We start from the raw sequence: 70410 nt of genomic DNA, 5'->3' as shown, positions 1-70410 counted from the left end.
TGAAATGCTTTTGGTTTATTTACAATAGTAGCTGTAAGTGATGTTTCTTCTTCCACTACAGGGAGAAAATGAAACTGAAGATGTTTCCTCTGTAAAAATGGAAGCTTTGTAACAATGGACCTCCCGCTCCCGGAGGAAACGTGCCACGGCCCTTGGAGAATTGGCAGTCACTGCTCACAGGCCATCGGAAAAGGGATAATTGTCACCCCCAGCTCACCCTCCAGACCAGGGCTGACACATAGGACTCTCGCCATCCCCTCACGGTGGGATCCTGGCTGGAAGCATCACAGCTCGGGTCAGGACTTTGGGTAGAGACTTGGAGAGCCACTCAGGGCACAAGAGGGTTGGCAGCCCTCAGAAAAGAAAAGAAAAATGAAAGAGCAGGCGCATTTATGAAAAAACCCTTTTTTTTACCGACCCCTGTTTCAGTAGGTCAGGGCAGTAGACAGAAGGTAGCACAGATTTGTAGCTGGCACCCGGGCCTATTCCTGTAACTAGACTCGTTACTGCACTTTCCATCTCCATCAGTTGTTTTTACGGTAGAGGAAGATATTTGGGAGGGGCACAATGGGCCCAACACCATGGGAGCAAGTCCAGGATGTCAACAGCTTTCAGTTGTGAATGAGCAGGAAAGCTAAGAGACAAAGTCAGGCTTTTTTCTCATCCTGAAGGGGGAGAAGGGAAAATTCAGAGCTGACAAAAATATACCGTATTGGGGTGCACAAGTGCAGGGAGAACCCTCCCTTGCTGGACAGGAGGTGCTATGAGCATTCAGGGATTCTTTGTTGACATAGCAAAGTCTCCAGAAGGCAGCTGGGGAGAAATACCACTCCTTCCACCCAGTGTTCTAAAGCTCTGGGCTACATGGTACAACAAAGTTATCAAGAGTTGCTCTGTTACATAACACAACTCCCGAATGTGAGACGGGGTTAGAGGCTGGTAACACCAGGGGGGTTCCCTTGGAGTCCCTAGGGATCACTTTCTCTGCCGCTCCTTCCTCGGCAGCGGGGGTCCCCTCCCGCTCTTTCCCTGCCCCAGCTTGGGAGGCTGAGCCTGCTGGAGCGTGTCCATCTGTCCTAGAGTCTCTTTTGGCATCTGCGTACCCCTGCACAGCTCCTTTAGATGCTGCTGTCCCCTAAATCCAGGCAGACCGGGCTGCATTTGCCTGCTGCCAGTGTGAGGGGAAGAAAGAGCAAGAGTTCATTAGGGCTTGACCTGAAATGATGTTTTGGCATTTCTGCTTCTTCTCACAGCTTTGGCAGGTGAGCAGCATCTCTGTCCCTGCCGCCTGCTGGCCCTTGGAATGCACACATGAGCCCAGGTATCACTTCTGGCCAGTTGTTCAGCTGCTTTGTTCTCCGGAGAGAGACCGAGAGTTGAATTTTTCCTTCCCTGGAATTTCGGATTTTCTCCCTTTTCTACTGGACTGCTTGATTGCTTTAACATCAGAGCACATCGGGAGGACTTTCCACCGGGCACAGAGGGCCTGGCCCTGGGCCAAGCCGCAGCTCCGAGGAGACCAAAGGCAGGACTCTAACACTTTCCCAGGTTTTTCCTCCACAGCAAAAGATTTTATTATTTAGCATTATTTTCCTTTCCCGTGTGTTTGTTAAATAAATAGTTTTATCTCCTTCACTTTCCTTCGAGGAAAATTTATTTTTTCCCGACCCTGGTGGGGGAGAGGTGATTGTGCCTTCTCTCAGAGGATATATTTCTAAATTTGGCCAAACCGGAACACCCAGCACACTGCCATGCACAGGCTTCGCTGGCTGCAGCTCCCAAGGAGAAGTGTTGCTTAATGACCTTGTGTTCTGCCCAGCTGGACATGAGAACAGCAGTACTTGGAAAGCAGCCTGTGGTGAAAAGCACCCCTGCTTCCACCCCAGCATGACCCTGGGCCTTTTTCTAAAAGGAACAGGAATGGTATAATTTATTGGCCTGGTTTTTGGTGCTTGAGGTGGAACAAATTTCCCGAGGGCCTCTTCTCCTTTTTCCTGCAAGAGGTGGAGTTGTGCTGGGTTGTGAGCACCCTGCAGCATTGGTTTGGGGAGCAGCTTGCCGAGAGTCAGGGTCTGGTTCTGTTAATGAGGGCACTTGCCAGTGGGGAAGTGGCTCACAGCGAGGGTGGTTGAGGGCAAGATCTTATGAAGGGAAAACAGCCCTTAATGTGGCAGGTCAGCTCTAGTTTTTCTCCTTCCCTCTGCTTCCCATTTTGAGCTTTACTGTTCTCAGGCTTAACCCAGAAGTTGTTCTTGCTGCAGCCAAATTCCATCCTGCTATGCTGCTGTGGACATCAGTTTAATGACAAGAGGGATGCAGCTCCCTCTCCCAGGCAGAGCCGTCTGGTCAGTGCCTGGGCAGCAGTTTTGTCAAGCAAGTGCAAATGGGGACAGTCAGTGTAGAGAGCCGTGGGGTGAAGGACCAAGGGAGCTGTAGGAGGTGGGAGAGGGTGATCACCCACTCTGTAGGGACAGGTGGTGGCTTGTGCCCTCCAAGGCTGGGGCAAGCCAGCTGACTTCTCAGGCCAGGGCAACAGCGCCATGGGAGAGAAGGGAGTTCTTTTTACTGAGACACTGTAGTCTTGTGTTCTTTGAGCCTTGGTGAGCACTGGTCCTTGTTGGCAAGGCTCCCCCAGAGCTCATGGATCACTGGGACTGTTACAGGAGTCCTTTCAAGCCTTCTTGGGTAAAGGAGGGGCTGAGGCAGCTGTGGGACAAGTGCTCTGCCTGGGGCACTTGGCAGCCTCTGGGTGCTGCCTTTCAGGGTTTGCCCTTCCTTGACAAGACATGTTTGAGTGGGAAGACTTTGAAGGCAATTTATCACTGTAGGGCTGTTAAATGTTGATTTGACAGAGACAAATGTGTTACGCTCCATTTCACAACCTTCAGGGGTAAACGTTCTCCATTCTCAGTATCTCTGATTCCCTTGGGGTCATCTCTTTCCCCAGATGCATCGTTCCTAAGCTGACAGCGTGCCCCTACATCCTGTGCTACGATGAGTGCCATCTGAAGGAGCCATACGAGAGGAAGTTCCTCATTGTGAATAACAGCCACATTCCTGGCTGCTACGGGCTTATTGCCCAGGTTTGGCATCGCATCCACCTCCTCCTCTCCAATATTATTGAGGAGATTATTGGGGGAAAAAAAGGGTTTGGTTTGCTGGTTTCTATTCAGTCTTAAAGATCTGCTGAGAACAAGATCCTACCTGAATGTAAACTTTAGGGTGCAGTTTAACCTCCTGAGGAAGCAGTTCATGTTCTAGTCTTCGGGATGTGGGAGATCTTAGAGGGTTGTGAAAAGCTGCTGCATTCACAGACACCAACGCCTGTGCTGGCAGCCTCCTTGCAGGACCCCCTGAGAATGCTAAACCTACAATTCTTGCATCTTGTTTGTGCCTTTCACCTTTTTCCTGGGGATTTTTAGAAGTGTGTGTGAGTTGCCATTGTGGTGGATGTTAAGGACTTTAAAGTTTCTTCAGAGGTCCCTCTGAAGTTGCATTTGATTCTGTCCCTTCTAGAAACGCAAGGAAGATACTCCTGTGTTCTACTCCAGCTCCGAGCCCTGTGGGATTGTCCAGCCTTTCAGCATAGCAGAGATTCCAGTTACAATCGAAGCCCAAAAATTGGGCAAGTATGACACCAGTGTCCTTATTGGCGTGTTCGGGGATGAAGGAAACTTGCTGGTGAGTGCAAGGGGAGACGTGTGCCTTTGTGCAACTCATCCTGGCAGGGTGCAAAGCGTACAGGGATTCTTCCAGAGAAAACAGGCACAGGCTGGTATGGAGAAGGACAGAAGGGATTGGTGGCATACACAGCTCATGCCTTATAGGTGGTAATCTCAGTGTCTGACACAGCATATAGTTCATCTAAGCTGGAATCAAGGATAATTTTAGTTAATTAATCTTTAAAATGCCATTAACTTTGGAAACATCTGTTTAAAAATGTCATGTCATCTCTCTGAGCACAAAAGAGAATGTCAGAAGATTTCTGGAAACCTTGAGCTTTCTGTAAAAGAAAGGAAAGCTGGCATTTGGAAAGTAGTTGCAAGGATCCAAACATATTAAGACATACGGAAATGATGATGCCAAATCCCCTGGATGGCACCATCACACTGGGCCAGTATTACAGCTGGTGGTGGGGTCCGTGGCTCTGACCCAGGAAGAGGTGACTGGTCCGGAGAGATGGTCCCGAAAGGGATCGCCGTCCCGAGGCCCAGTGTCTTCCCTCAGCTGCTGGCAGGAGGGCCCTTGCAGGGGCTGTCAGCTCTTTAGTGATTGTCAGCTCGTGACTTCAGCTCAGCTCTGCAGGGCAGCCTCCAGGCCAAACCAAACCAGAGAGAGACGAGAAGGCCCGTGTGGCTGGTTCCGCACAGAGGTAGCTTTATTGTTGGTTCCCTCTGGCGAAGGGGAAAGCCAGGGACGAGCTCTCTCCCCCACAGAGCCAGGGGGCTTCCTTTTATAGGGATACAGGGGATCAGCAGGGGACCAATGGGTTACAGAGGGTCTGGGACAGACCAATGGGTTACAGAAAGATCTGCATAGTGTCTCCCAAAGGATTGTGGGTCCACTTTTCCTCGCCATGACCAAGAAGTGGCTGCCTTTTCAGGGAGTCCTGCTGGGCAATTGCAAAATCTCTTGTCTCAGCAGAGATCCCTCCAGGGCAAGGGCTGGGCATATCCCACAGGCCAGTGTGGCACTGCATGTAAGTCAGTCAACAGGAGGGCCAGGCAGTGCAGGCTGTGGCAGGGAGCCTGAAGTTTGACAAAACAGTTGCTTTTAACTATCACGCTCCTTACCTTAAAGAGGAGGGTTTCTCCCCACTAGAATAACCAGTTGTTTAACTGTCAGCCTGGTCTTAATTACAGATTTCTTGAAAAGCTTTTACCTTTGGGCCAATAATTTGTAGTTTGAAGCTTTCTCTTACCTTAATCCTTTTTAATTTGGAGGTGAATGTATAGGGATTCCTTGTGGAACAGGGGCGTATGATAGCCCAGGAGAGTTGGGGCAACCCAGGACTGCTGCAGAAGCACCCCTGAAGGGGCCTCAGGCTGCAGATAGGCCAGAAAGACACCTGGCAGCAGGCAGCCTTGAACAGCCTTGGGAAAAGTTACATGCTGGTCGGCTCCCCTGCTGCTTAGAGGCTGTCCTGTGGAAATAGTGCGTGAAGCTTTGTAGATATAAGTGAGTGTAAGTAAACAATAAAGGAAGCACGATGCTCAAATAGTATTGGTGTTCGTATCGTGACTTTGGCCGGCTCCCCTGCGCTCGGAACCACCCCCCCCCCCCCCGCTAAAGGTGAATGTGTCTTTTTTTTTTCCCCCAAAAGCCCAGTATTTCAGCTGGAGAGTGGTAGTTGTCCCTAAAGAAATAACTTGAGCAGGATTGAGCTGTTTAAGCTTTTTAGCTTTCCCTGTTGTGGTTTGGTTTGGTTTTTTTTTCAAATCTTTCTTGCCTACTTTCTGGAACAGAGACAGGTGTTACGGAGCACTGGAACGCGGGCGGATATCTACCCAAGTCCAAGACTGATAGAATTTGTCATGATCCCAGCGCTACGTTGTAGTACACAAACCTTTCACCTCGTCAATGAGGGTTTTGTTGCTGCAGACTTCAGGATGGCGGTCGTACCCCCCCTACAGGGTCCCCAAGTGCAGGATCTCAAAGATTGAGTAATAGTTTTGGGCGCAGATTAATGCAAAATACAGTAACAGGATGAATCACCCCAGAACAAACATTTTGGAGGAAAACACCAGGTCCTGTCAGCATCTCCTGGAAAATGCTACATTGCCGTTATAAACATATTTTTCTTTGCAATGATGACATCAGAAGGGCAGATTATCAGACACTGTTTCTGGTCCACATTAATGTGATTGATGGAGGCAGACAAAGAGGTTTAATTAAATTAGAGAATTTATTAATTACAGCAAGCAAGGCATAAGCAAAATCAGCGCTGGGCGACAGGGGAGTCCCCGCTCCACCGAATTGCCGCAGGGGTTTGCAAATTTCAGTCCTTCTTTTATGCAGGATCGTTTCCTGTTAACTCTTCTTTAAGGGAGTACTCTGCGCATGTGTGAACTTGTTGCTAGGGGGTCGTTTTCTGCCTTCTGGTGGTCGATGGCTGAAGGCTAGTAGTCTTCTTCAGGTGCCCTCTGGGTGACCTTTTCCATATTTGGTCAGTTAGTATCCCCTGCTTTTCTTCTTGGAGCTTAAACAATAGTACACTTACAGCACTTACAACCTTTACATATAGATTTGTTAAGACATTTCCTGTTATGTACATTGTGGCCTGTGTCAGCTCTTTTCAATGAACAAAATACCCTCATTTATTACAATCCCCCCTTTTTCTCTTGTTCATTTTTGTTCATTGAATCTTTTTAGCTCCTGTTTAGCTAATTCTAACATTTCTTTTTCATGATTTTCTGATATCTGCTGGTATTTAGCCCTAAGGAGCATTAAATGTGCTACTTCTAAGCGCCCTTTTACTATGGAGATTAACTTATTAAGTATACACGGCCTAAATGTGAGTCCTAGGACTAACAGAATTAGAGGCCCTGCGATGGTAGATAACAAAGTGGTTAACCAGGGTGAATGGTTAAACCAGGATTCATACCAGCTCTGTTGTGCCTCTCTTTCTCTTTTCCGTTGTTCTAGCCGTTTTCTTAGTTTAGTCATGGTGTCTATCACTACCCCAGTGTGGTCTGCGTAGACACAGCATTCTTCTTTGAGTGCTACACACAGTCCTCCCTGCTGAAGGAATAATAAGTCTAAACCCCTCCTATTTTGTAGGACTACTTCTGATAGAGATCTTACTGATTTTACTAGGCCATCAATTGCTTGTTCTATTCGGCTTAGATCTTCATCTACTGAGACCCTTAGTGCTCTTAACTCTTTTTGCTGGGTGACTAAGGATGCTATTCCAGTTCCTGCCCCAACTCCTCCTATAGTGAGAAGGGTTGCTATGGTTAATGCAGTAAAAGGTTCTCTTTTTACTAGGTGATGATCTGCTGTGGTGTGTTGTTGGTACATGTATTCACTAGGATGATACGTGATTCGAGGTATGATGGACACTTGAATACAATAATCGTGGGTGTAATTAAATAGTTTGAGCGAAAGGCAGGGTGTGATTCCTATATTGTTACACACCCATTTAGTATTTGCGGCTGGGAGCAACCAATCTGCAGGTTTTTCATCTTCTTTAGGTGATATCTTTACCTCACACAAATGTTCTTTATGTTTTGGAATGTTTCCTATACATCTTCCTTTCCCAGTTACTTGAGACAAAGTCAGTCCTTGAATTGATTCTTTTCTCTGTTTCCAAAGACATTGTGCTGGGTTTGTGCCGTTAATTCTTCTAGCCTTTGCAGTCACACCTATTCCTTCATAAAAAGGCGGCCTGATGTTGTAACATAACCAGCATTCCTTAGTTAGCTCTGGATTGGTCTTATTTATTACACCATAACTAGCTTGCATGATCTTTCATAGAGCACTATATTCTAAATTTGTTTTAACATCAGTTGGATTCTCGCTCTGGGGAGTGATTGTTATACTACCAACCTGCTGAGTTTTGTTTATATTGCTTATTTCCTCTAGTTCCCCTAGACCCTGGTTTGGTCTAACTAGTTCTGGATCAGGGGGTGCGTGTTCTTTCTTAATCATTATTAGGTTTCCTCTATCTTTCCCGGGTTCCCAGTGTCTGATTCCCCAGATTTTCCCCAGTAACCAATCCGGATTAGTGGGTTGCATTATATTTATATATATAAAGGAACAGGTCCCCATATATGTCGTCTCTCTAGAAGGTCCTCTTCATGGCTTAGTGCACCCTACGGGCCCGAACCCAGCTTTCAGAAATTTGTCTGGTCCCCCTCCCGGGATCCAGTCGGAGGCTATTGTCTCGCACCCCCAATATCCACAGAAATATTCTCCTGGATAATTACAGTATGATTTCCCTCGATTAGCGGTTGGACACATATAAAATCCTGTTAGGTTTAGTTCTTTTCCACAGTGTTCAATAGCTGTTAGATCACATAATCCCGCTCGAAAACTTGGTGCCCCTACAGTGGTATTTGTTTGTAGTATCTTATTATCACTTAACCTAACTAATGACCATTTAAAGGGTTCGTGTGGAAAGTGTGTCTCTTCTAAAGTCTCAACCCCGTTCAATTTAATTAAGCAAAGCATGATTAGTAGAAAAATATTACGCTGGGCTAAATGATGGAGTCGATTTGTGGTAATAGTTATTTGGTTACTATAGTTTGGTGGTGTCTTTCCCCCTTTCACATGTCGCGGGTCACACTGAGGCTTTCTAGTCCCACTCCTGAGGCAGTTCCGCAAGCATTGCTCTAGTATCCCAATACAGGGGTTCTTTCCTCCACAGCTTTTTACTCTTCTGCCTCGCTCGTCGACCCGGTTGCTTCGGGCCACGAGGGGTACCATCTTCTCGGCAGCAGGAGTATTTTTCAGGAGGTCCTTGGGATCGAGCCTGTCGGGTTTCTTGCCTCTTAATGTAGGAGTTCCAATTACGGTTCTTAACTTCTGGAGCGTTACACTGGACTCCCCTCAGGCGTTTGCGACAAATGCTGTCACAGATGTCAGCTACAAAGGGGGCCGGTAAGTTAAAGTTGTAACAATAATAATGGGGATTAATTCCCTTAAATACTATTTCCCACCATTCACTTGACCCCTTTTTTAGAATTCCTCGTGATACTGCATGTGCTAGAGCCCAATTAGTAAATTGACCTTGAAGCTTCTGGCAGGGGATGCAAACTCCTCTGGGGGGAGTTCCCCTTTCACAATGACTCCACTACTTTTCCCTGCATACTATACATATATAACAAACAAAAGGATAACATCTACAATTAGAATTCCCACACCTTATTCTAACATCATTTTTAAAAATTAGTCCTTCATCTGTATACAGAGGATTGGGTAAATACTCGATTTTGTATTTGCTCATTTACAGTCTTTTCTTTGAATTTTCAATTTTAAGTCTCCAGGAGGACTGGTTACTTGCCACTGGGGGGATGGCTTTTTTACAGGTCCTTTAATTCTGCTTGCATGCGTCTATCCTCTTTCAGCTGTTCTTATTGCTGTTTCTGTAGTAAGTAGAACAAGATAAGGTCCCTCCCATTGTGGGGTTAATGAGGTTTCTTTCTATGATTTGATTAATACCCAATCTCCTAGTTGAATTCGATGTAGTTTAAGTTCTAGCGGGGGCCTTTGAGTTATCATGCCCTTTTTCCATAATTCTTCTCTATATCTCATTAAGGTAATAATGTAATGATTCATGTTTTGGTCTCTTAGATTTGGGTGATCTTGAGGTTCCCCCATATTATAAGGCATTCCATACAGCATCTCAAAAGGGGAGATTTCTATGTCAGATCTTGGTTGAGTCCGTATGTTTAACAAAGCTAATGGTAGACATTTCACCCACGACAACTTGGTTTCAAGCATAAGCTTTGTCAATTGCTTCTTTATTTCTCTATTCATTCTTTCTACTCGTCCTGAACTTTGGGGATGCCAGGGGGTATGATATTCCCACTTTATTCCCATAATTCCCATTACTTCTTTGATGATTTTAGATACAAAGTGGGGTCCTCGGTCGGAGTCAATAGTCTCAATTATTCCATATCTAGGGATAATATTTTCTAATAGAACTTTGACCACTGTCTGTGCTGTTGCCCTTGCTGTGGGAAATGCTTTGACAAAATGCGTTAGATGGTCTACTATAACTAATAAGTATTTACTTCTTCTTACTTTGGGCAATTCGGTGAAATCTAGTTGTATGTTAGCAAAGGGCCTGTGTGCTAGTGGTCTCCCTCCCAATGGGCGTTCTCTTAAATAAGCCTTATTCACTTTAAGGCAAGTTATGCAGCCTTTAACAATTTGTTTTGCCAAATTATATATTCTAATACACATATACTTAGCGGCAAACTGGTCTGCTAGTGCTTGTGTTCCCCAATGAGTTTGGCTATGTATCCTTTGTAAAATTTCCACTGCTATTGATTTAGGTAGTACTACTCTTCCATCTGGGAGTTTCCATTCTCCTTCTGAATTTTCTTTTAGCCCCATTTGTGATAGTTTCTCTTTTTCTTGTTCTGTAAAACTATAAATGCACCTAGTTTTATTGGGGAATTTCTCCTTTGGTTGGTTCTTATCCTGAACTTGTCGTATAACCAAAAGTGCTGCCCTTTTTGCTTCTTGGTCTGCTGCGTTATTACCTCTACTTCTAAAATCTATTCCTTTCTGGTGACCTCTGAGATGTACTACAGCAATTCTTCTAGGCTCCCGTAAGGCCTGGAGTAGCTGTCTTATTAGCTCCTGATGGACTAAGTCTTTCCCTTGAGAGTTTATTAACCCTCGTTCTTCCCATATTTTCCCAAATGTATGTACCACTCCATATGCATATTTGGAGTCTGTATATATTGTCCCTGTTTTATTTTTCAGCAATCTCAGAGCTCGTAAGACTGCATACAATTCACAAGCTTGAGCTGACCAGGATCTACTTAGAGGTCCTGACTCTAAGACTTCTGACCCTTCCTCTTTAATGATTGCATAGCCAGATACTCTCTTTCCCTCTATTACCCGAGATGATCCGTCTACAAACAGCTTCTCCCCTTCTTCTAATTCTTCTTCTTCTAAGTCCGGTCGGATTTTGGTTTGTTCTTCTATAGTTAACATGCAATCATGGGCTAATTTATTCTCATTTGGTTCTCCGTATAAGAACTGGGCCGGATTTTGTAGTGTAGTGACCTCTAGTGTTAGCTTTGGGGAATCTAATAAGATCCCTTCATACTTTAAAAGTCTCGAATCTGTTATCCATTTTTCAGCTTTTTGTTGCAATATTCCCCTAATGTTATGTGGAGATAATACCTTGAGTTTCCCATTAAAAGTTATTTTACGTGCTTCTTCTACTAAGAGAGCACAGGCTACCACTGCCTGTAGGCATGTAGGCCATCCCTTGCTTACTGGATCTAATAGCTTTGACAAATATCCTACCGGTTTCTTTCTCCCAGCCCAATCTTGAGTTAATACTCCATATGCTGTCTCATTTTCAATGTTTACAAATAGATAAAATGGTCTTTTTAAATCAGGTAAACTTAGTACTGGAGCATTAATTAAATCTTGTTGCAGTTGTTTTAAATTCCTCTCATCCTCTCTGCTCCATTTCAATAACCCATCATGACTGAGCTTGTTATACAGAAATTTGACCTTGGTACTATAATTATCAATCCATTGTCTACAGTAGCCTACTAATCCTAGCAATTGCCTTACTTGTCTCTTGCTCCTTGGTGGTGGGAGTGAGAGGATTCCTTTCACTCTTTCGGGGTCTATTTTCTTCTCTCCTTTACTCAAATAATGGCCTAAATATTTTACTTCTTCTTTTACAAACTGTAATTTTGCCTTTGATACTTTTAGTCCCTTCAAGCTTAGAAAGTTTAACAGTTTAATGCTCTCCTCCCGAACTTCTTCTTCTTTTCTTCCTGCAATCAGGAGGTCATCCACATACTGAATCAAAGTAATGTTTTCTCTTGTTTGATATTCTTGGAGGATTTGTTCTAATGCTTGTCTAAATAAATTTGGTGATTCTGTGAACCCTTGTGGCAGCACGGTCCACCGCAACTGTTGTCGCCTATGAGTATCTGGGTCCTCCCATTCAAAGGCAAAATAATCTCTACTATTTTCGTCTAAGGGGCAGGCCCAAAATGCATCTTTTAGATCAATTACACTATACCAGTGATTTTCTGGCCCTAGTCTACTTAATAGGGTGTATGGGTTAGCAACCACCGGGAACCGGGCCACTGTCCTCTTATTAATTTCTCTTAAATCATGCACTAATCGATAGGATCAATCTGGTTTCTTTACTGGTAAAATGGGTGTATTAAAAGGGGACATACAGGGCTCTAGGAGTCCCTTGCTTATTAGTCTGTCTATTTCAGGCTTTAGTCCTCGTTTCCCTTCTGGGGATATGGGATACTGCTTGATCCTTATTGGAATTTCTGGATCTTTTATGGTTACGGAGAAGGGCGGAATGTTCAGTTGGCCCACACTGTCAGGTGTGTACTATACCTCGGGGTTAATCTTCTCTTCATCCTCTACTCTAAGGGGGCATAGTTTGATTTTCAATTCTTTATTAATTACCTCTAGGTTTATCCCCAATTCTACTATGAGATCTCTACCCATGAGGTTATACTCTGCTTCTGGTGCCAACAAAAGGCTTCCTATTCCTAATTTTGATTCGGTTTCTATTAGGACATCTTTAATAACAGGGACTTCAAAAGGTTCACCCTTGGCACCCACTACAAGGGCGGTGTCTCGGGAGACTTTACACCCAGATGGTAAAACTTGGATAGTTGATCTTTCTGCTCCCGTATCTACCAGGAATTCAAATTCCTGGCATTGGGGACCGACTTTTATTTTTATCAAGGGCTCTGGATGTTTCTTGGTCCCCAGTAAGTAGAGCCCCTGACCCCTCTAATCTTCTTTAAACATCTTTTCATCTCTTATCCTCTTTCTGCAATCCCTTCTGATGTGTCTCTTCTCCCCACAATAAAAACATACGACTGCTTCCCTCCTTTCTACCCTCTGATTTCCCTCTGTGTTCCTAGGGGCCTTTCTGGGCATCTGCCCCATTCGGCGGGGAGAGTCTTGTTTTCTGCTTTCCCTTACTGCTGCCACCATCATTCTGACTTGTCTCTTGTGATTCTCTTCATCCCTCCTGACATATACTTTCTGTGCTTCCCTCAACAATTCATCTAATCCTCTCTCCTGCCAATTTTCTAGTTTTTCTAGCTTCTTCCTGATGTCATCCTATGATTTGGCTACAAATTGAGTTTTCAGAAGTGCCTGACCCAACTGTGTATCTGGGTCCAGGCCTGAATACAGCTGTAGATTCTTTCTTACTCTTTCTAGCCAATTTGTTGGAGTTTCCTCCTTTCTCTGCCTCTCATTAAAGGCCTTATTTATGTTTTGTCTTCTTGGTACTGCCTCTCGGACCCCTTGTATAACTATTGTCCTTAAGTCCTGCATATGAGTTCTGTGTGCTGGATCCTGATGATCCCAATTAGGGTTTTGTAAAGGCCATTTGATATCTGCCTGTGGGCCCTGAGCATGTTGGGCATCCCAAATTCGCATTCCCGCTCGCCTAATCATGTTCTTTTCTTCTGCAGTAAAAAGAATATTTAGAATTGACTGCAGCTCATCCCAGGTGTATATATTAGGGCCTAAAAATTGATCTAGCTTCTCTGCAACTCCCAGGGGGTCTTCTAATAGGTTCCCCATTTTCTTCTTAAAGTCCCGCACATCTCCAGAGCTAAGGGGAACTGAAATAAAGCCAATTCCTGGTTGGGGTCCCCCCATAGGCATTTCTCTTAATGGATAAAGGTTATGACGTCTAGCTCTGCTCCTTGTCATTGGTCCCTCCCGTTCAGGTTCAGGATTCCCTTCTTCTTCCTCTAGGGGCTGCTCAGGGAGTGGGAGTGGGGGTGCCTGTGGGGCCTGCGGAGGTATATAGGGGGGTGGAATCATCGGAACTTCCTCTTTCTTTTTATCTTTTCTTCTTACCCCTGAGTCTTCAGATTTTTCCTTTAAAGTAAACAGGAGTGCCCCAGGGGTCTCTATCCATATTTTTGCATATTCACTCTCTTCTTGACTAAAAGGAGTTTTGGTTTCTACCCATAAATTCAAATCCTGTCTCACCCAGTCCTCGTAGGACCCAAATATAGGCCAAAATACGTTTCGTGATATCTGCTTTCCTCCCCAGACCTCTATGCAATAATAAATCATCTTGGCCTTATCTTTATTCTGTGTACTCGAATAATGCCTCTAATTATTCAATAAAAGCCCTAACGGACTATCCTCAGGTACTGGGGGAAACCTTATGGAACTAGAGGGCTTGCTTTTCCCCTGTCCCATCCTCTGGAGTGCCTTCAGGCGTTCTGTGTGTGGAATCACTCGCTTCCCCTGGTTCGTGGCCCACGCCCTCGCGGGCAATGGGAGCCGCACTACTGAGGGTCCACACTCGCTTGGGGAGTCCGGCTGCCGGCCCCCCTCTCACACACCACACTCGCCACACTCCAGGATACCCGACCCCGACCGAACGGATCCCTTTTCCGCAAATACTCACGCTTCCAGCGTCTTCGTCCGGACCTCTGTGCACAAAGTTTATGGGGTCGACCGGTTCCCTTTGCTTAATGCCTTGAGTTTAGGTTCGTCGGTGGGAGCGAGGTAAAGACTGAAGATACCGAGGCCACCAGAGGTGGGGCACCTCCCCGATATCTCTGTCTTACCGTACCATTCCCATCCGAGTCACGGCACCAAATTGTGATTGATGGAGGCAGACAAAGAGGTTTAATTAAATTAGAGAATTTATTAATTACAGCAAGCAAGGCATAAGCAAAATCAGCGCTGGGCGACAGGGGAGTCCCCGCTCCACCGAATTGCCGCAGGGGTTTGCAAATTTCAGTCCTTCTTTTATGCAGGATCGTTTCCTGTTAACTCTTCTTTAAGGGAGTACTCTGCGCATGTGTGAACTTGTTGCTAGGGGGTCGTTTTCTGCCTTCTGGTGGTCGATGGCTGAAGGCTAGTAGTCTTCTTCAGGTGCCCTCTGGGTGACCTTTTCCATATTTGGTCAGTTAGTATCCCCTGCTTTTCTTCTTGGAGCTTAAACAATAGTACACTTACAGCACTTACAACCTTTACATATAGATTTGTTAAGACATTTCCTGTTATGTACATTGTGGCCTGTGTCAGCTCTTTTCAATGAACAAAATACCCTCATTTATTACATTAAGACCTGGAAATGAAGACAGTCTCCAAGCTATTAACACCTCAAATTGTTCATTGGGAGCAATCTGATGACCAGGGAAATATAGCTACTCCCATACTGTTTTCCATCTTGTCTTCTCTTCTAGCCTCATTCCCTGCTTTTGTTGGTTCAAATTCACAAACGGGGGCTACCGTTTCCATTGGCTCTACTGGACCATGGAATGTTACAGACCACCTGAGGAGGAGGGCCAGAGCCTCACATCTGTCAGTAGCTCCAAGGACGAAGAGGATTCCCAGAGCCCCTGTTTCAGCTGCAGCCACGGTCAATGGAGCTGCAGCCAGACGAGTCAGCTCACATGGTGGTGCAAGGCTTCTCCAGCGTTCGGCAGGTGAGGTCCCCACCAAGGGCTGAGCCTGGGGAACCATCAGATCCCCTCCCCTGGGCTTGTTCCACAGTCCCTTGACATTTGCCTGAGGGAATGAGCAGGGGCCTTCAAGAAACTGGCTTAAGGCCACACGTTTCCATGGCAGCACCAGTTGCTTTCCTTGCTGGCCACCATCAGGCCAGCTACGGCTTTATCGTGATTTCACATCTACCAAAACCCAGTGCTGATCCCAAAATAGGGGTGGAAGGAAATACTGCTCTTTTGGGCAAACAGTGTTGCATGCTGAGTCAGCAAGGAAAGACAGAGAAATAAGTTACACTTAGACTAGGAGCCCAAGAAGAAAGTGAATTAAACAAGTGCCAAGTGGTTTATCTGGGGTATGCACAGAGTAAGACAAAAGCTGTGTGAGAAGGGAGGGAGGGTCTCCCAAGTGCCTTTTGTGGCTGTTGGGGTGCAGTGTTAGAGACAATTGAGTGCAGAATAAATAAGCTGGAAGAAAAGGGGGCAGTGACCATAACTCTGGGGCAGGAATAGGGCCCGTGGTGGGTGGTGAGCCAATTTGCTGGATGCCAGCAGCCACTGGTGACAAGTGTCTCTTGCAGGCAGGAGGTGCAGGATTACGTGCTGTGTGAAGCCACCATTGGGGAAAGCACAACCGCAGAGCCAATAACAGAAACAGTCCTTACTTGTGAGTTTATTGATCTCTCTATAGAAGTATCAGCCAAAGAATTCCCTTTCTGAGTGGAGAAGGTAAGTCTCTGGACTGCAACCTGGCATTTAACAGCACAGCTGAGGAGGGTGTGTGCTTGTGTTAAAGCCCCTCTTTTTACCCTTCCTGAGGCACTTTGTAAAGTGAGTGAGGATGCTTTTAGAGATGAGACTGGTGTTTAACTTCCCCAAAGTAAAATTGCAGTAACAGCTGCACTGCCAAGGGGGATCGTGGCCACTTACAGAGAAATACCAGTTTCTCTGCTCACTATAAAGGGAGATTTTTGAAGATCCTCTAAGGCAGGGTGATGTCTAAACACTGATACTGTAGGGAAGCTGGGGAAAATGGGAATTCCTGTGAATTCCTCAGGCTTACAAGGAAAAACCCATCATCTCCTGTGTCTCTTTGCTTTCTCTGCTGTTGGCATGAATGCTTTATGGTATAGCTATATGGTATAGCTCTGTGCCCCCAATCCTCACCTGCCTCAAAGGACCCCCAGACATCCTGCAGCTGCAGTGATGATAACACTGGGGCAGAGCAGGTGCCCTTTAGTCTCTGGATCCCAACTCCTGCATCATCTTTCCCTCTCCTGCAAGTTGTCTGAAAAAGAGATGTTTCATTATTTGGTTTCTGTAGTTTCAGGCCTCTCCTCTGGTTCCCAGGCTTCCACTGAATCACAGAATCCCTTGAACAGGCAGTTCAGATGTAATTAGAAGCTTTTCAGCTCTCCCTGATTCTGCCTGGCTTCTGCTCAATGCCACACACATTGATTTATCACATACTATAGCACAGCACCTGTTTGGTATCAGTACATCCAGAACTAGTTTCCCAAACTCTCTGGTTTCTTTAAACCATGCAGGAAGCCCAGCACAATGCATAGACAGGAAAGAAGAGCCTAGGCTGATCAGAGCTTTGAAGCCACAGACACCTTGTCCCTGTAGCAAGGGCAGCAGGACACATGTTGCAGATGAACTGCTTTTATGAGGCTGCTAGAGCCAATAAGGTTGTAAGAAATGACTGTACGTGAGTGAAGATCATCTAGTGCTGTTCTGCTCAATAGAGAGACAAAACTAGAGACAAATGCTCTGGATTCCCTTTCTGCTTTAGATCTTGTTCAAGCAGCTGCCTCCTCTCAGGGGCCTATTCCCTCATCTGTATGTGGGAGTGTTTCCCTGTCCCCCAGAGGATGCTGTGGTTTCTAAACATGAAAAGCATCTGCTATAAAGAAAAATCTCCTGGAAGGGTAGAAGCAAATAGAAAGGGTAATAGAGATGGATGAACTTCTGGGGCTGAAAAATGTGAAATGCAGCAGAAGCAGGAGGAGGTCTGTGGCCACTTGAGGTTGTTTTTCCTTGTCTCCCTCCCTTGCTGGACAGGAGGTGCTATGAGCATTCAGGGATTCTTTGTTGGCATAGCAAAGTCTCCAGAAGGCAGCTGGGGAGAAATACCACTCCTTCCACCCAGTGTTCTAAAGCTCTGGGCTACATGGTACAACAAAGTTATCAAGAGTTGCTCTGTTACATAACACAACTCCCGAATGTGAGATAGGGTTAGAGGCTGGTAACACCAGGGGGGTTCCCTTGGAGTCCCTAGGGATCACTTTCTCTGCCGCTCCTTCCTCGGCAGCGGGGGTCTCCTCATGCTCTTTCCCTGCCCCAGTGTGGGAGGCTGAGCCTGCTGGAGCGTGTCTATCTGCCGTAGAGTCTCTTTCAGCATCTGTGCATCCCTGCACAGCTCCTTTAGATGCTGCTGTCCCCTAAATCCAGGCAGACCGGGCTGCATTTGCCTGCTGCCAGTGTGAGGGGAAGAAAGAGCAAGAGTTCATTAGGGCTTGACCTGAAATGATGTTTTGGCGTTTCTGCTTCTTCTCACAGCTTTGGCAGGTGAGCAGCATCTCTGTCCCTGCCGCCTGCTGGCCCTTGGAATGCACACATGAGCCCAGGTATCACTTCTGGTGAACCCAAGTGGCCGCGTCAGTTTGAAAGGGCGGCTGTTGTTTCACTGTTACCTTTCTAGGCTGGTTACAGCTCCTCCTGCCTGTACTACAGCCTGTGCTTGAAGACACAGAACTACCGTCCTGGAGAAAAGGCATCAAAAGCTTGACAAAGGCTGAAGAGAACACTCTGATTACCCCTTTTCCCAAGAGGGTTCTTTAGCTGAAGTTGCTAAACAGGACCAGACTTGACACCCCGGCATGGGTTTGTGGTTGTTTTATTTCTCGAGCCCTCAGTCCTGCATGGGACTCGGTAATCGGGTGCTGCAGAGGCTCTGGCAAGGCATCAAAGACGCCTGCCCCGCACCCAAGGGTGGCGCAAGATCTCCTCCAGCGCTGGCCTGTCCGCAGGGTGCTTGGACAAACACCAGCGGATCAGATGTTGGCACTCTGGGGAGAGAAACCAGAAAGCGCCGGTCACTTGCAGAAGGCTCCTGCCCAGCTGCTCCCGGCGCCTCCAGGGCCCGGGCTATGCTGCGTGTGCTCAGAGCTGTGCCAGCCTCCCGGCTGACTCTGCCCTTTGCGGGACAGTGGCACGGCAGGACACGCGCCACCTCCTTCAGCCAAGCAGGCCACACCGACCACGTCGTCACGGGCTGCCTCCTGCGGCCAGCTCTTGAGGGCAGATGGGCCTCCCGCGCAGCTGCGTGAGGGCCACGCTGGGCTGCGCGGTGCCATCTGCCAAAGCCTGCCTTCTTGAGGCCAGACACCAACCTGGAGAGACCTGCTGCCAGAAGAAGAGCTGCCCCGACACGATGTCACGGTCCTCCTGGAAGGGCATGTTCCCGCAGACCATGACGTACAGCAGCACACCCAGGGACCAGATGGTTGCCGAATGGCCGTGGTAGCAGCCAAGGCAGATCCACTCGGGTGGGCTGTACATGTGTGTTCCTAGGGGAGACAGGTGGCGCTGTCCAGGTGCAGGCTGCTGGCTTCCAGATCCTGGTGCCAGCCTCCTGGTGGAAGCAGGGGCTGCACCGGTGGCCACAACTTCCCCCCGAGGCCACCGGGCATTCCCCAGCCAATTGGCCAAAGCCAAGAAACCGTTCTGCAAGGCAAACAAGGCCAGCGGAGCAGCCCAAGCCCTTGCGGGCCTGCCAAGCCGAGCAGCCGGGGCCTGGCTTTGTGGGCAGGGCTGGCAGCTGGCTCCTGGGGCACAGCATCTGCCCCGTGCCAAAGGGCAGGCGGCAGCCGGCTGAATGCCGCAGCCCACAGCCCAGGAGGGAATGGGGCCGTGCAGTGCCTGGCACTGGGAGCAGGGCCTGGCCTGTGGGCTCACCGGCAAATCGCGTGAAGGCCTGCTCCTGGAGGAAGGTGCCGCAACCGAAGTCGATGAGCTTCAGGTCGCCGCTCTCCGGGTCCACGAGGAGATTCTCTGGCTTGATGTCCCGGTGCAGGACGCCGCAGGCGGTGCAGTGCCGCACGGCCTCCAGCACCTGGCAGAAAAGCCAGCGCGCCATCTCCTCGCACAGGAACCCCTGCTCCAGCAGGAAGGCCAGGAGATCCTGCGATGGCTCCGGACGCTCCATCACCAGCAGGAAGCTGTCAGGCAGCTCAAACCAGTCGAGGAGCTGGATGATGTTGTGGCAGCCAGAGCCCACCTTCTCCATGAGCACGATCTCCATGGGAACACGGGTGCCGTCGGGCTGTGAGGAGGAGACAGTGCCTCCAGCAGGCCTGATACTGCCCTGTGGCTCCGCTGCCTCGTGCCTGGGATGCCCCAGTGCCCCCTTGGGCAGCCTCCCTGGTGCTTGGGCTTCCTCCCGCCCAGGGGATGCTTCGGGGGTGCCCCCCTGCCCGGCCCCATCACCAGTGTTTGGCATCCCCGGGCCCGCGATGCTCCGGCTCGCACGCTGAGCCCACGCCCGCTCCCCCCGCCCTGCGCCGCCTCCCGCCCTGGGGCCCCGGCCTTATCCCTGCCCGCCACGCCCCGCTCTGTCGCGGTGGCCCCGCTCACTCACCAGCTCGTACCACCGCAGGACGCTCTCCCGGGCCACGCGTTTGATGGCCACCTGCAAGCCCACGAGAGACGGGGCTGAGCTCAAGCCCTGCCCCGCCCCGCCCCTGGCCCTCCTCCCGCGCCCCGCCGTCTCGGCCACTTTACCGGACTCCCGTCTGAGAGGCGGATGCCCGAGAAAACGGTGCCGAAGCCACCGCTGCCCAGCTGAGGGCCCAGCTGGTACAGCTCCTGCAGCTTCTTCTTTTGCCCTGCGACCGAGACCGAGCCATCAGCCTTGCGCCCAGGGCCCCCCCGGCCAAGTGCCCGCGAGTAAAGCGAGCCGAGCCACCGCGGGCCACGTTGCTCTGACCTGCTTCCTGCTGCGCGCCGGGCAGCGGCCACCGCCTTGCAGCCGTCGGGCAGGGGAGCGGCAGAGCTGGGGCAGGGGAGCGCGCAGAGGCGGCTGCAGGAGCCGGAGGGCAGCGGGGCAGGGCGTCACCGTCGCTGTCCCCGGCGTCGTGGGCTGGACTCTGCTGTTGAGGACTGCCGGGGCTACAGCCCGAGGACTCGCACAGGGGGGTGTCAGGAGCAGCTGCAAACCAGGGAGGGGTTTTTTGAAGCCGTGGCATCAGAAGCACTGGAAACAGCCAGAGACTCTGCTGCTCTCAAGGGCCCTGGCCTGGCCTGTGGATGCCCCTCAAGAGCCCCGAGGGAGCCTCAGACAGCTCCTCAGAAGATCTCACCTGCTACCAGAAAGGCCTTCCTGGTAGTCGGTGGCCGTCTTGGAGCAGCTTCCTGGAGATGGAGGAACCTCCTGGGTCTCTTGAGGGTCATCTCTGCCACCAGGCACGGGCTGTTGCCAGCTGGCACAGCCGGCACAGCGTCCTGGGAGCTGTGGGCCGGCAACTGCTGGCTCCAGCTCACTTGCTGCTCCGCCACCTGCTCCTGAGAAGGCTCCCCTGGATCGGGCTGGGCTCCCACTTGGACTTCTGGGCTTTCCCTGGCCACGTCAGTTGTCAGGGTTGCGCCCGTATTGTTGAAGTCCGTGAGTCCAAGGGAGCTGGGAGACCTGTCCACAGGCTCTGCACCTTCTGCAGGCTGACAGGTCTCACTGAGCGTCTGCGGGGGATAGAAGCTGTCAGAGATAGCGGAGGCTCGTGGCAGGATGGAGGATCTCTGACAGCCTGAGCTTCTTGCCTGGATGGTGGGTCCCTCATGGTGTGCCGTCCTTGCAAGGGTTGAGGCTCTCCCAGGGATGGATAATCTTGCTGGGAGCGGCCTCTTGAAGGGATGGAGGCTCCTGGAGGAGCTGGACGAGCCACAGCAGGGCAGGTGGCCTCGCTTCACCAGCTCCTCCAGTTCTTTCCACAATGCCTGCCACATCCCAGAGTAGAGCGGCACCCATGTCCCATTGCGAGCCCAGAGCAGCAGCATCAGTTCCTGCAGCTCCTGGGCCACTGCCACGCAGGGGCCGCAGCTGCAGGGGCTGTCCAGAGGGCTCGCGGGAGCACGTGGCCGCTTGCGAGGGGTCACCCGAGGCCTGGAGGACCTGGGAGCCACAGGGGCTCCTCGCTTCCTCCGTGAGCCTCTGGGCTGCACCCCTGGGCGCTTGCGCCTCTTCGATGTCCGTGCCTGCCGCCTCCGTGGTTGCCAGTGGCCAACGGCCCACCAGACAGCCACAGTGGCCAGCAGCAGGACAAGCACAATCACCAGGACGCCACCGTCACACATGGCTCCGGCGCGTCCCATCGCGACTGCACTGGCAGCTGCAGGTGCTGGCAGTGTTACATAGCGACTGCGCGGTGATGTCACAGTGCTGTGGGCCAGGACAGCCGGGTGACATCCCAGCCCTGCCTCTCGCCAGCGCTCAGCCCCTTTGTGCCGTCACAGCCCTGTGCCCACCTCAGGGATCAGCAGAACCAGCGCATCTCTAAAGATGCACATGGCCAGAAAAAGCCTGGCAGTAAGAACAGCTCAGCCTGCTGCAGTGAGTCATTCCCTGCAGCAAGTGGCACATCAGGAAGAGTGCTGCTGCCACCAGTGTCAAGCCCATGGCTCCCAGGACACTGCAGCAGTACCAACTGGAAACACTCTCTGTGCCTGAGAAATCTTCCAGAGACAAAGGGAGTTGAAGTTCCTGTGTCTCTGGGGAGCTCTCCTGAACTGGCTGTCGAGGGCAGGAAGAGTTTTCTGTAACAGCTCACCGACTTCTGCGTTGCCTCTGTTCTAAATAAGTCAGGATTTCCCAAGGAGTGCTCATAGTGCTCCCACTGCTCTGGTTTTGACGGGCATAGGGCTCCTTTTTTCCCAATTGCTGGCACACGCTGGGTTCAGATTCATGATGGGAATGCTGTGGATCAAACATGAGTGGTTTGGTTTCTGCTGAGCAGGGCTTGCCCTCTTCAAGGATTTTGCAGTGTCCCTTGGTACAGTGCATGTTTTCCACTGGGAAGGGAGGGAGGAGTGTTGAAGACAGAGGCAAAGAATGCATTAAACACCTGTGCTGTGTCCCTGTCCCTGTTTGTGAGGTGACCATCCACATCCTGGAAGGGGACAATGTTATTTCTACAATGTTTTTTTCCATTAATATATTTAAAAACACTCTTTATTGTGCCCCACACTTCTGGCCACCTTCCTCTCCAGCTGAGCTTTCACTGCACCAAAGTTCTCCCTACAGTGGCAAGAGACATCTCTGTGGAAGGAATGAGGAGGAGGTGTCTTTACAAACTATCTGTGGGCATGATGGTAGATAAAGCCAGATACTGATAGGTGAAAGAAGCAAAGGGAGGAACCATAAATTCCATAGGAATTCCACTAATTGACACAGACTGTTACTCACTCAAGACTCTGCTAATCCCTGGATTTAGAGAAAAAGAACAGAGACACAAGGAAAAGAATGAGGGTGGGGGGTGCACATTAGAAAGGGGGTTTGTATTAAGCCATTCGGGAAGTCTGTACCTGTCAAGTACCTCAGCCAGTGGGGAAGGAGAGAGGAAAATGCAGCCGGGAAATCAGGAGAAAAAGGAAGCTGCGTCCTCTAACAATTTGAGAGATCCCATGGGAAATGCCCATGGCCTCTCCCTTTATTCGAATAAAGTAACAGGATTGCTCTGTCTCTTGTTTGGACATAAACCTGTGGTGTTTGTGGATTAATTTTCCTGACATCTGTATTCTTCTGCTGACCTTGCTTCCACTGGGCACACAGCTTTCTTTTCCATCCTCTTTCCCAGAGAAGATGCCTTCTGCCTCGTCTGCTTGGATTCCGACATTTGGGACTCTCCTACTCCTGTGCCCTTAGGAGGTGATGTTTCAAAATTGACCAGCACTGATGGACCCCAGCACCTGCAAAAGCATTGTCCCTGGAGACCCTGCTTACCAGTTCCCTGAGCAGTCTGAAGTCTGCTCTCCTCATGCCCCGAACTGAGGTTTTGCTGGCCCTTTTCCTCTTGTCAGAGGTTGGAAAGTCGATTTATCTGTGGTCACTGTGGCCAAGACGGCCACCAGTCCCCACTTGGCTCAGGGCACGTGGGACTCAGACGGCGGCCTGGCTCCAGGGGGGCTGAGCTGGAGAGTCCTGGGCTGTGGGGGGCTCCCCCCTTACCTGGGAGGAGGCTCCCTGGGGAGGAAGAAGGGTCTGGCATGAGCCACAAGGCCCCTGGCCAAAGGACAGTAGCAGGGGACATGTCCGTAGCAGATGCTGTCTGGGAGGAGCTGTGGCAAGGAGTGGGTGTGGGGCTGGGGCTGTCACAGAGCTCAGAGAGGGTGTTCCCCCAGCCCAGCAGGCAGAAAGCCGCTGGCTCACAGCAGGAGCCAAGTTCCAGGTCACCAGAAACAGCCCCCTCCCTCACCAGTGCTCCCAGCCTCCCAGAAAGGTTGGTTATGCTCATGGGTGCTGCCAAGGTTCCCCATGAGAACAGGGCTGGACACCCTAAAAAGGGGGGTGAGCACCCCAGGGGCAAAGTCAGGGCAGGGGGGAATGAGTGGGATGAGTGTGAGAGGACCACCTCTACCCCTCCCATCCTGCGCCAGGGAGCAGGGACCTTCCTGGGACAGCTCCAAGAGGATATTCAGTACCATCCTTGCCTGGGACAGGGGTGCCAAGGAGATCCAGGAGGGATCAGTGTCCAGCTCTGTGTCCTGGGACACCCTGCACCCTGTTCCCCACAGCCCTGATTTTCAGGAAGGAGCCACAGGAGTCTCCTGGCCATTGATGGATTTTTCTTTCAGGAATTCACTGTGGAGCTCGTTTCTCTTTTTTTTTCCTCTTTCTGAGCTCCTGTAAACACGGCATACAGCTGGAAGGGGCGGGGCGGAGAAGACCCAGCTGGGGAAGTCTTGAGGGGTTCTGTGTCTCTGGCACCCTGCTTTCCTCCTCTCCCTTTCGTGGAGGTGTGGGCTGGCAACGGAGCATCTTCCCCGGGTGGCCGCGGTGCCCCGAATCCCTGCCCTGAGTGGAGGGACAACACTGGGCGTCTCTGGTCTGCCCCACGCAGCCAGGGTGTCCCACAGAGCTCCTCCAAACCCCTGCTCTTGGCTGCCAGGGGCCTAATTAGTGACGTATTAACGAGGGACGAACTAAGGGCGCTAATTAGGGAAGGGAGGGCGGGGAGCCGGTCCCACCAGGACGGTGGGCGTGGCCAAGGCCTCAGCGGCGCCGAGGGGGCGTGGTCTGAGCGGGGGCGGGGCCAGCGCTGAGGGGAAAAAGGGCGGGGAAAAGGCTCGGTGCTGCTGAGGGGAAGCGTCGGGAAGGAGGGGATGGAGGGATATTGTTGGGAAAAAGGGAGACACAAGAGCTCTTGGGGGCCTGAAACCACTAACAGTGGTGGAGGGGAGCCCAACACACTCCTCCTATGTATCCCTATCCTTTACACAGGGGAAGCCGTGGCTGAAATCCAGGAAAAACAGCGCTGTGGATCCAAGGAATCAGAAGCAGGATCTGTGTGGAGGGTGTCCCTCACGGGAGGCACATGAATCGAATTGAGCGAGGCTGAGGCAGGAGGGTCACGCCGAGCAGAGAAGGGCGTCCATGCCAAGGCCCAGGGCAGCCCTGTCCCGGGAAGTGCGCAGGGAGCGGATCCTTGAGCTGCTGCACGTTCGCGCTGCCCTCGCTCAGCCGGGAGCCCCCTCGTTGCCCAGGGGGAGCTGGTGGCAGTGGGGAGTGGGAGAGGGAAAGATCTGTCCTACACCTCCATGGACTCTGATGCCGCATTCCTGGACTGCGCCAAATGGCTGCCCTGTTGGGAACAGAACCAGAGACTTCCCATCAACATCCTGATTTACTGCTCCAGAAAAAGAAAAATCCCAAACATTAATTCCAAGGGGGATAATTTAATATCTCCTCGGCATCTGGAGATCTATTACCTGAATCCAGTCATGAGTTTCCTTCAGGTCTCCTCCCTCGGGACCAGTTAAACAGGAGGTGGGGTTAAACCCTTCCCCCCTACTTAATTCTAAATCCTCCTGTTCCATGAGAGGCTCTTTTGGTCAACAAAGCCTTAACTTGATGTGAAGCTTAAGGGTTAGAGAGCCTCCTGCCGTCCTCAGTTACCATGAAAACCGTGGCTGCACAATTTTGCAAACGATGGGGCCACCCCTCGCCGAGGGGTCTAACATTTCAGAAGAACGGGCCATCGGTCTTCAAGTACCGCCCCGTGGTGTTCTTGCACTAGAACTCCTCTGGCGTGGTCCTGTTCAACATCCACATAAAATGCAAATACTTCTTCCCTGTTTGGAAGGGCTAGGGCAGGAGCCTCAGTTCATCTGCTTTTTAACACTTTAAAATTCTGCCAGGTTCTCACCTTGAAGGATAGCAGTGTTATAGGGAAACATCCGTGGCTCCAAAAGACCTGCCTTTAACAGGGACTCAGTAAAAGGCTGTAACCCCTTCCTTCCCTCCTGAAAGAGGGTATTGCTTTTTAAACACCACTTGTCCTGGTGGCTTCAAAGTGATTTGGAGAGGTTCCATATCTAATTTTCCACATTTCCCTGGGTCTACTTCAGCATAGGTCTTCTCAGGCATTTGACAGACAGTTACAGCAGTGGTAGCTTCCTTATCACCTTTCACAATAGTAATTTACATTCCCAGTTTAGCCATCAAATCCCTTCCCAGTAAATTACAATCACAATCAGGAAGAAACAGAAATTCATGCCTTTCAAACCTATCCCCCGCATTTACCAATAGTGGTTGAATAAAATGCAGCTGCTTCTCTATCCCACTTGGTCCCTGAATAATCAAAGAACTTCTTGACACTTTCCCCCCTTAGGCCTAAAGTTGCAAGTGGATCGAGAGGTCCCGTGTGTCCCAGGGAACTGACTTGCTCTCTGTCTGCACCAACCCTGCCTGTTAGCAAGGGCCCCAGTGTGGTGAGTCCCTGGTACGATGGGAGCCCCTGACACCCCTACCAATCCATTTCCATCAAACGGTGGCTCTGCGGTCACTCCCGCGTCCAGTGTCCTTCTGCCCTGCAGATGGCACTGATCCCTTCCCCATCGCGGTTTCGATCGGCTCTGCTCTGTGCTGCCCACCCCGTCCCCTGGATCCTGGGGGTCCCCTTGATCCCTGAGGTTTATAACCCAAATCCTCCACCCTGGCCCCACAAGCCAATCTGGTGCAGGGTCATCTGCTGGATCCCTGCCACCTGTGTCCTAGGGGCTCTTGGTGTCTTGTACTGGCTTCCCCCTCCAGTTAGGCCAGGGTGGGACTGTAGGAACAATACCTCCTTGTTTTCCCTGCCCTGGAAGCTGGGGATACAAGGGACCTCCTACTTTGTGGCACTGTCTGCCACTCCCAGGGTCACACAGAGATACCCAGGGACATGCTGGAATGACACTTCCTTGCTCCATGGCGGCTCCCAGTGTCTTTCAGTGGCATCAGTAGGAGCTGAAGATGGCCTGGATACGCTCCCCAGCTGGTGGCCACCCTGGGCCACCCATCTTCATCGAGGGTGTCCCCAGCACTGTGGCACTGCCAGTATGTCCTGTCATCCATGCTGGAAGCCAGCTCGTGGATGGAGACCACAACCATGGGGCCCCAGGACGTTTGGAAGTAGCCAGGAAGATGGAGTGGGCTCCAGGCTGGGTGGTGGGATGCCCAACCCCACTGCCACAGCCCCTCTGGCTCTCACCTAAAGGTTTCAGGGTTCTCCTCTGCCACCACCTCCAGCACCCTGAGCAGCATGGAGCCACCTGGGACCCTTACTGAGGTGGAGTAGTGGAAGTATTTTCCCTGAACTGTGTTGGCAGAAGAGGAGGACAAGGATGTGCAGAGCCATCTGTCCCAAGGTCATGGCTGTGAGGACAAGAGAACAGCCGGGGAACATGGTGGGATGGCACCTGGCACCACCTTGCCCATCCAGGGCACCCTGAGAGCCAGCAGTGCCGAGCCTGCAGTGCCTGGTCCTCTGAGACCAAGTGCGTGGTCCTCCCTTTCCCTTCCCAGCCCCTCATCTCCTCCCCTCCCTGCCTTGCTGGGCTCTCCTCACTGCCTCCTCTTTGACCTCCTGGAGCAGCTGCTTATGGATGGACTCTCAGTGGAGACCCCCAGACAGGTCCATGGCAGGACGCTGGGGTTTGGCACCTTGTCGGGATTGAGGGGTCCCTCCAGGCACTGAAGCAACTGGAAGACCAGTTGTTACGGGGCCACTGGAAGGACAGGTGTGGCCACCATGTTTGCACTGGGGGCGGGAGGTCACTGGGATCCCACGTCCTGTCCGCAGTCTTTCTCCCAGCTTTTCGTGGGTGGCGGACACTCAGCTCAGCCCTCCACGGCTGTGCAGCCCACCAGGGCCAGCAGGACTGCAATGCCCAAAGCCATGGCAAGCATCTTCTCAGGACAGGCTGACCCCCTCAAGATGGCAGAATCCTGTGGGAATTGGGCTCTCTGGGCATCCTCTCTGCTTTTAGCTGTTGCCAGTGTCCTTGTCCCACAGACCCTGGCTCTGCCAAGTACCACCAGCTTCTCTGGGTGCTGAAGGGTGTCCAATGGAGGAGGCAGAGTGGTGCGAGGGACAGTGATCTTCCATTTGGGATTGCTGGGGACAGCTTGGACCAGAACAATATCCATGAGGCTGTGGCATTGGATGGGATTCATCCCAGTATGTCCCAGAAGGAACCCCCTAAATCATCTACCCAAGCTCCTGAAAGCCCAAGGAGGTCCATGCTGGCTCAATGCTCTCCAGCTGTATGCGACTTGACAGCAAGTGCTTGGACTTTCCAGGAAACTCCAGCCCTCTTAATCTAATCTTGATAGCAGGAAAAATGGTGGAGAAGGTCATGCTTGGCACTACTGGGAAGTGATGGGAAGGACAGTGCCAGTGTCAGCCGTGGGCAGCGTGAGATAACAGAGGGAAATTCTGGTCTAACTGATTGATTATCCTGCTGCCATAAGGTCACCTGTCTCATGGGTGATGGGAAGGCATTGCAGGTTGTATTTCAGGATTTTAAGAGGAGTTTTGATCCTGTCCCTCACAGAATCCTTCTGGAGCAGGTGTCCAGATGTGAGATGAGCAGGGACAGGGTGTGCTGGGTGAAGAACTGGCTGATGTACTGGTTTTCAATGGGATAGGATCCATTTTCTTCCCAGGAAGTGGGACAGAGTTGGATTTGGATTCAGGATGGGAATGCGGTGGATAGCATGTGGGTGGTTTGGATGTTGCTGAGCAGGGCTTGCTCTCCCCAAGGACTTTACAGTGTCCCATTGGGCAATCCATGTCCCATGCTCTGCAAGCAAGGAGGTGACACCACCATTGTTCCCTCCTCATCCCTATGTCCTACTTATACAAGAATCTTCCACCCACTCTGCTCCAGAGGGCCCTCAAGTGCCCACAGGGAGTCCCTTTCTTCCTCCTGTGGCACTGGAGAGCGCTGAGGTGGGCACAGGGCTGTGACGGCACAAAGGGGCTGAGCGCTGGCGAGAGGCAGGGCTGGGATGTCACCTGGCTGTCCTGGCCCACAGCACTGTGACATCACCGCGCAGTCGCTATGTAACACTGCCAGCACCTGCAGCTGCCAGTGCAGTCGCGATGGGATGCGCCGGAGCCATGTGTGACGGTGGCGTCCTGGTGATTGTGCTTGTCCTGCTGCTGGCCACTGTGGCTGTCTGGTGGGCCGTTGGCCACTGGCAACCACGGAGGCGGCAGGCACGGACATCGAAGAGGCGCAAGCGCCCGGGGGTGCAGCCCAGAGGCTCACGGAGGAAGCGAGGAGCCCCTGTGGCTCCCAGGTCCTCCAGGCCTCGGGTGACCCCTCGCAAGCGGCCACGTGCTCCCGCGAGCCCTCTGGACAGCCCCTGCAGCTGCGGCCCCTGCGTGGCAGTGGCCCAGGAGCTGCAGGAACTGATGCTGCTGCTCTGGGCTCGCAATGGGACATGGGTGCCGCTCTGCTCTGGGATGTGGCAGGCATTGTGGAAAGAACTGGAGGAGCTGGTGAAGCGAGGCCACCTGCCCTGCTGTGGCTCGTCCAGCTCCTCCAGGAGCCTCCATCCCTTCAAGAGGCCGCTCCCAGCAAGATTATCCATCCCTGGGAGAGCCTCAACCCTTGCAAGGACGGCACACCATGAGGGACCCACCATCCAGGCAAGAAGCTCAGGCTGTCAGAGATCCTCCATCCTGCCACGAGCCTCCGCTATCTCTGACAGCTTCTATCCCCCGCAGACGCTCAGTGAGACCTGTCAGCCTGCAGAAGGTGCAGAGCCTGTGGACAGGTCTCCCAGCTCCCTTGGACTCACGGACTTCAACAATACGGGCGCAACCCTGACAACTGACGTGGCCAGGGAAAGCCCAGAAGTCCAAGTGGGAGCCCAGCCCGATCCAGGGGAGCCTTCTCAGGAGCAGGTGGCAGAGCAGCAAGTGAGCTGGAGCCAGCAGTTGCCGGCCCACAGCTCCCAGGACGCTGTGCCGGCTGTGCCAGCTGGCAACAGCCCGTGCCTGGTGGCAGAGATGACCCTCAAGAGACCCAGGAGGTTCCTCCATCTCCAGGAAGCTGCTCCAAGACGGCCACCGACTACCAGGAAGGCCTTTCTGGTAGCAGGTGAGATCTTCTGAGGAGCTGTCTGAGGCTCCCTCGGGGCTCTTGAGGGGCATCCACAGGCCAGGCCAGGGCCCTTGAGAGCAGCAGAGTCTCTGGCTGTTTCCAGTGCTTCTGATGCCACGGCTTCAAAAAACCCCTCCCTGGTTTGCAGCTGCTCCTGACACCCCCCTGTGCGAGTCCTCGGGCTGTAGCCCCGGCAGTCCTCAACAGCAGAGTCCAGCCCACGACGCCGGGGACAGCGACGGTGACGCCCTGCCCCGCTGCCCTCCGGCTCCTGCAGCCGCCTCTGCGCGCTCCCCTGCCCCAGCTCTGCCGCTCCCCTGCCCGACGGCTGCAAGGCGGTGGCCGCTGCCCGGCGCGCAGCAGGAAGCAGGTCAGAGCAACGTGGCCCGCGGTGGCTCGGCTCGCTTTACTCGCGGGCACTTGGCCGGGGGGGCCCTGGGCGCAAGGCTGATGGCTCGGTCTCGGTCGCAGGGCAAAAGAAGAAGCTGCAGGAGCTGTACCAGCTGGGCCCTCAGCTGGGCAGCGGTGGCTTCGGCACCGTTTTCTCGGGCATCCGCCTCTCAGACGGGAGTCCGGTAAAGTGGCCGAGACGGCGGGGCGCGGGAGGAGGGCCAGGGGCGGGGCGGGGCAGGGCTTGAGCTCAGCCCCGTCTCTCGTGGGCTTGCAGGTGGCCATCAAACGCGTGGCCCGGGAGAGCGTCCTGCGGTGGTACGAGCTGGTGAGTGAGCGGGGCCACCGCGACAGAGCGGGGCGTGGCGGGCAGGGATAAGGCCGGGGCCCCAGGGCGGGAGGCGGCGCAGGGCGGGGGGAGCGGGCGTGGGCTCAGCGTGCGAGCCGGAGCATCGCGGGCCCGGGGATGCCAAACACTGGTGATGGGGCCGGGCAGGGGGGCACCCCCGAAGCATCCCCTGGGCGGGAGGAAGCCCAAGCACCAGGGAGGCTGCCCAAGGGGGCACTGGGGCATCCCAGGCACGAGGCAGCGGAGCCACAGGGCAGTATCAGGCCTGCTGGAGGCACTGTCTCCTCCTCACAGCCCGACGGCACCCGTGTTCCCATGGAGATCGTGCTCATGGAGAAGGTGGGCTCTGGCTGCCACAACATCATCCAGCTCCTCGACTGGTTTGAGCTGCCTGACAGCTTCCTGCTGGTGATGGAGCGTCCGGAGCCATCGCAGGATCTCCTGGCCTTCCTGCTGGAGCAGGGGTTCCTGTGCGAGGAGATGGCGCGCTGGCTTTTCTGCCAGGTGCTGGAGGCCGTGCGGCACTGCACCGCCTGCGGCGTCCTGCACCGGGACATCAAGCCAGAGAATCTCCTCGTGGACCCGGAGAGCGGCGACCTGAAGCTCATCGACTTCGGTTGCGGCACCTTCCTCCAGGAGCAGGCCTTCACGCGATTTGCCGGTGAGCCCACAGGCCAGGCCCTGCTCCCAGTGCCAGGCACTGCACGGCCCCATTCCCTCCTGGGCTGTGGGCTGCGGCATTCAGCCGGCTGCCGCCTGCCCTTTGGCACGGGGCAGATGCTGTGCCCCAGGAGCCAGCTGCCAGCCCTGCCCACAAAGCCAGGCCCCGGCCGCTCGGCTTGGCAGGCCCGCAAGGGCTTGGGCTGCTCCGCTGGCCTTGTTTGCCTTGCAGAACAGTTTCTTGGCTTTGGCCAATTGGCTGGGGAACGCCCGGTGGCCTCGGGGGGAAGTTGTGGCCACCGGTGCAGCCCCTGCTTCCGCCAGGAGGCTGGCACCAGGCTCTGGAAGCCAGCAGCCTGCACCTGGACAGCGCCACCTGTCTCCCCTAGGAACACACATGTACAGCCCACCCGAGTGGATCTGCCTTGGCTGCTACCACGGCCATTCGGCAACCATCTGGTCCCTGGGTGTGCTGCTGTACGTCATGGTCTGCGGGAACATGCCCTTCCAGGAGGACCGTGACATCATGTCGGGGCAGCTCTTCTTCTGGCAGCAGGTCTCTCCAGGTTGGTGTCTGGCCTCAAGAAGGCAGGCTTTGGCAGATGGCACCGCGCAGCCCAGCGTGGCCCTCACGCAGCTGCGCGGGAGGCCCATCTGCCCTCAAGAGCTGGCCGCAGGAGGCAGCCCGTGACGACGTGGTCGGTGTGGCCTGCTTGGCTGAAGGAGGTGGCGCGTGTCCTGCCGTGCCACTGTCCCGCAAAGGGCAGAGTCAGCCGGGAGGCTGGCACAGCTCTGAGCACACGCAGCATAGCCCGGGCCCTGGAGGCGCCGGGAGCAGCTGGGCAGGAGCCTTCTGCAAGTGACCGGCGCTTTCTGGTTTCTCTCCCCAGAGTGCCAACATCTGATCCGCTGGTGTTTGTCCAAGCACCCTGCGGACAGGCCAGCGCTGGAGGAGATCTTGCGCCACCCTTGGGTGCGGGGCAGGCGTCTTTGATGCCTTGCCAGAGCCTCTGCAGCACCCGATTACCGAGTCCCATGCAGGACTGAGGGCTCGAGAAATAAAACAACCACAAACCCATGCCGGGGTGTCAAGTCTGGTCCTGTTTAGCAACTTCAGCTAAAGAACCCTCTTGGGAAAAGGGGTAATCAGAGTGTTCTCTTCAGCCTTTGTCAAGCTTTTGATGCCTTTTCTCCAGGACGGTAGTTCTGTGTCTTCAAGCACAGGCTGTAGTACAGGCAGGAGGAGCTGTAACCAGCCTAGAAAGGTAACAGTGAAACAACAGCCGCCCTTTCAAACTGACGCGGCCACTTGGGTTCACCAGAAGTGATACCTGGGCTCATGTGTGCATTCCAAGGGCCAGCAGGCGGCAGGGACAGAGATGCTGCTCACCTGCCAAAGCTGTGAGAAGAAGCAGAAACGCCAAAACATCATTTCAGGTCAAGCCCTAATGAACTCTTGCTCTTTCTTCCCCTCACACTGGCAGCAGGCAAATGCAGCCCGGTCTGCCTGGATTTAGGGGACAGCAGCATCTAAAGGAGCTGTGCAGGGATGCACAGATGCTGAAAGAGACTCTACGGCAGATAGACACGCTCCAGCAGGCTCAGCCTCCCACACTGGGGCAGGGAAAGAGCATGAGGAGACCCCCGCTGCCGAGGAAGGAGCGGCAGAGAAAGTGATCCCTAGGGACTCCAAGGGAACCCCCCTGGTGTTACCAGCCTCTAACCCTATCTCACATTCGGGAGTTGTGTTATGTAACAGAGCAACTCTTGATAACTTTGTTGTACCATGTAGCCCAGAGCTTTAGAACACTGGGTGGAAGGAGTGGTATTTCTCCCCAGCTGCCTTCTGGAGACTTTGCTATGCCAACAAAGAATCCCTGAATGCTCATAGCACCTCCTGTCCAGCAAGGGAGGGAGACAAGGAAAAACAACCTCAAGTGGCCACAGACCTCCTCCTGCTTCTGCTGCATTTCACATTTTTCAGCCCCAGAAGTTCATCCATCTCTATTACCCTTTCTATTTGCTTCTACCCTTCCAGGAGATTTTTCTTTATAGCAGATGCTTTTCATGTTTAGAAACCACAGCATCCTCTGGGGGACAGGGAAACACTCCCACATACAGATGAGGGAATAGGCCCCTGAGAGGAGGCAGCTGCTTGAACAAGATCTAAAGCAGAAAGGGAATCCAGAGCATTTGTCTCTAGTTTTGTCTCTCTATTGAGCAGAACAGCACTAGATGATCTTCACTCACGTACAGTCATTTCTTACAACCTTATTGGCTCTAGCAGCCTCATAAAAGCAGTTCATCTGCAACATGTGTCCTGCTGCCCTTGCTACAGGGACAAGGTGTCTGTGGCTTCAAAGCTCTGATCAGCCTAGGCTCTTCTTTCCTGTCTATGCATTGTGCTGGGCTTCCTGCATGGTTTAAAGAAACCAGAGAGTTTGGGAAACTAGTTCTGGATGTACTGATACCAAACAGGTGCTGTGCTATAGTATGTGATAAATCAATGTGTGTGGCATTGAGCAGAAGCCAGGCAGAATCAGGGAGAGCTGAAAAGCTTCTAATTACATCTGAACTGCCTGTTCAAGGGATTCTGTGATTCAGTGGAAGCCTGGGAACCAGAGGAGAGGCCTGAAACTACAGAAACCAAATAATGAAACATCTCTTTTTCAGACAACTTGCAGGAGAGGGAAAGATGATGCAGGAGTTGGGATCCAGAGACTAAAGGGCACCTGCTCTGCCCCAGTGTTATCATCACTGCAGCTGCAGGATGTCTGGGGGTCCTTTGAGGCAGGTGAGGCTTGGGGGCACAGAGCTATACCATATAGCTATACCATAAAGAATTCATGCCAACAGCAGAGAAGGCAAAGAGACACAGGAGATGATGGGTTTTTCCTTGTAAGCCTGAGGAATTCACAGGAATTCCCATTTTCCCCAGCTTCCCTACAGTATCAGTGTTTAGACATCACCCTGCCTTAGAGGATCTTCAAAAATCTCCCTTTATAGTGAGCAGAGAAACTGGTATTTCTCTGTAAGTGGCCACGATCCCCCTTGGCAGTGCAGCTGTTACTGCAATTTTACTTTGGGGAAGTTAAACACCAGTCTCATCTCTAAAAGCATCCTCACTCACTTTACAAAGTGCCTCAGGAAGGGTAAAAAGAGGGGCTTTAACACAAGCACACACCCTCCTCAGCTGTGCTGTTAAATGCCAGGTTGCAGTCCAGAGACTTACCTTCTCCACTCAGAAAGGGAATTCTTTGGCTGATACTTCTATAGAGAGATCAATAAACTCACAAGTAAGGACTGTTTCTGTTATTGGCTCTGCGGTTGTGCTTTCCCCAATGGTGGCTTCACACAGCACGTAATCCTGCACCTCCTGCCTGCAAGAGACACTTGTCACCAGTGGCTGCTGGCATCCAGCAAATTGGCTCACCACCCACCACGGGCCCTATTCCTGCCCCAGAGTTATGGTCACTGCCCCCTTTTCTTCCAGCTTATTTATTCTGCACTCAATTGTCTCTAACACTGCACCCCAACAGCCACAAAAGGCACTTGGGAGACCCTCCCTCCCTTCTCACACAGCTTTTGTCTTACTCTGTGCATACCCCAGATAAACCACTTGGCACTTGTTTAATTCACTTTCTTCTTGGGCTCCTAGTCTAAGTGTAACTTATTTCTCTGTCTTTCCTTGCTGACTCAGCATGCAACACTGTTTGCCCAAAAGAGCAGTATTTCCTTCCACCCCTATTTTGGGATCAGCACTGGGTTTTGGTAGATGTGAAATCACGATAAAGCCGTAGCTGGCCTGATGGTGGCCAGCAAGGAAAGCAACTGGTGCTGCCATGGAAACGTGTGGCCTTAAGCCAGTTTCTTGAAGGCCCCTGCTCATTCCCTCAGGCAAATGTCAAGGGACTGTGGAACAAGCCCAGGGGAGGGGATCTGATGGTTCCCCAGGCTCAGCCCTTGGTGGGGACCTCACCTGCCGAACGCTGGAGAAGCCTTGCACCACCATGTGAGCTGACTCGTCTGGCTGCAGCTCCATTGACCGTGGCTGCAGCTGAAACAGGGGCTCTGGGAATCCTCTTCGTCCTTGGAGCTACTGACAGATGTGAGGCTCTGGCCCTCCTCCTCAGGTGGTCTGTAACATTCCATGGTCCAGTAGAGCCAATGGAAACGGTAGCCCCCGTTTGTGAATTTGAACCAACAAAAGCAGGGAATGAGGCTAGAAGAGAAGACAAGATGGAAAACAGTATGGGAGTAGCTATATTTTCCTGGTCATCAGATTGCTCCCAATGAACAATTTGAGGTGTTAATAGCTTGGAGACTGTCTTCATTTCCAGGTCTTAATGTGGACCAGAAACAGTGTCTGATAATCTGCCCTTCTGATGTCATCATTGCAAAGAAAAATATGTTTATAACGGCAATGTAGCATTTTCCAGGAGATGCTGACAGAACCTGGTGTTTTCCTCCAAAATGTTTGTTCTGGGGTGATTCATCCTGTTACTGTATTTTGCATTAATCTGCGCCTAAAACTATTACTCAATCTTTGAGATCCTGCACTTGGGGACCCTGTAGGGGGGGTACGACCGCCATCCTGAAGTCTGCAGCAACAAAACCCTCATTGACGAGGTGAAAGGTTTGTGTACTACAACGTAGCGCTGGGATCATGACAAATTCTATCAGTCTTGGACTTGGGTAGATATCCGCCCGCGTTCCAGTGCTCCGTAACACCTGTCTCTGTTCCAGAAAGTAGGCAAGAAAGATTTGAAAAAAAAAACCAAACCAAACCACAACAGGGAAAGCTAAAAAGCTTAAACAGCTCAATCCTGCTCAAGTTATTTCTTTAGGGACAACTACCACTCTCCAGCTGAAATACTGGGCTTTTGGGGGAAAAAAAAAAGACACATTCACCTTTAGCGGGGGGGGGGGGGGTGGTTCCGAGCGCAGGGGAGCCGGCCAAAGTCACGATACGAACACCAATACTATTTGAGCATCGTGCTTCCTTTATTGTTTACTTACACTCACTTATATCTACAAAGCTTCACGCACTATTTCCACAGGACAGCCTCTAAGCAGCAGGGGAGCCGACCAGCATGTAACTTTTCCCAAGGCTGTTCAAGGCTGCCTGCTGCCAGGTGTCTTTCTGGCCTATCTGCAGCCTGAGGCCCCTTCAGGGGTGCTTCTGCAGCAGTCCTGGGTTGCCCCAACTCTCCTGGGCTATCATACGCCCCTGTTCCACAAGGAATCCCTATACATTCACCTCCAAATTAAAAAGGATTAAGGTAAGAGAAAGCTTCAAACTACAAATTATTGGCCCAAAGGTAAAAGCTTTTCAAGAAATCTGTAATTAAGACCAGGCTGACAGTTAAACAACTGGTTATTCTAGTGGGGAGAAACCCTCCTCTTTAAGGTAAGGAGCGTGATAGTTAAAAGCAACTGTTTTGTCAAACTTCAGGCTCCCTGCCACAGCCTGCACTGCCTGGCCCTCCTGTTGACTGACTTACATGCAGTGCCACACTGGCCTGTGGGATATGCCCAGCCCTTGCCCTGGAGGGATCTCTGCTGAGACAAGAGATTTTGCAATTGCCCAGCAGGACTCCCTGAAAAGGCAGCCACTTCTTGGTCATGGCGAGGAAAAGTGGACCCACAATCCTTTGGGAGACACTATGCAGATCTTTCTGTAACCCATTGGTCTGTCCCAGACCCTCTGTAACCCATTGGTCCCCTGCTGATCCCCTGTATCCCTATAAAAGGAAGCCCCCTGGCTCTGTGGGGGAGAGAGCTCGTCCCTGGCTTTCCCCTTCGCCAGAGGGAACCAACAATAAAGCTACCTCTGTGCGGAACCAGCCACACGGGCCTTCTCGTCTCTCTCTGGTTTGGTTTGGCCTGGAGGCTGCCCTGCAGAGCTGAGCTGAAGTCACGAGCTGACAATCACTAAAGAGCTGACAGCCCCTGCAAGGGCCCTCCTGCCAGCAGCTGAGGGAAGACACTGGGCCTCGGGACGGCGATCCCTTTCGGGACCATCTCTCCGGACCAGTCACCTCTTCCTGGGTCAGAGCCACGGACCCCACCACCAGCTGTAATACTGGCCCAGTGTGATGGTGCCATCCAGGGGATTTGGCATCATCATTTCCGTATGTCTTAATATGTTTGGATCCTTGCAACTACTTTCCAAATGCCAGCTTTCCTTTCTTTTACAGAAAGCTCAAGGTTTCCAGAAATCTTCTGACATTCTCTTTTGTGCTCAGAGAGATGACATGACATTTTTAAACAGATGTTTCCAAAGTTAATGGCATTTTAAAGATTAATTAACTAAAATTATCCTTGATTCCAGCTTAGATGAACTATATGCTGTGTCAGACACTGAGATTACCACCTATAAGGCATGAGCTGTGTATGCCACCAATCCCTTCTGTCCTTCTCCATACCAGCCTGTGCCTGTTTTCTCTGGAAGAATCCCTGTACGCTTTGCACCCTGCCAGGATGAGTTGCACAAAGGCACACGTCTCCCCTTGCACTCACCAGCAAGTTTCCTTCATCCCCGAACACGCCAATAAGGACACTGGTGTCATACTTGCCCAATTTTTGGGCTTCGATTGTAACTGGAATCTCTGCTATGCTGAAAGGCTGGACAATCCCACAGGGCTCGGAGCTGGAGTAGAACACAGGAGTATCTTCCTTGCGTTTCTAGAAGGGACAGAATCAAATGCAACTTCAGAGGGACCTCTGAAGAAACTTTAAAGTCCTTAACATCCACCACAATGGCAACTCACACACACTTCTAAAAATCCCCAGGAAAAAGGTGAAAGGCACAAACAAGATGCAAGAATTGTAGGTTTAGCATTCTCAGGGGGTCCTGCAAGGAGGCTGCCAGCACAGGCGTTGGTGTCTGTGAATGCAGCAGCTTTTCACAACCCTCTAAGATCTCCCACATCCCGAAGACTAGAACATGAACTGCTTCCTCAGGAGGTTAAACTGCACCCTAAAGTTTACATTCAGGTAGGATCTTGTTCTCAGCAGATCTTTAAGACTGAATAGAAACCAGCAAACCAAACCCTTTTTTTCCCCCAATAATCTCCTCAATAATATTGGAGAGGAGGAGGTGGATGCGATGCCAAACCTGGGCAATAAGCCCGTAGCAGCCAGGAATGTGGCTGTTATTCACAATGAGGAACTTCCTCTCGTATGGCTCCTTCAGATGGCACTCATCGTAGCACAGGATGTAGGGGCACGCTGTCAGCTTAGGAACGATGCATCTGGGGAAAGAGATGACCCCAAGGGAATCAGAGATACTGAGAATGGAGAACGTTTACCCCTGAAGGTTGTGAAATGGAGCGTAACACATTTGTCTCTGTCAAATCAACATTTAACAGCCCTACAGTGATAAATTGCCTTCAAAGTCTTCCCACTCAAACATGTCTTGTCAAGGAAGGGCAAACCCTGAAAGGCAGCACCCAGAGGCTGCCAAGTGCCCCAGGCAGAGCACTTGTCCCACAGCTGCCTCAGCCCCTCCTTTACCCAAGAAGGCTTGAAAGGACTCCTGTAACAGTCCCAGTGATCCATGAGCTCTGGGGGAGCCTTGCCAACAAGGACCAGTGCTCACCAAGGCTCAAAGAACACAAGACTACAGTGTCTCAGTAAAAAGAACTCCCTTCTCTCCCATGGCGCTGTTGCCCTGGCCTGAGAAGTCAGCTGGCTTGCCCCAGCCTTGGAGGGCACAAGCCACCACCTGCCCTACAGAGTGGGTGATCACCCTCTCCCACCTCCTACAGCTCCCTTGGTCCTTCACCCCACGGCTCTCTACACTGACTGTCCCCATTTGCACTTGCTTGACAAAACTGCTGCCCAGGCACTGACCAGACGGCTCTGCCTGGGAGAGGGAGCTGCATCCCTCTTGTCATTAAACTGATGTCCACAGCAGCATAGCAGGATGGAATTTGGCTGCAGCAAGAACAACTTCTGGGTTAAGCCTGAGAACAGTAAAGCTCAAAATGGGAAGCAGAGGGAAGGAGAAAAACTAGAGCTGACCTGCCACATTAAGGGCTGTTTTCCCTTCATAAGATCTTGCCCTCAACCACCCTCGCTGTGAGCCACTTCCCCACTGGCAAGTGCCCTCATTAACAGAACCAGACCCTGACTCTCGGCAAGCTGCTCCCCAAACCAATGCTGCAGGGTGCTCACAACCCAGCACAACTCCACCTCTTGCAGGAAAAAGGAGAAGAGGCCCTCGGGAAATTTGTTCCACCTCAAGCACCAAAAACCAGGCCAATAAATTATACCATTCCTGTTCCTTTTAGAAAAAGGCCCAGGGTCATGCTGGGGTGGAAGCAGGGGTGCTTTTCACCACAGGCTGCTTTCCAAGTACTGCTGTTCTCATGTCCAGCTGGACAGAACACAAGGTCATTAAGCAACACTTCTCCTTGGGAGCTGCAGCCAGCGAAGCCTGTGCATGGCAGTGTGCTGGGTGTTCCGGTTTGGCCAAATTTAGAAATATATCCTCTGAGAGAAGGCACAATCACCCCTCCCCCACCAGGGTCGGGAAAAAATAAATTTTCCTCGAAGGAAAGTGAAGGAGATAAAACTATTTATTTAACAAACACACGGGAAAGGAAAATAATGCTAAATAATAAAATCTTTTGCTGTGGAGGAAAAACCTGGGAAAGTGTTAGAGTCCTGCCTTTGGTCTCCTCGGAGCTGCGGCTTGGCCCAGGGCCAGGCCCTCTGTGCCCGGTGGAAAGTCCTCCCGATGTGCTCTGATGTTAAAGCAATCAAGCAGTCCAGTAGAAAAGGGAGAAAATCCGAAATTCCAGGGAAGGAAAAATTCAACTTCGGTCTCTCTCCGGAGAACAAAGCAGCTGAACAACTCGCCAAAAAAAAACTGCCTTGGGCGCAGCAAGCCGGGTGCTTCCTCCCTTCCCTGCTGCAGCTGGGAAACAAATTGCTATCTGTGTGTGACCTTGAACAAGCTGCAAACTGCTTTGAAAAAGTTTTGCTCAGTTTTTTTCCTTCCCTCTCTCAGGCTCAGTTTAGAGGCATAGAAAGGCACAGGAATTTATTTCGGGGCATAGGCAGCGATATGGGATACACATCATAAGGTCACCCCAAGGCACTGGGGGAGACCAGGGAAATGCTGATACCTGCCCATGACGTTCAGTGCCAACACTCCCTCACCAACACCCTCCATGACCACCAGGATACACTGGTAGTATTCCATCACAGTGTTGGAACACAGGGTCACCTGGTGGAAGAGAAGAGCAGTAAATTCCTCCTTGCAAAAGCTCATTGCCCATGTGTGGTGTCCTCCAGTTCTTGTTTCATGGCATGGAAGGGGAGGATTTTGCCTTAATTCTTCTGCTGGTCCATGTGTAGAGCACAGTCTCTGGGAGTAACACAAGCCTTCTGGCAATACCGGATTTGTTAAACACACCCTTCTATCAGGGCATAGGTCAGCTAAATTGAAACATTAGAGTAAAGCTCTGTGCACCACTGTATTCAAATTAAGGGGCCAATTTTTCATCTGACTGCAATGACATAAACGCAGAGGAAGTCTGCTGACTTGAACAGAACTAGTCCAGCTTTACAGCAAGAAATTGAAGGCAAAGTGTGGCCCAGCAGGTGCTGGGCAGTTCATGGCTGCAGTTTTTTCTGTCTCCCCTGGAGATCCTTGCAGTGAACACAACTCATCTGCTCATCTGCTCCAGGAGAGGAGAAATGAGACCAGGAAGAAAAGCAAACTGCTTTATACAGTAACATCTCTCTAATAGCCACCTCCTGTCCTCATCCTTCCTCTACCCACTTTCAATCAAAGAAATCTCTCTCAAAAGTACAAGAACGGCTTCTGTACTGATCATCTGGTACACGGTTTCAGCTTGTGATTTTGGAGACAAAACAGCTCCTTCAGGAGCATCCCCAGTAACCCAGCTAACAGAGGCCTCACATCGGTGCAGGTCTATTAATGCCGTAAAATATTACTGTGTCCTGCAGCCGTAGGGAGGAGGAGAGAAAATCCAGCAGGCAGGAATTGTGCAGCAAGATTGATTTCTTTAATTATTTTACAAACCCTTTTATAGACTTTTTTCTTCATAGTCTAATTGGACAAGAGATCAGCCACCCCTTGGTGGAGGATGATTGGCTAGAATCCTAAAACATCCATTGTCAAAATATTTTTCTACTATAGTATAAACAAGGCTTCTCAAAGTTGCAGGTGTTTCATTGTTTATAGAACTCTGCTACTATCTTCTGTGAGAGAGAAAAGTCTCTCACAGACTTAGAAAATAGCAAGAAAATTCTTGCTAGCAGCATTTTTGTATCCACACAGGTCTCTCACGCACACGATGCTCAAAGCTGGCAGAGCTAAAGCACTCCCACACTCCAGTGAAGTTTCAGCCCCACCAGCTGGACTCTTCCCATACCTCAGTATCCTGGTGTCCCTGGGGGAGGATGGTCCCTTGGCTGGGAGTCATTGTAAACTCCTTTGGCTCCACATAAAAATGAATTCCCTTCCTCCAGGATGGGTCAGTATTGTTGTGCATTTGGTCATAGCAGGTAACAACAGGCCCTGAACCATCGTCCGGAATGCAGAGCTTGAATGTCAGGGACGCCGAAGAGGTGTTAGTGAGGCAAAAGTTTTTGGTGTAGGGAAGGCCTACGAAAAGGACACAAATATCCATTCAGGCACCAATTACATCGTGACTCCTGGTGTGAATATCTTGGTAGGATGAAAGTGTGCTTGGAGTTTTGTAGAGAAATGGCTGAGTGAACAGGGACATGTATACGTGCACAATCCAAGCTATATTAGTGAACTGTTCTTGACTAGGGAAAAAAGAGAGGGGCAATGCTGATGTGGCAAGCCAACAGGATGTTGGGGAGGGCGATGCTGACCATAGAAAGAGAAAGACTTACGTTAGTTAGTCGCGTGCATATTAATCTGTAACCAATCGCTTGCTATTAAAGGCCGCGTGAACAGTAGCTGTAATCCAATAGTATGGAGCTTGCTTATGCATGCTTGGAGAATTAGGGTATAACTATGGGACTGACAATAGAATAAACGGAGTTCCATCATATCTCTATGAGAAGCGTGGTTCATCCTGGCAGATCTCTGGCTATTTCTGGCGTCCGACCAGGGACCGTTCCTCAGAGGAAGATATGCTCGCTGATCACTGAAAGAAGGGTGACGATGACGAGCGACAGAGACGCTGCAGGCAGAGAGTGTCAACCGCGAATCAAAGGACGTCGGTCAGGCCAGTAAGAAGGGTCGCTACCTTCCCTCCATGATACCCTGCTAGCATGGATTTAGAGTTTGCAGCAGCACAGGAATTACTCCTCAGTATCCTCACTAAGCGAGGGGAGGAGGTCAAGGAAAAGGATCTAAATAAGCTCGTTTTATGGGCGCGGGAGTATTACCGCCGGCCTGGTTCCTACGGTATATCACCGTGTCCCGCAGCCATAGGGAGGAGGAGAAGATCCAGCAGGCAGGAATTGTGCAGCAAGATTGATTTCTTTAATTATTTTACAAACTCTTTTATAGACTTTTTTCTTCATAGTCTAATTGGACAAGGGACCAGCCACCCCTTGGGGGTGATTGGCTAAAATCCTAAAACATCCATTGTCAAAATATTTTTCTACTGTACCATAAACAAGACTTTTCAAGGTTGCAGGTGGCTTAGTTGTTTACATTCCCTGCTACCTCTTCTGTGAGAGAGAAAAGTCTCTCATGGACTTAGAAAATAGAAAGAAAATCCTCGCTAACAGCATTTTTGTACCTACACGGGAGCATGGACATTTGCGAGTCCCCCCCTCCTCTTCGATGCAGCCAAGTGGAGGGAAGTAGGGGATCACCTGTGAGACTGTACAATCCAGGGAAAAGGGAAAGAAATGACAAACTTAGGGCCCACCTGGAGAACTGTTATAAATGCCTTGAAAAATATGCAAGCCGAGTCAAAAGTAGCTGCAGCTGCGGTGGAGGCAATTGCAACACCGGCTGGGGTTGTCACTCCTGCCCGAGCTATGCAGCGCAGGGGGCTGAGTGGACTGTTTAAAAGCCCAAGCGCGATAAAAGGGCAGAAAGCAGAGAAGCACTTTGAGACTGTCAGTGAGCTCCTGCGGGAGCAGGAGAAAGAGCTCTTGCAATCAGAGCCAAAAGAGGAAGTTACCGCCACCGCGCCTCAGAGCAAACTGAAGGCAAACGCGGAAGTTACAGTCAACCAGTCAATGGGCACAGCAACGGGTGGTCCTTCTTGTCAAGCGCGCCTCTACCCTGCTTGCCCACCCCCTCCACCTCCGCTGCCAGCAGAGATTCATCCCGGACCACAGACTGCTTCTCTGCCACAGACTGTTTTTCGGCCAGAGCCACAGACTGTTCCTCTGCCAGATGATGACATACCAATGACAGAGGCGACAAATGAGCTACCTGCTCATCCCCCAGGATCTTGTGAGAACCCACAAGCATTGGAAAGATGGGCTCATCAAGTAGAAGAGGCAATGCATCAAATGAAACCACACTTTGATTGTGCTCTGTCTTCTATGGAAGAAAAGCTCCATCGGAAGCACGAGCCACAACAGGGTCCCACTGTGTCCCGAAAGGGTGTGGCCCAGACAGCCCTGCAACTACAGGAATGGGCTCAAGTAGAGCCCTCCACTCCACCTCCCGACTTTGATAACACACCACCTCCACCCTGTGTCACAGGCGCTTCCACTACTTCTCAATTGGGACAGAGGTGGTCTGGAATTATAAAAGGTGCTATCCTGGAGGGAGACTGGGAAGCGGCAGAGCAAATTGCCTGCCCCATCATATTCCAGAATGGTGAATGACGATATGAGCAGCATTGCTGGAAAATTTTACAACAAGCCAAGAAGTCTGTAACAGATCATGGAATAAAATCTGAGGCCACCCGCATGGCCTTGGATTGGATTTTTACAGCAGATACCAACTCTCCTATAGACAGCACTAACCTGGCAAGGTTTCTGTTGACACCTTCCCAGTTCCTTCACTGGGAGCGAGAGTGGAAAAGACTAGCACAGATGGAGGCCAATCGTCCGCAACAGCAGAATGAACCTCTATACGGTATTAACCCAGACATGTTGACCGGGTCTGGAGTATATGGACATTTACAAGTGCCGCTTCAATACCCGTTGCTCGTACATCATCTGTCAGCATAGCTTGCCCGCCAAGCCTTCAACGCAGTACCTGATTCCCGGCCTCAACCCAGCTTCGCCACCATCCAACAAGGCCATTCTGAAGGATACTCGCATTTCATCGATAGGCTTTGGCAAGCTCTGGCCAGCCAATCAGACATGACAGAGGACGCAAAGCAGAGTATGTTTAAGTTGTTGGTCTTTGAAGGAGCAAATCCAAATACGAAACGTGTCCTCACCACCCTTCCAAGGGGTGCGGAAGTAAGTGATATGCTCAAGCTAGCCAGTCGAGCAGTGCAACAACAACAAGGACAAGTTATGGCCAGTATGGTAGCAGAGGCCATAAAACCTGCTACGAAGCTCCTGGCCACTGCAGTTACAAAGATGGGCATTAAATCACAAGGAGAAGAGTCAGGAATTTGCTTTCACTGTGGCCAAAAAGGACATTTTCATCGCATTTGCAAGGTGGCTGTATGGTGTGACCAATGCCAAAAGGATACCCATTCTACAACCGTATGCAAGAGGTCAAAAAACAGGAAATCCAGTGTGAGGCCTTACCACACTCCGACACAAGTAGTCGGTCAGGCATCAGTGTTCAAGACCTTCCCCCCCCCACCACCAGGGGAAGCCTGGGAGTCGATTTGGCAGCAGCAGTGAATATCACCTTAAAGGACAGCACTGTCCACAAAATTCCCACAGGTGTTTTTGGCCCTGTGGTAGAAGTGGACAGTTCATTTGGAGCATTGCTATCAGGGAGATCATCAACAGGACTTGCTGTACTAATAGTCTTACCAGGAGTCATTGATGCTGATTACACTGGAGAAATTATGATTTGCGCTTATACCTTGTTTCCCCCTCTTACCGTTAAAGCGGGACAACGGATTGTTGTCCGTTAAAGCGGACAACAAGCTCATGTTTATAGACAAGCCCGCAGGAGAAGAAATTCATACTCGTCCTTATCGCAAAGACCGTGGCTTTGGGTCCACCGGGGAAACAGTCATCAATTTTGTACAGCAAATGAAACTTTGGACCATGGTCACTATTACCATGTTAAATGACACCAAGGCACATCAAATTACTGCAATGATGGATACAGGCACTGATGTTACAAACATCAGCAGAGACAAGTGGTCTCGATGGTGGTCTCTGTGCCCTGCAATTGATGCAGTACAAGGTGTAGGGGGAGAAACCACCCCCATGCACAGTTTGCAAGCAATAAAATAAAGTTGCCAGAAGGGCAAGAAATTACTCTTTGCCCATATGTCATGACCCTTCCAGGGGGCTTGGGAGGTCTCATTGGACGAGACATCCTCAGCCAGATAGGGGCCACATTAAATGTGCCAACACCTTTTTAGGTGCAGCCACTGCAGAACAGCCATCTACCCCAAGAATTCCATGGAAAACTGATAAATTTGTATGGGTAGAGCAGTGGCCGTTAAATGAAGAGTGGCTCCAGATTGCTAAGCACCTGATACATGAACAATTGCAAGCAGGCCACATAAAGCCCTCCATCAGTCCATGGAATACACCCATCTTTGTAATTCCCAAAAAATCCGGAAGGTGGCGCCTTTTGCATGATCTACGAGCAGTAAATGAACAAATGTGGCCTATGGGCGCCCTCCAGCCTGGCATGCCATCTCCTACTATGTTGCCTCGAGACTGGGAAATTTTGGTTTTTGATCTTAAGGACTGGTTTTTCACTATTTCCTTACGATCCGAAGATACTGTGCACTTTGCTTTCACAGTGCCCTCTGTCAATAAAAGCGCCCCAACGGAAAGATATGAATGGATTGTCCTGCCTCAAGGCATGAAAAACTCTCCCACTATGTGTCAGTTATACGTGCATTGGGCATTGGAACCAGTTTGAGAGCACTTTTCTGCCACCATCATCTACCATTATATGGACGATATTCTGTTTTGTCGGCAACAACCCTTTACTGATGAAGATGTTTCTTACATCACTCAGTTGCTACAGAACAGAGATCTTATAGTGGCACCAGAAAAAGTGAAACAATCAAGCCCCTGGAAGTATTTTGGATGGGTGCTTACCTCTAGCTCTGTACACCCTCAAAAAGTTACTCTTGCCACTGATGTCACCAGCCTACACGATGCTCAGACCGTAACTGGTGACTTACAATGGGTCTGCAACATAACAGGGCTCCGGAATGATGAAATAGCTCCACTAATGCCCCTATTACACGGTACCTCTCCTCAATGCCCTGTCCAGCTTAGCGACGACCAGCGCTGCTGTTTGCAGCATCTTGGGAACAAGATAACAGGTGCCTTTGCTGATCACTGCTTCCCAGATGAACCCATAGGGGTGCTTGTATTTAACCAAGAGGCTTCCCCTTTTGCAATGCTCTGTCAGTGGCCGGCCTGGCAAAAGGAAAAGGGGGGAAATGACCCTGTTGATAACACAATCTGTAGTGCCAGGCTGCAGCGACAACAGCAACAAACACAAGCACCCGACAAAGCAACAACAAAGCGACTGAAAACTCCAGATGACAAATTTGCCCTATTGGAATGGGTGTTTACGTCGCACACACCTCCAATGAGCATTTGGGCCAGAACAGCGGCAATTGCCCACTTGATTTGCAAAGCCAGGACTAGGACTCTTAAAATTGGTGCTATGGAACCTGCATTCATAGCTTTACCTCTGAAAGCAGAGTCGAAAGAATGGATGTTACAACACTCTGAACCGCTACAAGTGGCGTTACTGGCCTACCCCGGAGATGTTATTGATCGGTACCCAAAGGATGCACGACTCCAAATGTTAGGAAAACAACTATGGCTTGAGACTGCAAAGGTGTCCAAGCGTCCTGTAGAGGGACGTACGGTATTTACTGATGCAGGCAAACAAAGTAGAAAAGCTGCCTGCATGTGGCTAGAGGGGACCACATGGAAGCATCACCTGGTGTATGGAACTGATCAGGACTCTTTACAGACACTTGAATTAGCTGCAGTAGCGTGGGCACTAATACAGTGGAGAACAGAACCATTGAATGTGGTATCCAATTCATTATACGTGGTGGATGTAGTGATGAGAATCAAGGATGCTTTGATTAAACCACCCAGCAACCCACAACTTGGACAGTTGTTCTTTGAAGTGTGGCAAGTATGATCGGACTGAGCCATGCAGTATACTGCACATCAGAAGTCACCTCTCTGACTGAGGATTAGGCGAAGGCAATACCTGAGCCAATGCCTTGGTTAGCCCACTATTGAAGGCACCTCAGGACTCTTTTGCAGCAGCCCATAACAGTCATGCTATGTTCCACCAATCCACAAAGGCCTTGCAAAGACAGTTCCGCGTTACCAACACTGATGCACACAGGATTGTGAGGGCCTGCCCACAGTGCAGCCAGCACGGCTCAAGTTTAGGCCTCGGAGTGAACCCAAGAGGGCTGCAGGCGTGCGAACTGTGGCAGATGGATGTCAAACGTGCCTGAATTCGGGCGTTTAAAATACATGCATGTCACTGTAGATCCCTTTTCTAAAATGATAATGGGCTACTGCACAGGCAGGAGAGAAGGCAATCCATGTGATTCGCCACCTAACTGCATGTTTTGCCATCATGGGTATACCAGACTCCTTAAAAACTGATCATGGGCCTGCTTACGTGGGGGATCGAGTGCGAAAGTTTTTACAGCTATGGGGTGTTAAAGCATAGTACCGGCATTCCTCATGTGTCTACAGGACAGGCTATTGAAGAACGGGCCCATCGGACAATCAAGGAGTATTTAGCTAAACAGAAGGGTACCGAGCAAACGGATCCTGTAATTAGGCTGCAACAGGTACTGTTCACTCTAAATTTTTTGAGTTTGGCAGGAGATGCCGAACAGCCCCCCCGTAGTCGCACGTATTAGGTTACAAGCCACCCCAGGGGTACAAATTTGTTATAAAGACCCATGGATGGGACAATGGGGGGGGGCAGCTCCATTGTTATTTAACGATCGAGGTTATAGCTGTGTTTCTACAGATACCGGACCAATATGGGTTCCTAGCAGATGGACCAAGCCTGCTCCCAGTCCCGCTGTCGACAAAAGCGGCTCCAGCGAGTGCATGAGCAACTGAGCCAGGACGTGGCATGTACAGCAGATGTTCCCAACCTTTGGGAAGTGAACCTTTGCTTGGTGGCCGACGACCTCACATTTGTACGACCACTCGGAGTCTGGGAACAGTCAGCAAGTGTGCATGCTAATCGCTGCAAAAATTGTTTATGCTGTTATAATAGCTTGTGCTTGCGCTTGTGCTGTGGGGGCTGTGGGGAAGAGCTTACTAGGGGAACTTGGAATGTAGATGAGCGAGGTAGTTTATGCGGAGAATGTTATCAAGTGCCTGAGACAAGAAGTTTTAGGCAGTGTGCATCTATTGTGTTTGGAATTCCACCACAACAGATAAGAGTTAGCTCATTCAGGGATCCACATGAGTTTGTATGAAGCTTGGAAGTGTGGGCAGGGAAGGAAGCCATCAGACGTCTGTAAGTGAGTAAAAAGACCACTGTAACCCAGGCATGGTGCCCTACATGGCTCCTCCTCTCAAGTACTTTCACCCTGAGTAAAGCTGTGATAACTTCAGTGTCAGAAAGAGAAAATGTGTGGGTAACATGGGCTCACCAGGCGAACCAGACAGACTTCTGTCTGGCCGTGGCATCGGCAGCAGATCCATTTCGCACGTCTAATTGGCATGCCATGGATCTCACTCGAGGACACATTTCAAAAATGGGTGACAGATATAGGGAAAATCAATGAAGAAGTGGAGCAACAAATGCAAAACAAAAGAAACTGGGGTGAGTGCTTAGGCTGTTGGTCTAGTTATTGGCACTCCTTGCAGCAAACCCGTATTATTGCCAATTTAACAAAAAATGCAAACTTGCCTCTTCAAGAGCTACAGCTTTATGGGTCCCTTCTTCCCAGTACTCTTGTTAACGTAACACCATGGACCAACTGTTCCAATGTGGTGCCTCCAATGCAATATGCCAATGGGTCTGGGGTTTTCTCCTATGGAGATCCTTGGGAGGACTGTGGGAGACAGACGAGTAGAAACTCCTGCAATTAAAGGAGGCTTTGATTTACAACCCTGGAAGAGACTAGGTCTGGCTTAATTGACAGAGATTTGTGGACTTTAAGCAAAAGGATTACAAACTTGTGTTCCTCTCATTATAAGTAAAATTGTACACTGGGTGTTTTGGGGAAGGGTTTTAAAATATAATAGTGTGATTTTATATAGCTTAAGTTAAGAATGTAGATGGTACAAGAGAGACAACTGTGTGTACGTGACATGAGAAGTTATTGGTCAAGACATAGCTGCAATGCAGTGAGGAGTGCCACAGGTGATAGGTCATTAATCTAAAACAAAATGTCGTTTTAAGTATCTATTGGATTAGAAAGTTATAAATTACGATGTAACCCTAAATCTTGTGACTAGTCGCCATTACTCGGAGGTGTTGTAAAATCTCACGCCTCGACTGATGCGTTTGTTATTTTAAACAATAAATTCGTGCAGTTGCATAGTCCCATCCCTTAAAGTTATTTTCCTCCGACAAGTGAAAGCGCGAGAAACGGACAGAGGACTACCAGGCACGACAGGGCATAGGCTCCTTTCCATGGAAACAGAATGTATCAGGACACTCCATCCAGGCTGGAACGTGCCGGCCACATTGGGAGGAGCTGAGTCTATTGACACAACTGGAGGAAAGATTTTACCTCCTGGAGTGTTTTTGATATGCAGAGATAGAGCATGGAATGGGATTCCACATAGTCTGATTGGGGGTCCTTCCTACCTGGGAAAGCTAACTATGTTTGCCCCTTCTATACGAGCACGGAAAAACATTACGGCATCGAAAAGTTGGAAAAGTAGGATGTGGAATAGATACCAGCGTAGTGTTTCCACATTTGATAAAGATTGTAATGATAAGGTAAACATTATGAGTTTGAGTGCGTTTATACCATTGGCTATTTTTAACCCAGGGGGTGCTGTAGCTCATGGCTATAACAATCTGAAAAAGTTGGCCTGTTGGTCAGAAAAGGAATTTAATAGGACTTCCCATATATTAAATGAGCTTTCAACTGATGTAGATAGCATTAGGCATGCTGTACTACAAAATCAAGCTGTGATTGATTTTTTATTGCTAGCTCGCGGCCATGGTTGCAAAGAGTTTGAAGGTATGTGTTGTATGAACCTATCAGACCATTCCCAGAGTATCCATCGACAGCTCTCAGAACTGCAAGATGCTTTTCAGAAGATACAGATCCATACAGACAGCTTCTCTGAGTGGCTGTCCTCACTCAGTCTGACAGGATGGTTAGGAAATCTGGTTCAAGAAGGATTACGTCTGCTAGCTACACTAGTAATTGTGGCAATAATAATTTGCTGTGTTTTGGGGTGCATATGGAAAGCTTTAGAGAAAGTTGTTCATCGAGCTTGGCTTGTGCAAGAAGAAAAAGGGGGAATTGTAGAGAAATGGCTGAGTGAACAGGGACATGTATACGTGCACAATCCAAGCTATATTAGTGAACTGTCCTTGACTAAGGAAAAAAGAGAGGAGCAATGCTGATGTGGCAAGCCAACAGGATGTTGGGGAGGGCGATGCTGACCACAGAGAGAGGAAGACTTATGTTAGTTAGTCGCGTGCATATTAATCTCTAACCAATCGCTTGCTATTAAAGGCCATGTGAACAGTAGCTGTAATCCAATAGTATGGAGCTTGCTTATGCGTGCTTGGGGAATTAGAGTATAACTATGGGACTGACAATAGAATAAAAGGAGTTCCATCATATCTCTATGAGAAGCGTGGTTCATCCTGGCAGATCTCTGGCTATTGAGTTCAGCTTTTTGTTATCTGAACTACAGCTCACCGAGCAGCTGCATGAGGAATTAATCGTCACTTAGTTCCCTTTGACACTGATCCCAGACTGCTGCCTTGAAAATGCCCACTCTTAGCCCTGCTGAACACCACAAGTTTCTCTCTTTCACATGGGGAGAAGCTCCCTCACCTGCTCCAAACCAGCACCAGTTATTTCTCACTGATGAGTGTGCACCCAGACTGAGCACTTACCTCTGAAAATTCAAGCTGTAAAATTCCCTGCTAAGTCTGCCAACACTGCCACTGTTATCAAGATGTATCAGCAATGAGCTGTCATTGAGAAGAAGCTACAGCAAAAGAAAGTGAGGATGGAATCAGGAAACAGAACGTGTTGCAAAGCACCCTAATGCAGTTTCTCTCTGCAGGATCCTTAAGGCATCTCTTGGTTTGGGCCTGAGCACGTGACAGCTCAGGCCCACTCCACTGGAGACAAACCTGAGCCTTTCTTCAAGATTCGCAGTTAGGAACCATATCGCACCTTACCCAACAAATGGGGACATCACACCCATGCTGCTCACTGTGATTGCTGCCTGCAAGGGTTTACCCCACTTCAGCTCTGAGATTTGCTTTCCATACTGGAAAGCCAGAGATACAGCCATGCATGGTGGGGGTGGCCCCCCAGAGCGCAAACACCAGCCACAACCTGCTCTGCAGTGGACATCTGGCTTGGCTGGCCAGCTCTGTGGAGAGGAGACTTCTCCCCGGGCTTCTCACCAAGAGTCATTTGAACACAGGTGGGGGGGAAAAACCAACAGCAGGCACAGCCCAGAGCTCCTCCGTGCCCATCAACAGTGACCATTGCCGGCTCCAGCAGTGACTCCAGCACACAGGCAGAGGGGCACAAAAAGGACAAACACAGATGTCACAACCTCAAACGAGGCTGAGGTCACCACATGCAGACAACAGTTGAAAAGAAGCAAAGACACAACAGCTGCCTTCAGCTGAAGGGACCTTAGGAATGAAATTGGATCAAGCAGGATGAATCTCCTATTACAGAAACATGTTTCTACCTGCTGCCTTTCTTGTTTCATTTATTCAAAAGGCAGCTTAACAAGTGCCTCAGTGCTGATGCAGGGAGGGGAAGAAGCAGCTCAGGAAGGCAATGAATTTTCTTTAAAAAGTTCATGAACTTCATTGTTATGAGTTCAGGCTTCGTAGCAAATTTTTCCCTTGGTCTGGGAAGGGGGATAGAGGTTTTGGAGGATTTTGGCTGTGGGGGTGGGCTTTTGCGTTCGGGGTTTTTCAGGAATTGTGGTGTGATGCCACGAGCGGTTGTGAACTCGGACCTGAGATTTCGCAGGGAGCGGACCTTTCGTTCCTTCCTCTCAGGGATCGGGAAGGTCGGCCACGTGGTGCTGCAGGAGCTTGTGTGCTCGGCCCCGGGACTCCGCTACGCTGCAACTCGGCACTACGATCGAACCTGCCTGCCTTCCCCCCTCCTGCCTGCTGCTGTTCAGCAGTGCCGAGATCGCCTGCTGCCCCTGAGTTTGCAAAAGGAGTGATTTCCCCGCTTCCTTCCCTGCCGATGCCAGCTGGGAGAGGATCACTGCCCTACCAGAATCAACAGCTCCTCCTGCCTGGGATCATAATCACACCCAAAGGAAAACACAGTACTCGGTGGGTTGGAATCTTCTGTTATTGTGTTGTTGTTTGTGCTGTCCTGATCTATTCTAGTAAAGACCTGTTATTCCTTTTCCCAGATGTTTGCCTGGAAGCCCTGTAATTTCAAAGGTACAATAATTTGGAGGGAGGGGGTCATCTTTCCATTCCATGAAGATTCCTGCCTTTCTTGGCAGACATCTGTCTTTTAAACCAGGACAGAGACACACCAGAACATACCGACATTCTATTCCTTGGTTCTATTTGATCTGACGATGGCAAAATGCTACCTGAGGCACCAGCAGCCCTGCAGTTCACACCCTGAAGAGGCAGAACGTGAGTGATGGATGCTCTTACGTGCTCAATTTTGGAATGCACAGACCCCTCACACTGCATCCAAGCCCAGGGAACACTCACCAAAGGCAATGTCACCAAAGTCGATCTCTTTGACGTCCAAGTGTAAATTCGGTCCATCAATGCACCCCCTGCAATAACAAGGACAGAGGAGGCAATGGCTTGGTTAAAGGGAATTGCAAAGCATCCGCCTGTCGTGGCTCAGGGGCAGAAAACCTGGTGTCAGGGGCACCATGGGTTTCAAACCAACACACCACCATTTGCTCAGCACAGTGTCCATGTGGACAGGAGGCAGCCAAAGCCAAGTGGTCAGCAGCCAACAGCCCCTGATGGGGCTTTGGGCACAGGGCAGGCAGGAAGTGCCCTGGAGTTGCTGCTGGTCCCACGAAGGACCCTGAACACACACCCAGACATGGCTCTGTGCCAGTTTCCCCATCTGAAATGTGATGGACTTCTGTAACCAGCCTTTCCAGCCACAGCTTCCCTGATTTGCCACTTCTTAGCTGTAACTGGTGTTTCCATGGAGCTTTCTCAGGACCCACACAGTAATTACAGACAGAGTTTTGAGACATGAAGCCAGGGGAGCCCCAAACATCTTCTGAAAAGAGCAGCAGCAATCCTACACAGTGAACAGATGAATCTTAAGAGGAAAGGACCAGCTTGTCCCCAGTGCATCAGCTGACACAGCCAAGAGCAATGGTTTAAACAACCAAACATGGGTGTCCTCAATCTACCACACCACCTCACCTGCCCTTGAACTCAGCAGACACAGGCTCCAAAAGTCACCAACACCCATTGAAATCAGCACTTGAAGCAACACTCACAAGTTTATTTCATGGTTGATGCCAATCAATGCCCACTCTAGCTTCTGGTTAAAAATCAAGCACCAGTGAACTGTGCCTTCTATTGTATTCACAGGACTGCCATTGGCTCTGCTCTACACATGTCAACAAGAGACGCCTTGCTCAAGGAGAAAGCTGCTTATGCAATAACAGCCCATGACCTGTTTGGGGGAGGGACAGAGGAGAATCAATTATTTGATGTTAAAAGGTTCCCTCTTGATTTCCAAAATAAAAACCCAGCACTTTTCCTCCAAAAACAAAGCCAGCAGAATTGTTTCTCTACTATGGGCAGACCTACTTACCACTTGTCTCTCGCTTAGTAATAACCTTCTTGTTCTCTTTCATCCATTTTCCCTTATCGATACAAGGTACAATCAACTGCAGATTGCTTTCATTTCTTTACTGCCTTAACCCAGTGCCCCCCAACAGCAGCAGCCTAGCTCCAAAGCTCCAGAGCAGCCAGCATCAGCTTTCCTGCTTACACTACATTATCCCACCCGCACATGGCTCAGGCTAGCAGGGACAAGCCCTCACACTGCTGTGGTTCTGAGACGTGAGCTCTGCCTCCCCTATTATCACCCCTTCTCCCTTTTGCTAGGCAAGGATTATCTCTTGCAATGGCACCAGCCCATGGAATGAAGGCCAAGTTCTTGTGACAGTCCCTGCTGCAGAGTTCCCTGTCCCACACCAGCCCTTTCCTGGCTGTGGAAAGGAGGTACCAGAGCACTCTCTGCACACGAGTTGGGAGCTCAGCCTGTCTCCATGCATGAGCATGAGAGCTGAGGTGAGGCTGCTGCTGCCCCATTAGGACCAATTATTATCAGAGGATTTTAAAATGCTGCTTCTGGCGCACAATCACCCAGGCTGGCCCATCTCCAAAGCCCTGGAGGCCTTGCTGGCTGTTATTCAGGTGGGACATGCCGGAGCAGCTACTGCCCAAAGCTGATCCATCCCACTGCCTGCCATGGTTCAAGGCAGAGGGAGATCCCTGCAGGGAGGAGTCACTCCAGCTCCTGGGTACCCACACAGGGCAGCAGGCATCCTCACACTAAGGCAATGTCAGGATCAGAGCAGAGATTATGACCTCAGGAAACACCTTTTTTCTCTGCTCCACCCCAAAATGAGGTAAGTGGGGGATGTCCCAGAGTCAGCTACAGATGTGCCCACCAAGCTCCCAGACTCCTTACTTGATTCTCAGTGCTGCAGGCATAGGAGATCCAGCCACACTGAACTCGAATTCTTCATCAAACATCCCCAACAGGGTGGCTTTTAAGGAGATCTGAATAGTCTGTCTCTCGTCTGGTGCAATGATGTCCTTCCTGGGCGCAAGCTCGAAGCAGTAGGCCACGTGTGCAGTTGGAGGCATGAAGGTGAAGTGAGCATCAGTAGGGCCCTTGTTAATCAGATCCACCTGCAGCAGCAAGAAAGCAAAATGGAACTACATGTGGAATCTTCCCTTCTTGGGAGTTATTTTCTAATGAAGCAACTGACACCTGGAAAGGGCAGAAGATGCTTTCTGCTGCTGAACGACAGAAGACAAAAAAATACAACAGGACAAGTTCTGCCTTTGGGTTTTCATGCAAAGCAATGGTAACTTCACATAACCAGAGTCACCCTGGGGTTATCCCAGAGCAGTCCGCCTCTGGTCAGCATCACCAAGCTCATTCAGACCTGGCCCTGGGAGCAACGTGAGGTGATTGCAGCTGCGTAGTGAATCACCACAGAGCTGCTGCTGCTGCCCCGGTTAGCACAGCTCCAACAGTACCATCTACTCATTCGCCTTTTCTCAGATCACGGAAACAATTCGTTGATAAACAATGAGGCACCAGCATGAAACTGTATAGACCATCACCACCTTTTCCTTCCACAGCCAAGCTTTTGAAAGTGTCTGGCATGATGTAGTACCTCATTTCCTACCTATTTCAGTTGCTCTCTTTGGTTTTTTTGTTTTTTTGTTTTGCAAACTTGACAATATTGGGGTGGAGGCAAATAGGTAGAAAATTCCTTTACTTTATTTCCAGGAACACTTTTTCTAAAGCCAGAGATGCACCAAGGCTGAAGTGTGGTGAGGGACTGTTCAGCAAGAGAAAGCACTCCCAAGCCCCCTTGACCAGTGCTGAGCCAGGAGAGTGGATGGCTTTCCTCCGACTGCCAGGAATAGGCAGGAGGCACTGGACTGTTTTCAATGGACTCGAACTCAAATGCAGCCAGTTTGTTCCAGCTGCTTTTGGACAGCCTGAGCACAAAGCTGATTTGTGTCTGGGACTGGAACAAAAGCCTCTGCACATGCAGCTTTTTGACCCAGTGTTGCTTTCATGGGGCAAGGCTTTCCCCAGCTGATGGCCAAGGAAGGCTGCCAAAAAGCAGGGTTTGGGGCTTCATGAACAGCAGACATGCCTTCCTGACCCCTCCAGATTTGAGCAGTACATCAAATATTCCCTGCTCACAACTGCCCAAGTTGCCAGGAATTCCACAGGTCCACCAGGCTCGCTGCTGCCTCAGGAGGCATCAGGATCCACCCCAACCCTGCTACTCACCTCTATGAGCGTGGGGTGTGTTGACATATATGTTCCCAAGGTTCAGTGTATGATAGCTGACTTCAACCCAGGGTCCTTTGCCTTCCCATCTGAGCTTCAAGGGCAGCCTGGTCTCACAGCCTGTGGAAGGATGTCCATTTCAGTACAATAATTCTCTCTGTTATCCTGTATTTTCCAGGCTGCCTCAATGGTAGTCCCTGACTCTGAGCTGGATGCAACCAGCTCCTGATGCTCCAAGAGAAGATATGGACCCTTTTCTTCCCTCAGGAGATATCCCTTAGGGCTGACTTCCAATTTCTAACCCATTCCTTGGGCTGGTTTCTAATTTAGCCACCAGTTTGCTGAGTTTAAAACATCTCTGATGTCCTGTAGTGACAGGACAAGGAGTAATGGGTACAGACTGAAAAAAAGGAAATTTAGGTTAGATACTAGGAAGAAATTTTTACTGTGAGGGTGGTGAGACACTAGAACAGGCTGCCCAGGGACTTTGTGGAGGTTCCAGCCCCAAAAGTGTTCAAAGCCAGGCTGGATGGGGCTTGGAGCTACCTGGTCTAGTGGCAGATAGCCCTGCCCATGGCAGGAGGCTTGGGACTAGGGGATCTTTAAAGTCCATTCCATCCTTAACATACTTAACGTGATTCTATGGGTTCCTTCCCATGCACTTAGAGGAGCTTTGAAATCCATCCAGTGAAGGCACAAAGCTCATAAAGAGTTTGGCAATTGCTACCTGGCACATTGGGTTTTGTAGGTGGCCCAGCAGCACAGGACTCTGTTGCCAAAGCCCTCAACTTCTGACACTCAGCACTGTGTTCTATTTCCACAGACTGAGAGCTGTAAGGTGACAATTCCCACACAGGAGAGAAGCAGGTGCTGGCCAAGGGTGGTCCTTCCACAAACACCCGAGGCTCTGCGGGCCTCAGCCACCTCTGGTCTGGTGATGTCTGGGCAGTGGGAGGTGATCCAGGGTCAGGGAGCACATTTCTAACTCAGCTCCCACTGCCTGATGATGGATCCATGTAAAATGGACCCATCCTGGAGGTCAGTGGTCTAGAAGGACTTAGTGCTCATTCACTAAAGCTCTTCTGCTCTGTAGCTCTTTGGCCTTTGAGGAAATGCTGGCAAAGCCATGGCATGAAAGCTTCTCCCTGCACTGCCTGGGTTGTTCTGGGATCAGTAATCCAGACACAGGTGCTCTGAGCCCTGGCCTTGCACAGGAGACTCCCTGGAAGCTGCAGGGACAGTGGGGATGTGCCAGCACTGCCCCGCTGACCACGGACTCTTCCCAGCAGTTACGTGGGAGCCCAACAGGCTCGGGCTTGCACCATGGCTTCACTGTGGGCGAGAGGAGCAGGGGAAAGGAGCTGTACCTGATATGTTGCAGTAAGCCACACTTTGATACTCTAGCACTTCTTGGGGTTTAAAGGTCACCTTGACTTTGGCCGAACAATTTGGCCCGATCTCTCCCTCCTAAAACAAGAAAGAGACAGCAAACCACTTATATTATAATATCACGTTTCTTGTTTTTACCCACAGTCCTGTAAACCTTTATTTAGAGCATCAATGTTGAGGCAGGAGTGAACAACACAAGGAGCCCGCGGAAACCAAACCAAGCTCAACACACCGCTGGGAGCTCTTAATGCTCAGCCGATGAGCTCCCACTCTCCACAATATTCCTACTGCTCTTACACAAGCTCTTGGTGATTTCACGCTGCTGTCAGCTACAGTGGTGTGTAACTGCCATTGTGCACTGGCAGCTCTTGGCCTTAGATGGGCCACAGGAGTAACCAAGAAGAGAACACGATCTCCTTTGTTAAAAATGGGCTCAGGATTGAGCTTTAAAATAAACTTATTAACAAGAAATAAAAGACAGTAAGAGACCACTTGTGGCTAGTTGCCTCACACAAGACAAAGGGAGCAGCACTGAAAGCTTGACGCAGGCCGGGGCAAATAAAAGGCTCCTCTCCCAGCCTCAGGTGACACATTTTATCCCCCTAGTGCCCGCCTCCCGGCTGCCCCTTTCCCCGCCCAGCCAGAGCATCCTGCTTGCCTATCCCATGTCTAGAGTCCTTTGGTTGGCTCCTTGTCCTTTGGCTGTTGTCTGGGGTCTTCTGACTGCTCCGGGGTACATCCAGTAAAAGTCCTTCTTTTCCACCCTTATGTAGATAACGGCTGAAGCCCTCCCTTTTGATTACCTCATAGGTTCGGGGGACCTCCCTCTTTGGTTACCTCATAGAGGTTCTGGAACATTCTCCTGTTCCCCATTTTGTACCACAATCCCTATAATGATTTTTATTAACAATAAATATAATTAACACAGTAACTAATGACTTTTAACCTTGAATAAATTACAACAATTAAAACCTGATCAATGCACAATTGCTCAACTGTGGAAACCCTCAACCAACTCATTAACAACTTTCTTTATCCCCTAATTACCAATTTTTATTTCAACAATTAACCAACAACTTTGTGAAAGCCAACTTTTCCTAACTCTGATCCTAACACCTTCCTTGGAAATAAAAATATTAGTTTAACCTGTTTTGAAAGAAAGCAGAGGTGGTTGGGGTTATTCTAGGGTTTACTCCAAGATGAGAAGGGATTTTGCACTGTGCAGACATTAGGCATTCATCATCTCTCACTGTGCCAGTACTCAGAATCAGGGCTCTGGCTGATGGCAGGAGGTGGGGCTTTGTTTGCATAAACAGAAAAGGAAAAGGTTTTCTGTCCCTGTGTGCAGCAGAACCCAAAAAGCCCATTTGAACCTGCCAGCCTTGTGTCCAGGCTCGCAGATGACACTGGAAGGGAGACTCAGAAACTTAGTGCAAGTCGTGGTTATACGAAGGGATTGGCATTTCTATGATTAACCTTGGGCTGAATTTGGCCTCCTTTTCCCAGTGAACCATTGCATGCTTCAGGTCAATATGTGAACTGGCAGTGCTCCAGCACCCCTGCTAAACCCCACACACCACGGGGTAGCCCCTACCTACAATAACTGGTCCCTGTGGACACGGCAAGGACAGGCCTTGGCTTTTTCAGGCTCCCACCCCTGCCTTGAGCCCGCAGGGCAGAAATGCTTTTAGTAGTGAGCTCTCTAGCCTCATCAGAAAATGGATGTCTTCCCTGTCAGCACATCAAGCCAGCTGAGGATCTGCTGAGTGACCACATGGGGGGGGAGGTGACGGGAAGGGGGGAGGGAGGAGGAAGAGGAGATGAGGTTCTCAGCTATTACTCAGCAGTGGCTCAATGAAAAAAATTTCATCGGAGAACAGTATGGAGTCTTGTTGCACCTTTGCCATCTCCTCATCGACCATGTCGCTCAGGATGGCAGTGCGATCTTCACGAGTGCCCAGCTCCTCCATTACTTTTTTCTCCTCCAGTAAATTTTCCAGCCAGACCCCTTTCTCCAGACTAAGCAAATGATAGAGCCTGCAGCCGCAGGGAGAGACGAACCCAGCAGATCATTTAATAAGCCACATATTTGCAGAGATCAGTGTAAGTGCAGGAGAGCAAAGCACCTGGAGAGTAGCAGCAGCAGCTCCTCAGCAAGGGGCTGACTCCGACCCACGGGGTCCCAAATGGATCAGAGGATCACTTGTTGTTCACTGGCATGGCATGCAGTTTTACTCCACACTTACAAGCTCAGGAGAGGTTTCGAAAGCCAGCAGCCCTCAAGAGAACCTTCTGGCTCAAAACCTCTGCCACAGCTGAGGGGAATCCACCAGCCACCCCAAATGGCTTTTCCATAAGCTAAGCTACTCAGGGGAGGCAGATCAAGATCAAGGAGTATCCATTGCAGGACTTCTCTGGGAAGAGGAAACTAAGCTGGGTTGCAGCTACAGGTCACCAGCATCACTCTTTGTTTCTTTCATTTTCAACCTGCCCTGTTCCCTATTCTGCCTTCCATGAGAGCATCCCAGAGCACTTCCAAAGGCAATTGATGAATTCAGACATTGCATCCCTTCAGTGACATTCAAGGTTTTATATGCATGAAAACAGAGGCCCTGAGAAGGGAAGGGACTTTTGTTGTGCAGGAGGGAGACAGCAAACTCCTGGAGAGACTTTTTCATGATCCAGGGCTTTTTGGGTCCCATCCCAGTGCATGTTCATAGAATGTGCTGAGAGGGAAAGGATCGTGCACTGTCTCCTCTCATAAAAATGTCCTCTCTGCTCTGAGATCTCACAGCAGGACAGTAGCCTTGGAGCTAAAACCATCCCTAAGACTGGAAGTAAGGAAGAACAAAACGTCATGGTCAAAGTCTAGGACACAAAATGGCATGAAAACAAATGTAATTGGAAAAAAACCCACAAAACCAAAACCAGGCTGAAGTTAACTGTGGGGAAACCTAGTTGCTTCTGAGGGGAAAGTGGATCACTTGGGGTCCAGGCTGAGGCAGGCAAGTGGGAAAAAATGGAAATAAACAGTCCAGGGAAGTAGCCAGAGAATGTCAGGGGGTTTTCTTTTAACACACAGAGCTTGCATGGAAGTCAGATACTGTGTAAGTAGATAGAGAACAGTAGAAAACCAAGAAGCCCAGGGCACTAAAGGACCCTCTTGCCATCCATTCAAGCTTGGCAAGGGTCGATCGCCTGGTCCTTGGCAGACAATTTAAAATGGCGCTGGGGAGTGGGAGTGACCCAGACCGCAGCAAACAGGGGCTTGCTATGGCAGTTTTGGCACGGCAGTTTTGGCACGCAGTTTGTCGGTTTTTGCGTGGCCATTCACGCAAGCAGGCTGAACAGAAAGGGTGCAGCCACCTACCCTCCTGGTAGTGGCTCGTGTCTTTTTGCTGGTTCTGAGGAGCTTGCATTTCCCCCTCTCCCCAGGAATGGCTTACAAATTATCAAAAGCCATTGCTGCTGCTGCCAGCAAGAGTGTACTAACCCAAACAGAACCCCCAGGAAGGATGCAGCTGTGCAGGCCCCTGGCTGCAGGGAGGGTCTGAGCCTGGCATTAGTGCCAGAGGACAGCGCACAAGACACCTGTGTGTGGTGTGAGCAGGTGGATGATCTGTTCTGTCCGGTGGCAGAGCTTAAGGAAGAAGTGGAAAGGCTGAGGGAGTATTAGGGAGAGGGAAAGGGAAAAAGGCTGGTGGAGTTATACCCTTCCAACCCTGAGAGAAGCTCAGCAGCAGTCAGAGGAGCCCTGCCCTTCCTGCCACCAGGCAGAAGGAGAAGACCTAGGAGATGGTGGGGAATGGAAATGGGTCCCTTCTGGGGAGGTAATAAAATTCCATCCTGACCCCCATCACCTACCCAGATGCCCTGACAGAAGAGGTACGAGGCCCTGGATCCAGAGGGTCAGGCAGATGACACTAAAGAAAAAATTCTGTCTGGAGAGTCTTTCAGTTACACTTTGTCTGTCAGACAAATCACAATCTCAAGTGTTAAGAAGAGTAGCTGCAGTATGTGACTCCCTTCTAAGAGGAGCTGAGGGCCCTGTATGTTGACCGGATACATTCCACAGGGAAGTCTGCTGCCTCCCTGGGATACAGGTAGTAGATATCACCAGAAGATTCCCTAATAACTAAATGAACTAAATCAGCTCTCTGATTATTACTCTGTTGGTTGTCCAGGCTGGCAGTGATGAGGCTGACAGGAAAGGCACCAGGGTAATTAAAAAGAACTTCAAGGTTCTGAGTCAACTGGTTGATGGGGCAGGAGCACAGGTGGTGTTCTCAGTTCTTTCAGGAGCAGGGATGAATGATGAAAGGAACAAGAAAACATCATCAATAGGTGGTTTAAGGACTGGTACCATCGGTGAAATTTTGGGTTTTTTGATCGGGGGCAACTTTTACGGCACCTGGCCTGCTAGAGCCCCTGAGCTGGCAGGTCTGATTGAGAGGGCTTTGAACTAGATTTGAAGGGAAAGGGGATGAAACCACACTCTCCAGAGAGGAGCCTAAGGGCGGTATGCCAGAGTTAGGGGTGAAGTCAGCAGCCCAGCTGAAGTGCACGTACACTAATGCACGCATTAGTGACACACGTAACAAACAGGAGAAGCTGGAAGTCATGGTAGAGCAGAAAAGCTATGATGTAGTCGCCATCGTGGAAACATGGTGGGACGACTTGCATGACTGGAGTGCTGCAGTGGATGGCTACAAGCTCTTCAGAAGAGATGGGAGAGGGAGAAGAGGTGGAGGGGTGGCTCTGTATATTAGGGAGGCTCTTGACGCCATGGAACTTGAGATTAATGATGATAAAGTTGAGTGCCTGTGCGTGAGAATCAGAGGAAGGACAACAAGGCTGACATCCCAGGGGGGGAGTCTGTTATAGAACACCCAACCAGGACCAAGAGGTGGATGTGTTATTCTACAAGCAGCTGAAGGATGTTTCAAGATTGCCAGCACTTGTTCTTGTAGGTGACTTTAACCTGACAGATGTCTGCTGGGAACTCAACACAGCAGAGAAGAGGCAATCTAGGAGGTTCTTAGAGTATATGGAGGAGAGATTCTTATCACAGCCGGTGAGTGATCCTACAAGGGGTGGAGCTCTGCTGGACCTGCTGTTCCTAAACAGAGAAGGGCTGGTGGGAGATGTGGTCGGAGGCCATCTGGGGTACAGTGACTGTGAAATAATAGAGTTCTCAATATTCAGTGAAACAAGGAGAGGCATCAACTAAACTTCTCCTCTGGACTTCTGGAGGGCAGACTTCGGCCTGTTCAAGAGGCTGATTTGGAGAGTACCTTGGGAAACAGCCTTTAAAAACAAAGGGGTCCAGGAAGGATAGACATTCTTCAAGAAAGAAGTCTTGAAGGCACAGGAACAGACTGTCCCAATGTGCTGAAAGACGAGCTGATGGGGAAGACAACCAGCCCAGATAGGCAAGGAGCTTTTGAAGGATCTAAGGGAAAAAAAGAGGGTGTATGACCTTTGGAAAGAGGGGCAGGCAACTCAGGAAATGTTTAAGGATGTTGCCAGGTCACGTAGGAAGAAAATTAGAGAGGCAAAAGCCCAATTAGAACTTGAGGAAATCCAGTCATTGAGATCAACCTTTCCTCCCCAAAACGCCATCCTTGGCTGGAGTATAAATGGAACTGGAATGCAAAGTGCTGAGCTCCTGAAGCCCAGGGACACACACCCTAATTTCAGAGATGGTTTACTTGACCTAAACCATTCAAAAGCACCAACAAACCCCTAAGGCCATACATTAGTTTTAGTCTTGGGCCACGTATTTCACTGAAATGCATCTTTCAAACCCACCTCATCTTCTTTTGATTCTCTTCTTCCTCATTAGGATAAGTCCTCCACTGGAAATGGGCTGTGGTGTCACTCCTGTTTTCGATGACCATGGTTGTGTGGCACAACATGGTGATGTAAGACTTCTCAAGCTCCACGGAGTATGTGCTCAACCCAACGTTGAGATCTATAGCTTCTCCATGAAGTTCTGTCTGGATAGTTTCATCTGGAACAAAGCAAAGAGGAGTCTTTGCTCAGCTCAGGCACTGATGGAAGCACAAGGAACAGAGCAAGCCACAGGTGACAGAAGAAAGTGTCACAGCTTTTAGCTGAATAAGCAGTTCTATGGATCAGTACATTTATCACATCCTGACAGCTCTGTGTGTACAGAGTGAGGATGTCCTGGGCACCTCTTTAAACGCTTTATTTCCGAGTGTGTTTGTAGAGATTTGGCCCCAAGGTGACAGTATTTACAGTGGGATTTGTCAGATGTGCTCAGGTGACCCATGCTGATCACTGGGAATTCTGCATCAAAGTCCTTCAGGTGACGCTGAGGAGCCCTGTTCAGTCCTGGCTTGCCCAGGGTCTTCCCTGGGCGTCCTGCGAGACTCCTGTCTCTCCTGATCCCTTGTTGCTGACAAGAAAATATGCTTGGGGGCATGTGGGCAGAAAAGGAAGGCCCAGAGGAACAAGTGAAGTGACAGCCCACAGCAGGAGGGGACACGAGCAAGGAAACACAAGCCAGTGCTCTGCAATATGACAAACAACTACAAAATGAACACCATGAAAATCATCATCTCTCTGTCCAAATGCACAGCCACATCAGTCTTGAAATATTTGATATTGTTCTCATCTCAAAAACCAAGCTGGAGCATTTCAAATTAAATAAAAAAGGGACAAAGGAAAGATTAATAAGTAGAGAGCAGCTTCTATATGAAGACTGAATGGGATTCCTCAGTCTGGAAATCAAATGGGAGATAGATGGGAGAGGTTTGCAACAGCATGAGTGGCCTGGGGAATGGGGATGAGGAAAAATTTGTCTTGATTTGTTATCAAATAGGAACTCGAGGGCCTGAAAATGTTATGAGACAGAAATTACACACGTGTAGAGGGCAACATAGAAAAAGCATCCGTGACAAGACAATGGAGAAGCAGCATACAGGACAGAAGCGTGCAAGAAATACGTTGCATTGGAGTGAGTCTGATGGACACCTCACACACGGCACTGCCCAGGAATAAAATAAAACTTCACCCAGATATAGCCACACAGTAGTGGAGAATCAAGGGTCTGACCGTCAGCAATCCCATCAGAGAATGGTTTGTGAAAAGCACAGAGAGGGTTAAGAACTATCTGCATGCACAATTTGACACTGACTGCCTCAGGAATTTCTTTTTTCCTGCTGCCTATAAACCTCATCTCAAGAGATGCAAATGTTAGGGCACTACCTGCCCTGTGAGATTACAGCCTAGGAATCAGACAGGGAAAAGGAGCTCCTCCTTGAAGACCAAGGAATAATTACTGTTGAATTTGCAGTGTGGTTCTTTGATTTCTTCTACCTTGAAGAAAGGTTTCTTCTACCTGATTTAGCCTAAAAAGGGCACATTTTATCAGCATTTCAATGAAAGCTGTTTTAAGAAAAGGAGCAATCAACACTCTGAAAGAGTACAAATGCACATTAGAGGACTACAGTGGCATGGAAACAAGACCCAAAAGGAGGATGCCATTTACAATCTGAAGGATCCAGTCCCAGTTAAATGAAGCACCATTACCAGGAGCACATCAAGGAAACAGAACAGAAGGTTTCTGTGTATTTACCAGCAATGCAGTCTGGGACTCTGGGTTGTCATCCAGGCTGGTTAACTGTTTGCTTGGCCCCCCAGACAAACTCTGTGCAATGTGTTGGAAATAATTATGCAAATGTGTTGGTGCACTTTGATTTAACAGGAGCAATTAAGATTGGTCACCAGGTAAACAGCTCTTGCCTGATAGACACAAGACTCCGTGCTTTGATGCACAGGGACAGGTCAGGTGAAATGTGCTTCTGCCCAGCAGCTGCTGGGCTTTGTGCTCCTGCAGAGCGTCACTGAGGAAATAAAAGTTCCTGGCCTTGGTGCTTTGCTAGTGGTCAATCTGTCACCTTAAAAGTGTGTTCTGGGGAGTTTGGTGATGAATGCATCACACACAAAAATAAGGAGAACATCTGGCAAGCTGAACTTTATTCATGTCAGTAGTGACAGCTGATGAAGGTGCTTCAGGTTCTGCTCATTAAGGACGTATTGCTGCAATTATGGGCCTGGCCTGTTCCCATTACCAGTAGTGAGAGCATCACTACTGGCTGATGGAGAAGCCTTGGGCCAGAAATGTTTATGTGCTGGACCTGAGACTTTGGAGAGAGGGGAGGAAAGACAAGGCCCCACCAGCCCCAGAGCTGGATTACTGTACGTGTTTCTGCATCTGCCCCAGGGGTGGTGCCAGGACTGCTGCAGGTCTCTGCTGAGGCTAGGGGGGATCAGTGCCTGGTGTGGGCAAGGCACAGGATTTTTTTCTTATTCTTTTTCCAGAGATTGCACCAGAACAGAGAAGCTGCAAGTTAAGGGAATCTCTGGCCACACTTCAGCGCTGCCTTCCATCCCATCCCTTTCCCACTCCTGTCCCATGTCTACATACTCCTGCCCTCAGTTAGCAGGATGGGAAATAACACTCCTGGGGGTGACTTCAGGGGTTGCCTGAGAAAGAAGGTATCTTCTCATTTCCAAATTTTCAGAAGAGGATCCATCCAAGCTCAGAACTCAGCTGTCAGGACTGAAAAACTGAGTGCAAATCAACCCCTGCATCTCCTACATCCCAACCTAGGCTGTACCCACCAGACTCCTCTGTTACTGCTGTAGCAGTCGTCTCTCACATATAGACTTGGCTCCCCAAGACCCAAGGACACAAGCTCTGCAGTTAAACTTAACTCCTCTGAATTTCAGCCAACATCACTAAGCTCTTCCCTGAGCCCACACATACGAAGAGCTGTGAAGGAGACATCCCTGTCACTGTAATAACCAAATGAAAACCACTGCCAAGAGATGGGGCTGGCAGGCTACATTTCGGCCTTTTATCTGTTCATTGTGAGCTGTTCCTTGAGATAGTTCTCATCCTGTTAGATCTACCCTTTCCATGAATCACTACTGCACCTGACAGGCAGAAAAGGTAAGGTATGAAGGGGGTTCTAATGGCTTGCTTTCTTCGGCTTTTTAACTAGATCCATTTGGATGTTTGTTTTCTTGTATGGCATCCAAAGACACATCCAGATCTCCCACGGGCACCTTGCAAGCCCCAGACACTGGTCTTGCTTTGAGCAGTGTGTTTGCTCAAATGATTTCCAGAGGTCCCTTCCAGCAAAAGTTATTCTATATTTTTTTCTTCTAAATCAGCCCAATTGCTTTTCACATATTCTCTAAATGTGTCATATTTCCTACACACCTGTGCATATACCTATGGGCACGTGCTATACTGACAGGCATTAGAGGAGCTCGACCTTTATGAAAGTTCCCAATGAAGAATTCATGAAATTATGGCAAACATTTAACACAAAACAAAATTGAAAAACAGAGCAGAAACACAGGAACTTCAGAGTATTTACAAAGAAATCTCAATGAAAGGGGGCCCGACCTTATTCAGAGATTTAAATCATCTGTTCGAAATTTTAAACTGGCTTTCAAAGGTTCATCATGGAACAGAAGAGGTGACTGATGCCCTCAGCTGACAAGGGAAATCAGATCAGCTTTAAGTAACAGGAACTGCACAGGCTGCCCACAACATAGCTCATGTTGGGCATCAAATGTGGGGACTGCTGGAATGCCACATGCCTGTGTCTTCCCAGAGAATTTGGTTACCTACTCCTGTCTATTTGGCTGACAGTGCTGAGTAACCATTTCAGAAGCTGCTTGTGCTCAGGAGGGTGCAAGCCAGCTACTAACATGTTCCAGCACCCTCCAGGAAACCTGGGACAGAGAAAGCTCAAAGGTTGCATCCTGCTAAGAACACTGGAAACAAGAGCAGATGCCACCCATCCTGCTCACTTCCAGCCAGGGCTTCAGGGCAGCAGCTCCGATGCTCTGCTTCCTTTTGTTACTCTTTCCCAACTCTGTTTTCACCCAAAGGTGTGTTGCATAAGAATGGATGAGCTGCCTCACCTCTTGGTGCTCATCTCCTAATGAGCTTCCAGGTTTCCAGTGTTTTCCAGCAGAGTCTTCTCACTGCTGCATTTGACTATACAGACTGGGAAGTCCAGCTGGTCAGGGAAGTCCAGGATAGGTCGGCCACCAATGGCCTGAATTGGCACAACTATCCTTTCCTTTCCACTGGTGCAGGAGAGCTCATGGGAATAATCCTGCAGGAAAAGAAACTGGCTCAGCACAGGGCATTTAGTGCCATCTCCATGGCAGAAGAAAAACCATTTCCTATAACCCTTCAAGGGCATCAATTTACCACTTCCACCCCCAAAATCAACATTAAGTCCTACTAATATGTCGCATTTTAAAGGCACCAGTGCACTTTGCAAAACCTGTCTCGGTGGCATTAAGCTCTTGTGTCATACAGAGAACTGCCCTACGCCACCATAATTTTTACTCTAAATTTTAATGATGTTAAATAATTCCTAAGTCTCTTCAAAGGTACATGGAGCTAGGGAACACAGGACATTCCTCTTTAGGTTTCTATATTCCTGCTGTTTGAGAATAGGACAAAGTGTTAAACTGACTCTAAGCAGCAAAAGGAAGATGAGAAAACAGCTGCACCCAAAGAGATCCTGCACCTCTGGCCTGGCGTAGAAACATCAGTTGTCTCAGAGCTTTCCTCTAACTTTGCCTGTCCAACCAAATCAGGAGAAGAACAGTGCTAAGAGGTAGCAGGATGCTGTTGGAAAGAGCCTCTCTTTGTTTCCCTGCAAGGCATCCTCCCTTCCACGCCATGTCCTAAACCCTTCTGTATGAACGAGTCCCAGATCACAGCATCAACCCTTCAAATCACAGCACTGAGATCAGACTTGCCAGGGCCTCAGCACTGCTGTTCAAACCTCCAAGGAAAAGCACGTCTGGCACAGAATGGGTGCTAGTTGACAGAGCAACCACAGTGACAGGCATGAAGACAGAGCCACAGCAGTGTCACTGCCACAGGCTCTGGGGTCACAGGTCTGTCTGCCTGCAGGTTGTACCTGCCCTACACGAGCTCTTTCAGGCAGGTGTCTAAGTCACCTGCAGCTCACCAACCTTCTGCTGACTAAGGGCACCTAGAGATCAGTGTGCCTGTGCCAGGCTGGCTCCCTGCCACAGGCATGGCACATCCTCTGCCCTGGCCCTGCAGTAGTATCATGGTCAGTATCATGCATCTGGGACAGCACAGCTGCAAGGCTGGAGAACAGAGGGTGTGAAAAAGCACTGTCTGTGCTCCAGTCCAGGGTGAGGCAGGGAAGCTGTTGCCAGTTGGGAAGGAGGAAAGCTCTCTGACCTTTTTGTTCCTCTGGTATTCTCCACAATAATTAAACCCCTTCCACTGTGCCTAGAGATGGCTGAACACATATCAACACTCCTCTGTCATTTTCATACTGTTCCCTGTGCATCTGCCCTTGGGAATGCTCAGCCATGTGCAGGGAGGGGAAGCAGAGCCTGCCAGGCCTGCATGCAGTGCCTGACAGCACATGCCAAGGTGTGACTGGCTGCAGGCTGCCTGCCCAGGGCCTGAAGCGAATGGAACGGGCTGTACCCAGAGTGCAATGGAAACCATGGCTTTGGAGGTAACGCTCCTCCAGTCTCACCTTGTTCTCGTCAGGGGTGAAGTGGATACGCACAATGTGATGCGCGCCTGCCGGCACTCTATGGTACGCATCTGTATGCATACGATATTGCTGCTAACAAGAATTTCTCTTGCTATTTTCTAAGTCGTGGGATACTTTTCTCTCTCAGAGAAGATATTCACAGAGTTTGTAAACCATGAACATCTGCGACCTTGAAAAAGCTTTGTTTATAGTACAGTAGAAAAATATTTTGACAATGGATGTTTTAGGATTCTAGCCAATCACCCCCAAGGGGTGGCTGACCCTTTGTCCAATTAGACTATGAAGAAAAAAGTCTATAAAAGAGTTTGTAAAATAATTAAAGAAATCAATCCTGCTGCATAATTCCTGCCTGCTGGATCTTCTCTCCTCCTCCCTGCAGCTGCGGGGTACTATCGGGGGAAATATTGAGGAAGATTGTGGGAAAGGGAATATTGTGGAAGATTGGCTACGTGAAAAAGGGCACATAAAACCCCTGCGGTTTGATCGCACGCATCTTGTGTAACAAATGAAGTTGCAAAAAGCTACAGTTTTCCTGCTTAACAACTGGGCTTCCATTGAGTTCTTATTGCTGAGCTAAGTGTTTTATTGCAGAGTTAACAAGGTTAGTCTTTGGCAGTAAAACAATAAAATACTGTTGGTTAGAAAAGACAAAGAAGAAAGAGAATTGCTGACCACAGAAGAGGAGCTAGGAGGGGTTAAGAAGTCAGCTAAGACTACGTGAACCACATAGAATGCGCCTTTACGAATATTCATAAACCTATTATCGATAGTATATAAGAAACTTTAGTATGATTAATAAATGGAATCCTGCTGATCCCTCATATTTGAGTGTCCAGGCCTTCCCTCCGTCGTGACAGGGTACGGTAATA

The 70410-nt window shown here is 50.1% G+C and overlaps 2 protein-coding genes across 2 annotated transcripts; one reads left to right on the top strand and one right to left on the bottom strand.

Annotated features, from left to right (window-relative positions):
- Positions 1 to 18131: 18131 nt before the first annotated feature.
- Positions 18132 to 19843, bottom strand: LOC138102355 (serine/threonine-protein kinase pim-1-like). The gene is made up of 4 exons (XM_069000043.1): positions 19807 to 19843; positions 19125 to 19491; positions 18560 to 18736; positions 18132 to 18235 (listed from the first exon to the last, which is right to left on the bottom strand). The coding sequence occupies exons 2-4, from the start codon at positions 19468 to 19470 to the stop codon at positions 18132 to 18134; spliced, it is 627 nt and encodes a 208-aa protein (XP_068856144.1). The 5' UTR covers positions 19471 to 19491; positions 19807 to 19843.
- Positions 19844 to 25365: 5522 nt separating this feature from the next.
- On the top strand, positions 25366 to 32206 carry LOC138102354 (serine/threonine-protein kinase pim-1-like). The gene is made up of 7 exons (XM_069000042.1): positions 25366 to 25425; positions 29435 to 29572; positions 30305 to 30388; positions 30481 to 30521; positions 30816 to 31213; positions 31602 to 31778; positions 32103 to 32206. Exons 1-7 carry the CDS (start codon positions 25366 to 25368, stop codon positions 32204 to 32206), a joined length of 1002 nt encoding a protein of 333 aa, XP_068856143.1.
- The last annotated feature ends 38204 nt before the right edge of the window (positions 32207 to 70410 follow it).

Source organism: Aphelocoma coerulescens, unplaced genomic scaffold (genome assembly GCF_041296385.1).
Source record: "Aphelocoma coerulescens isolate FSJ_1873_10779 unplaced genomic scaffold, UR_Acoe_1.0 HiC_scaffold_71, whole genome shotgun sequence".
NCBI lineage: Eukaryota > Metazoa > Chordata > Aves > Passeriformes > Corvidae > Aphelocoma > Aphelocoma coerulescens.
Note: the sequence above shows the minus strand (reverse complement) of the source record. Positions and strands in the feature narration are given on the sequence as shown.

Bases quoted from the DNA above. Each gene is read 5' to 3' on its own strand.
- LOC138102355 (XM_069000043.1), bottom strand. From the start codon at position 19,470: ATGGAGATCGTGCTCATGGAGAAGGTGGGCTCTGGCTGCCACAACATC. The intron at 18,737-19,124 runs GTGAGCCCACAG...TGTCTCCCCTAG, and splicing joins GGCCTTCACGCGATTTGCCG to GAACACACATGTACAGCCCA. The intron at 18,236-18,559 runs GTTGGTGTCTGG...TTCTCTCCCCAG, and splicing joins CTGGCAGCAGGTCTCTCCAG to AGTGCCAACATCTGATCCGC.
- LOC138102354 (XM_069000042.1), top strand. From the start codon at position 25,366: ATGGGGCCACCCCTCGCCGAGGGGTCTAACATTTCAGAAGAACGGGCC. The intron at 25,426-29,434 runs GTACCGCCCCGT...TATCCCCCGCAG, and splicing joins AACGGGCCATCGGTCTTCAA to ACGCTCAGTGAGACCTGTCA. The intron at 31,214-31,601 runs GTGAGCCCACAG...TGTCTCCCCTAG, and splicing joins GGCCTTCACGCGATTTGCCG to GAACACACATGTACAGCCCA.